This window comes from Glycine soja, chromosome 9 (assembly GCF_004193775.1).
Source record: "Glycine soja cultivar W05 chromosome 9, ASM419377v2, whole genome shotgun sequence".
Taxonomy (NCBI): domain Eukaryota; kingdom Viridiplantae; phylum Streptophyta; class Magnoliopsida; order Fabales; family Fabaceae; genus Glycine; species Glycine soja.
This window is the reverse complement of record NC_041010.1, coordinates 29,726,691-29,798,779: the sequence shown is the minus strand read 5'-3', so window position 1 is coordinate 29,798,779 and position 72,089 is coordinate 29,726,691. Positions and strand designations below refer to the sequence as shown.

The 72,089-nt window shown below is 35.3% G+C and overlaps 2 protein-coding genes across 2 annotated transcripts; one reads left to right on the top strand and one right to left on the bottom strand.

The window, feature by feature from the left end:
* Positions 1-5,961: 5,961 nt before the first annotated feature.
* Positions 5,962-8,142, top strand: LOC114368325 (UDP-glycosyltransferase 1-like). Its single transcript, XM_028325636.1, has 2 exons — positions 5,962-6,272; positions 6,607-8,142. Exons 1-2 carry the CDS (start codon positions 5,962-5,964, stop codon positions 8,063-8,065), a joined length of 1,770 nt encoding a protein of 589 aa, XP_028181437.1. The 3' UTR covers positions 8,066-8,142.
* A 37,717-nt stretch (positions 8,143-45,859) lies between these two features.
* On the bottom strand, positions 45,860-47,603 carry LOC114366976 (UDP-glycosyltransferase 1-like). The gene has a single exon (XM_028324034.1). It carries the CDS (start codon positions 47,339-47,341, stop codon positions 45,935-45,937), a length of 1,407 nt encoding a protein of 468 aa, XP_028179835.1. The 5' UTR covers positions 47,342-47,603; the 3' UTR covers positions 45,860-45,934.
* Positions 47,604-72,089: the final 24,486 nt, after the last annotated feature.

Sequence of the window (72,089 nt, the reverse complement as noted above, 5' to 3'; positions counted from 1 at the left end):
AAGATGGTGGAAAATAGACTTAGGTGGTTTGGGCATGTAGAGAGAAGACCGGTAGACTCTGTAGTGAGGAGAGTAGACCAGATGGAGAGAAGGCAAACAATTCGAGGCAGAGGAAGACCCAAAAAGACTATAAGAGAGGTTATCAAAAAGGATCTCGAACTTAATGATTTGGATAGAAGTATGGTACTTGATAGAACATTATGGCGGAAGTTGATCCATGTAGCCGACCCCACCTAGTGGGATAAGGCGTTGTTGTTGTTGTTGTTGTACCTACAAAAGACTGTAAGTACAAGTAAATTGACTTTTACCTATAGTTAGAGATTATAGGTATAAATTAATATCTTTTACCTACACATTTAAAATTATAGGTGTTACCTATAGTGATAGTCAAATTTGACCATAGGTAAAAATATATCTATAGGTAAAGCCTATGGTGCCAGATTATTAGTTGTCACTATATGTCCCTTCAAAGTTGACGTCTAAAACATCCATAGGACAAAGTCCTTTATATATTTACCTATAGATTTTGGACTTCTAGTGACAATTTTTGTCTATAAGTATAAGTCATTTTCCTTGTAATGACACTTTAATTTATAAAAAAAATTAATATTTCATCTAATATGAACTGTTCTTGAAAAGAAAAATTAATCATTGAAATATTCGTGTATAAATTTGCTACACTCAATTTTTTAGGCCAACAGTCTAAGAGATTTAACTATACTCCCCGGCCTTATAAAGAATCTCAATAACAACACCGAAATTAAACTTTTAGATTTAAAATATACCATAGAATTTGGTGTCGTAGTAAAACCAATACGTTTATTCACCCATCAATTTTTCCTATAACTCACTTTCATCCAATTTTTATTTTCTTTAATAATTTCTTATTGGTCTGACCTTAAATTCACAAACAACCGTAGGGTCCTTACATCTACATGAACAATTTTATTCTTATAAAATATAATACAATGATATGAGAGAAAAAAAATATTTATAAATAACATGTAATCTCAAGGGATAGAGATTTTACACCAATAGAAACACTTGTCATTTCACTCGGTGCATGTTGACTATTTTTAATAGATGAGGGTTTAAACAGCAACGCATTATATATCACGGTACCACACCACACCGCTCCAAGCGAACAGGATAACACACTTGACTTGAGTAAAAAGCCATTGAATATTTAACTTTCAGAAGCACACCATGTATAACCATAGGTAATATATTACACTTTTTAATTCCTTGTAGGTTTAGAATATACCAGTCGAGCAAAGAAAGTTGATCTAGTAGGTAAATACTAATTCATATATCAGTGAATTGGGTTTTTATCACTAATATAAGAATCTTATTTCGTATGTAATCAGTAAATACCTCTTAAGAGCTCATTTGACCTTGAGACCTATTTTTACTTGGTGAACCGACCTAATTCTTCTATACTTTTTTCTTATCAAAAAATAAAAAATATAGCAGCCGACATATAATCCAACACAATCCAAGACACAGGAGAAAAATTAAGAAGAAAGTATTAGATAATTTAAGATCACCAAATTATTTATGATCTCAATCCATAATCATGTGATGTAATAATGATTCAAATTATCTAATAATTTCTCCATTCTTAACCTACACCTCCCAATGCTGGCAATAAATAGAGCATGACAAACACATTCCCTCCACACACCAATCCACCCTCTTTAGAATTTGCACAACAAGAGCAAGAAAAAACAAAGGAAAACAAACAAGACTTTCTCTTGAATCATCATGACCGTGAAAAACTCCATAGTTCTTGTTGAAATTGCTACAAATTTCTAGAATATTCTTAAATATCATATGTATGAATATGGTAGAACAATCTAGAACTATAGTGTATATGAATATGGTAGAGCAATTTAGAACTATAATGTGTATGAATATGGTAGAACAATCTAGAACTATAAGTGTATGTATAAGATAGAAGAATCTAGAACTATCATGATACTAATCTATCATGAAAACTCTAGAAAGACCTAAAGTAATGTAGAAACATTCACCACCATTGAGAGGTTGGTGACTTGAGCCTATAAATAGACAATTGGTATGTTGTAATTGACAATCCAAGAAATCAATGACATAGCCTTCTTTCTAAAACAATTCTCTAAAATTACCAACTATCAACTATCATCTAATCAACTACCAACAGTGACATTAGAGCTACGTTCGGTTATACATTGGGCGTATTTATCTTACCTACCTACCATTCCAAAATCCTCCCAACTACTTCAAAAATTTCCTTTGTACTATTAACCCACTCTAATAATATTTTTTTTCTAAGCTATGGATAACATTACTCAATCGTCAACTATTTCTGTCCCTATCTTCAATGGTGAAAATTATGATTTCTGGCGTGTTAAAATGGAAACATATTTTTCATCTCAAGATTTATGGGACATAGTAGAAGAAGGCTTCACCATTCCCGCGGATACTTCAGCTCTTAATGCATCCCAAGAAAAAGAGTTGAAGAAAAATAAACAGAAAAATTCAAAGGCGTTGTTCACCTTGCAACAAGCGGTGACTGATCCAATTTTCCCAAGAATTATGGGAGCTAAGACTGCCAAAGAAGCATGGAACACATTGCAGGAGGAGTTTCAAGGAAGTGTTAAGGTACGTGCCGTTAAACTTCAATCTCTAAGAAGTGATTTTGAACTATTGAAGATGAAAGAGTCTGAGACAGTTAAAGATTACTATTCTAAAGTTAAAGGAATATTTAATCAAATGAGAGCTTTTGGGGAAAATATTATTGACTAGAAAATTGTTGAGAAAATTCTAATTACTATGCCCCAAAAGTTTGACCCAATCGTGACAATGATTGAGGAAACCAAAGATCTGTCCACTCTATCAGAGATAGAACTTGTGGGCTCTCTTGAAGCATTTGAGCAAAGACTGTATAGGCATAAAGAAGATACAATTGAAAATGCCTTCCAGTCAAAGTTTAAATTTCAGCCCCAAAACAAAGAAAATGGAGGAAAGAAAAATTATGGAGAAACTTCCAAAAGAAGAGAAGGTTCTAGGAATTTCTTTAAGAAAAAAACAAATAAAAATCCTCCATGCAATATATGCAAAAGGCAAGGCCACGCAGAGAAAAATTGTTGGTTCCGTGATATGCCACAATGCAACCATTGCAAGAAGTTCGGGCACGTAGAGAAAAATTGTCGCAACAAAAATAGGCATCAAGCTAATATCACGGAGGAGCATGATCAAGAACAATGTACGTTCTACGCCACTCAAGACTCAATAAAAGAAAAGGGAGGAAGCTGGTACTTGGATAGTGGATGTAGCAATCACATGGCCAAGGATGAGACTATTTTCAAAAGTATTGATGAGTCTGTCAAAGTCAAAGTTCGACTGGGAAATGGAAGTGTGGTTGAATCAAAAGGCAAAGGCACTGTCATGGTGGAGACAAATAAAGGTACGCTACTCATCCATGATGTCTTACTAGTTCCCAGCCTAAAAGAAAATCTTCTAAGCATTGGTCAAATGATGGAGAGAGGCTACACACTTCACTTTGAAGGAGGTGTATGCAAAATTTTAGACAACAAAAATAAAAGGTCTGAGATAGCCCAAGTAAAGATGAATAAGAGCAATAGAAGCTTCCCTCTAAATTTAAAATATGCATCAAACATTGCCATGAAGGTACAAGTTGATGATTCATGGCTATGGAATTGAAGATTTGGCCACTTCAACACACATGCCTTGAAGTTGTTACATGAGAAGAACATGATGAGAGATCTTCCAAGCATAAAGGAGAACAATGAAGTGTGTGAAGGATGTCTCCTTGGTAAGCAACACCGATTTCCTTACGCAACAGGCGGAGCATGGAGAGCGAAAGATCTATTGGAGCTGATACATACGGACGTTTGTGGACCAATGAGGACGCCATCACATGAGAACAACAAGTACTTCATACTCTTCATTGATGACTTCTCTAGAATGACATGGGTATATTTTCTAATAGAAAAATCAAAAGTCTTTGGAGTATTCAAAAAGTTCAAGGCCCTTGCTGAAAATCAAAGTGGAAAATGGATAAAAGTACTAAGAAGTGATCGCGGCAAAGAGTACACCTCTCGCGAGTTTGAAAGATTTTGTGAGGATGAAGGCATTGAGCGACAACTTATAGTCTCATATTCTCCTCAACAAAATGGAGTTTCTGAGAGAAAGAATTGCACAGTTATGGAAATGGCTAGATCGATGCTCAAGGAGAAGGGACTACCTAACACATTCTGGGCTGAAGCAGTCTACACTGCTGTTTACATACTCAACAGATGTCCAACTAAGTATGTAAAAGACAAGACTCCAATTGAAGCTTGGAATGGGAAGAAGCCATCAGCAAAGCACCTAAGGGTGTTTGGATCTATATGCTACATTCATGTTCCAGACGTGAAGAGGCACAAGCTTGAAGACAAGACTATACGAGGTATCTTCCTTGGGTATAGCAATATCTCTAAGGGCTATCGTGTCTACAACTTGCAAACTAAGAAACTCGTCATCAGTCGAGATGTTGAAGTTGATGAATATGCTTCTTAGAATTGGGATGAAGAAAAGTGGAGAAGAACGTTCTTATACCCACTCAACTACCTCAAGAAGAAGCTGAGGAAGAAGACCCAGGTGAACCACCTTCACCTCCACCACAACAACAAGATCAAGAACTATCATCACCAGAGTCTACTCCAAGACAAGTAAGATCTTTGGTGGACATATATGAAACCTGTAACTTGGCCATACTTGAACCTGGAAGCTTTGAAGAAGCGCCAAAGCAGGAAGTATGGGTCAAGGCAATGGAAGAAGAGATACAGATGATCGAGAAAAACAACACATGGAAGTTAGTAAATCGTCCCCATGGAAAAGATATCATTGGGGTTAAGTGGGTCTATAAGACAAAGCTCAACCCTGATGGAACCATACAGAAACACAAGGTGAGGCTAGTAGCTAAGGGTTACTCACAGCAACCCGGAATTGACTACAATGAGACATTTGCACCAGTAGCTCATCTTGATACCATAAGAGCTCTAATAGCTCTTGCGTCACAAAAAGGATGGAGTATCCATCAACTAGATGTCAAATCCGCCTTCCTTAACGACATAATTGAAGAAGAGATCTATGTGGAGCAGCCACAAGGATTCGTGTCTGAAGGCAAAGAAAACAAAGTGTTAAGACTAAGAAAAGCACTCTACGGTTTGAAGCAAGCACCTCGAGCATGGTATAGCAGAATTGATTAGTATTTCATGGATCGAGGATTCAGGAGGAGCAAGAGTGAGCCTACACTTTACATCAAGTCTCAAGGTCAGTACACTCTCTTACTCTCTCTATATGTAGATGATCTTATCTACACGGGAAACAATACTAAGATGATGATGGAGTTTAAAGAAGACATGATGAAGACCTTTGAGATGACCGACCTTGGTTTGATGAGTTACTTCCTCGGCATAGAGGTAAGTCAGAAAAATGAAGGGATATTCATCTCGCAAAAGAAATACACAAAAGGCTTACTTAAGAAATTCAAGATGTATGGTTGCAAACCTGTTGCTACTCAACTCATAACAAATGAGAAACTACAGAAGAATGATGGAGTACTAGAAGCTGATGCATCTAAATACCGAAGTCTAATTGGAAGCCTCCTATATTTGACAGCTACACGGCCTGACATAATGTATGCTACAAGTCTTCTATCAAGATTCATGCAAAGCCCAAGTCAAATACACTTTGGAGCAGGAAAAAGAATTTTGAGGTATCTACAAGGAACAAAAGAGTTCGGTATATGGTATACTACCGAAACCAACTCAGAATTACTAGGCTACACTGACAATGATTGGGCAGGTTTGGCAGATGACATGAAGAGTACCTCAGAGTACGTGGCAGCTGCTGAAGCAAGCTACAGTAGCACAATCAACAGCAGAAGCAGAGTACGTGGCAGCTGCTGAAGCAATGAGTCAAGCTATATGGCTTCGTAGGATACTTGAAGACATGGGAGAAAAACAAGATGAGCCTACTAAAATCAATTGCGACAACAAATCAGCAATTGCAATGGCGAAGAATCCAGTTCATCACAGCAGAACAAAACACATAGCAATCAAGTATCACTTTATTAGAGAAGCTGAAGCAACTAAAGAGATCAAACTCGACTACTGCAGAACAGAAGATCAAATTGCAGACATATTCACGAAGGCTTTGCCGAGACCAAGATTTGAAGAATTAAGAGCTATGCTCGGAGTCATAGAAATTTGCATCAAGGAGGAGTGTTGAAATTGCTACAAATTTCTAGAATATTCTTAAATATAATATGTATGAATATGGTAGAACAATCTAGAACTATAGTGTATATGAATATGGTAGAACAATCTAGAACTATAATGTGTATGAATATGGTAGAACAATCTAGAACTATAAGTGTATGTATAAGATAGAAGAATCTAGAACTATCATGATACTAATCTATCATGAAAATTCTAGAAAGACCTAAAGTAATGTAGAAACATTCACCACCATTGAGAGGTTGGTGACTTGAGCCTATAAATAGACAATTGGTATGTTGTAATTGACAATCCAAGAAATCAATGACATAGTCTTCTTTCTAAAACAATTCTCTAAAATTACCAACTATCAACTATCATCTAATCAACTACCAACAGTTCTATACTCAGCTTTGGGGAGGGGACACCTTGTTTCCATGGTGGAACTAGGCAAACTCATACTAACCCACCACCCTTCACTTTCCATCACCATTCTTTTCCTAACTCCACCCCCCAACCAAGACACCCCCACCTCCCCCACCGCCTTCACCTGCGATGCTACCGCCAAATACATCGCCGCCATCACCGCCGCCACACCCTCCATCACCTTCCACCGCATCCCTCAGATCTCTATCCCCATAGCGCTCCCTCCCATGGCCCTTACCTTCGAGCTCTGTCGCGCCACCACCCACCACCTCCGCCGCATCCTCAACTCCATCTCCCAAACCTCAAACCTCAAAGCAATAGTCTTGGACTTCATGAACTACAGCGCCGCACGTGTCACTAACACGCGTCAGATCCCCACTTACTTCTATTACACTTTGGGCGCCTCCACCCTCGCTGTTCTCCTTTATCAAACTATCTTTCATGAAAACTACACAAAGTCCCTCAAGGACCTCAAAATGCACGTCGAAATCCCAGGGTTACCAAAAATTCACACCGATGACATGCCAGACGGAGCGAACGATCGTGAAAATGAAGATTATAGGGTTTCTGTTGACATAGCCACGTGCATGAGGGGAAGTTACGGGGTTATAGTAAATACGTGTGAAGCCATGGGAGAGAGGGTTGTAGAAGCTTTTTCCAAAGGGTTGATGGAAGGAACCACGCCGAAAGTGTTTTGCATTGGACCCGTCATTGCTTCTGCTCCTTGTAGAAAGGATGATAACGAGTGTTTGAGTTGGCTCGATTCACAACCGAGTCAAAGTGTTCTGTTTCTGAGTTTCAGAAGCATGGGGAGATTCTCGAGGAAGCAGTTGAGAGAGATTGCTATTGGGTTGGAGCAGAGTGAGCAAAGGTTCTTGTGGGTAGTGAGGAGCGAGTACGAAGATGGTGACTCGGTGGAGCCGCTGAGTTTGGACGAGTTGTTGCCGAAAGGGTTTTTGGAGAGGACTAAGGAGAAGGGAATGGTGGTGAGGGACTGGGCCCCACAGGCGGCGATACTGAGTCATGACTCAGTGGGCGGGTTCGTGACTCACTGCGGGTGGAACTTGGTGTTGGAAGCGGTATGTGAAGGGGTGCCAATGGTGGCGTGGCCTCTCTACGCGGAGCAGAGATTGAATAGGGTGGTTTTGGTGGAGGAAATGAAGGTGGGTTTGGCGGTGAAGCAGAACAAAGATGGGTTAGTGAGTTCCACCGAGTTGGGTGACCGAGTCAAGGAGCTCATGGACTCGGATAGGGGAAAAGAGATTAAACAGAAGATTTTCAAAATGAAAATAAGTGCCACCGAAGCAATGACTGAAGGTGGATCTTCCGTAGTTGCATTGAATAGGTTGGTAGAAATATGGAAGGAGCATTAATAGTATAAAATTTGAGAGTGAGAGAGACTTAAGAGAATCATTTAGAAAGGTGAATGTGATTCAGAAAATCAAAAGAACTAAAGAACTAAATTTCTTTCTCAATAATGAATGAGCACGAGTTCATATGGAGTACTATCAATGTTCTGAAGATTAATTATGAATTCGGTCATGATATTTAGTCCTATATTAATTACTTCTCCTTTTCTTTCTTTTAATGTCTACACCAGAAAAATGCCAACCGAACTTGTTTTTTTCCTTTCCTTAATTGTTGTTAATGAACTTGGGAGTTATAAATTTGGAACAAGTTTAGCAGAACACGGCACGGCACCATTGTGTTCGAATAAACTTGCATGTTAGAAATTAATTTGATGAGCCATGTCAAATTAAACATATCCATGTAATATACTAGTATACTTCAGATCTATTTCGTTTCGGAGAGAGTCCTTATTTTTGGACAACCAAACGAGCCTTATAAACATCGCAAAAATCAGGACTACTCGATGTATATTTTCCGTCTAATAATGTTCATATTAATTCGGTGCCTGACGGAAGACGAAAACATTTAGTATATCTTAATTGATTGCGTTTCAATAATGCACATGTTGACAAAATTCCAATTCCAATCCATAAAATTGAAGTTAAAAATAGCTAATTTGATGATTTCCTTCAAAAAAATGCACGTCAATCTTCTCTGACATGAACCAAACTGATAATTGCTTCTGCTATATAAACTTGCATCATGGGTCCGTTTGTGGTGAAAACAACATAAATCAAACAGGTATGTCTGGCAGTCAGCAAGGTAATAAAACTATATCCAAACGTTAAAAATAATAAATAAAAAAAGTACAACATAACTAAGCGATAGCCACATGCATGTTCCTTATCTAAGCGATCTGCATTCACAGATTAATCACCACACACCAATAACATATTCTATTTATCTTACACACGATAATTTTTTTCCATTATCTTCTTTGAAGAGTCATACATGTTCTTTATTATTGGATTTGAATGCGCGCAGTTTTGTTGATTAATTTATGTTCAAGAGTGTATCTCCTACCTAAATGTTATGTCTGAGTTAAAGTATTCGTTATATTCCTGTAAGTAATATTTGATTTATAAAAAAAATAAAACATTGATCCACACCTCATATTATGATGACTGAGATAAGCTCAATCTTTGTCCTTTGGATTCTAATTAGTTTGTGGGTCCGTGTGATGCACGTAAAGTTTATTTTAAAGTGAAAACCATTTATTTATTTTTATATTATAATTATTTTTAGCAATTGATAAATATTGAAGTGTATAATATTAATAAAATAAATATTTATAAAGATATAATTTGTCATAATAAAAATGAGTGGGAAATAATAAAAGTAACTAATATTTGTAGTCTGAATGAAATTGAATAGAGATTCGTTAAATCGATCGATTAATTGTTTATGATAATTGAGAAGTAAAAATCCTAATATACTTACGACTAAGACAATTTGCACCGGAAAAAAAAGGACTAAGACAATTTAACGTTTTTTAGTTGTTAGTATTATCTTTTCATACTTTTTTTTCTTTTATTTATTTAATTATAATATTTTAGCTTTTTTGAAAATATTTTTTTTAGCTTTTAGCTAGGAATGTGTTTGGCCCAACTTATTTTTGAATTAATTTTTTTTGAAGTAAAAGTTAAATATTAGAGGTTTAAAAAATATGTATAAGTTGTTTGTTATATTTCATTATTTTTAACTTAAAAGCTCTTTTTAAGCTAACAGCCGTTTACTTTTTTTTTAAATATCAATTTTAATTAAAATTAGTTATCTTATCTAATAAAAAATATTTATAAAATAAAAAAATATTGTGAAACATTAATTTAATTTTCATCAATTTATTTTAATGATTATAAAAGTAAATAAAAATATTAAAGTATAAATATTTAATTACTTTAGCTTATTTTAATGATGATTTGAAATAATATATATTAATTATTTATTGTTTAATAATATTTAGAAAGAAGTAAAAAAAAAGATATAATTCAATAATATGAAATCACGTTAAAAATGCTGAATAAATAAAGAATCCACGAAGAAGCAATATTGTTATTGCTGCAAATGATAAAAAAAATTAAATATTTTTTAATCCTTTAAATTTAAGTTTTTTTTTTTGTCTTTCAAATTCAAATTTTTTAGTCCTTGAAATTTATAAATATTTTTGTAATTTTTCAACGTGTAAGTCAAACATGTGTTGAGCTTGTTGAACAAGTGACCTTAATAAATCATGTATAAGATCAATTTAATAAATCCTTTAAACTTGCAAGACAAAATTGATTGCAATAATATAAATGAGATAAGGGAAGAGAGAAATGTAAACTCGATTTATACGGGTTCGACCACTTCCCATGCCTACGTCCAGTTCTCAAACAACCCACTTGAGATTTTTCATTATCTTTGTAAAAAAATCATTTTTACATCTTCTGAACACCCAAAGAATCTCTTTCCCTTGTGTTTAGAAAACTCACAATTCAAGAGACAACCAGTCTCTTGATTACAATTGACTTTTTGAGAAGAACAAAAAGATTTCTCTCCTTTAGAGTGGATAATACAATTTGCAAGTGTTTGCCCAAGAGTTGTTGAGGGCGCATTTGACAATGAAGTTCTCTTGGAATATCTCTCTTATTTTTTGAAATCAAACACATATATAAGTCGTTCGTGCCTTTTTAAAATGGTTTGAAGAGATGTATCTTTTTAAAAAGTTTTTTCTGAATTTTTTCACTAGTAATCGATTACAGGTATCTGGTAATCGATTACACAGTTATAGTTTGAAGGGTCATTTTGAATTTGAATTTCAAGAGTTTCGTTGCAGGTAATCGGTTACAAACATCTGGTAATCGATTGCAGGTTCAAAATTCAAATTCAAAACCCTTTTTAATAACTATTTTTTAAAATTGTCTTCTGGTAATCGATTACACTGTCTGGTAATCGATTACCAGAGTCTTGGATGTCTAAACACTTTGTTTTGAGGCAATCCTTGATGTTAAGTTAATCTTGAAGCAAGACTTTGTTTGTTGAAACAACCTTGTATTAATCTTGAAACAATGTTTATCCTTTGAAACAACCTTGTTTGATTCTTCTTTGTCATCATCAAAATCATGCATTCATACATTCACAACATTGAAATAAGAAATTTTCGAATTGTGAACTTTTAATTTACAATTCGTAAATTTCTTAATCAAATGAGTAAAAAAACTTAAAAATTTATTAACCACTTTGAAATTTGCTTTAATTTTTTTTGTTAACTTGACTCTATCAATTTAAAATTGTAAAAAAATTATACTTTAAGATATAAACAAAAAATTAAATTCTAACAAATAAAAATAAAAAAATTGTAATTTTTTTATTTCTTGTTTAACTTACACATTACGAAAGCACTAAAAATAATATTTTACAAATTTCAAGGATTATTTAAAGAAATTTTAAATTTAAAGGAAAAAAATATAACTTACATTTAAATGGCTAAAAACATATTTAATTATAAAAACGCAATACTATTACTACACACAACCGATTAAGAGTCCAATTCAAAGTTGTTTTAGAAAATAAAATTGAAAAAGAAGAATACGGATTTATACGGAATCGAACTGGAGCCTTGGCATAATAAGCCCCGCAAACGCCTATGAAAAAGCTCCTCTTGGGGACTTCTTTTAAAAGCTCCTTTTCGTAAATTTACACTGTAAAATAAGCTTTTTCTTATGCTTAATTTTTTTAAAAAAAAATAAGTAAATATTATTTGGCTCAGTTGCTCCTTTTATTTATGTTTGGTTATAGCCACAGACCATCCATTATAGAGGTTCATTCATGTCGCGGCCAATTGATTTAACTCTTTTATTTACGAATTTATAAGATCAAGTCTATGCAAACCAAACTATCGCATGTACCTAGTCTTAAAGAAGAAATAAAATGTTAAATTGGGAAAATGAAGTAAATTAGAACCACACTCTTTAAATAATATACATTTTAATTTATCATATAAATAATAAAGTGCTAAGAAATATTTCATAAACCTCTCTATACTTGCACTAACCAAGAATTTGTAAACTCAATTTTCCCCTAGTTATTGGTTGATTGACATTTTGTCCAACCACCAGCTCCAATTATACTTTATCCGTCCCAAAATCATGGTCCTCTAAATTATTTCACATAGACCAATAAAAAATAAATAAATAAAAGAGGATAATAATTTTATAAAATTATTCGTATATTCTTATTAATTCATTTATAGATTTGTTGTTTACGAAAACTTAATTAATTAATATTACATTGAAAAACTAAAATAACAATTATTTTGAGACAATTTTTTTTCTTAAACAATGATTATAATGAGGTGGTTCAAGTTCAGCACATAGAAAGGGATGTTGCCTATAAATAGGAAGAAGGAGGGGTTGAGAGTAGTTAGTCAATTGGAGAGTTAGTATTGTGGCTAGGGAGAGTCTCGGATCTCTTGAATATCCAGGGAAATTGTGCATTCTTTGTGTTCATCAATAACATCATGTTCTATGTGCTGAACCCGAACCAGTTTCTAACATTGCCATATTTGTGAAGCAATTTAGGTAGTATTAAAACGATAACAAAAGAATGCCTTATGCCACATAACCATCAACAAATACATGAGACATGATAATTCAAGAATTATTTGTGGGCTTCAAGGAAAAAGTATCGAGTATTGACATTAATAATCCACAACAAGTTCTTCCATTAGAGAAGACAATCATAGCTACTTAGCTTGTCACTCTACGAGCTAAAATAATTCAAATAAGAAGAAACTATACAGGTTAAATGATTAAGCATGTGCAGAGAACCACAAAATAAAAGTGGATCAGAAATATATGACAGCTATAGTATCAAATGTCATCAAGACGTAGAACTCAAGTTATTAAAAATCAGTAGCAGTTCAGTTCCTTAAAACCTAGAAGCTTTCTATTTATCTTGCAAGTCACAAACCAACATTTAAAAATTGCAGCAGATTCCAAAGCTAATGTTAATGATTTAATTTACTGTTGTTCCCTAAATTAATTAGATTTATTTAACTTATCTGCAATTCTCGTTGTTAGGTTGGGTCCTAATAGAGATACACACCTCACTACCAGTTTAGAGAGACAATTTTCGTGGATTAACCTTTACAAATTATATAAAAAGAAAGGTTTTCCATTTCCATAACTCATGAGTAATTTATTTTAATTAGATACAGATCAGGTTAGGTGAATGGGTGAAAATCGAAAAGAAAGTAGTAAAAAAGCTATCTCATGGTCTACCAGAATCACCACTTAGAACAGCTCTATAAAAGCCAAAATAAGACACAATTTCAAGACTAAAGACAACAGGGATGGCTCAGCTTTTGCTAGATTTATGGTTTAAAACTCTAATTGTTCTGGTTGAAGTTGAGATTTGGATAATGCTAGTTATTTGATAATTCCCTTAAGGTTAAAACTGTAGTAAGAAGTTTTAATAGTAAGACAAAATCCAAAAGTAAAACAAACGAGATATTTCAAATTACAAAACCCCATTTAAATAGTAAGCTTCAATGCTTCATTACTTGCTAAATTTCATGCTCTGGCTAATGGAGAATGTTTGTTTAACTTCTATTAAAAATGCTACCTCATTTTTTGACCAACCCACATAGACAAGAAAAATAACTACAACCAGCTTTTGCTCCCGAATAGCTTCCTTTAAGGTTGTAAGATATACATGGTTTTAGAATAATCTGCTTAAGCTCCACCAATAAAAGCAAGACACTGATCATGAAACACTTTCCTAGTTCTTTCCAGAACCTAGCATAATCTGCTTAAGCAACCAAGTGGACTTTCCAGACACAAAACAAGAATAACACAGTAATATAAATCACAAAACAAGCATCATCTCCTGTTCCCACTCTCGGGGTACGGATTTGAATAGAAATCAGACACACATCTTGGTTTGCAGTGCCATATAATCAGTAGTCCAATTATAATAATTCCTAGGAGTCCAATACCTAGAAATCAACAAAGAGTGATGGGTCCTAAGAATTGAAGATTATCTTGAAGAACTACTTACAAAAGTAAAATTTTGAAACAACTTGACTTATTCACATTGTATGACTGTCCTCACTACTGTGTATGCTAGTTAGACTTATGATTTTTGAGACATTGACGGTGTCAATTGATATCTGTCATACTTTAAGCCTACTCATTGTCACATATTGATATCTATTTTTCGAATGATGATTGATGCAGGTGGTCATTGAGTTATTTGTTAGATTGGTCCTTTCATTTTGGACCGTGCTGCTCATCATCACAGGTACAAATGTTTGTTACCAATTAATGTTTTTATTACTTGTTCACTGCCATTAATGACAACTGATATATGATATACAAATTGTGTTCATTATGAGTGAACCTTAGATTCTCGTTTGAGACTGAATGCAATGATTCTTGCGGACAGTTTGCATTAATCATTGTATTTAATCTTGAATTGTCCGTTTGGACAGTTTGGGGAGACTGATATTTTTATGGTAGATTCATGTGTTAAGGTTAACATTATTTTGTTTAATTTGATGAAATTTTGGTACAATACATTTCTAGTTGTTCTCTGAGTGCATACTTGATTATCGGGAAATTAATTTCACCGATTTCATGTCATGTACTTGCAGACCAATGCGAAATGCTACCAAAATTTTGTCAAATTTAAAAAATAGAATTAACCCTGACGTATGAAGCTAGTATAAAAAATGGTCTTCCTGAATGGGATATGTTAGTCGATGAATACGACTAACTTTTGTGTATAAAACCTATGAAAATTGTATCAAACTTCCCCAGTTTATGGTTATTTTGTAGTGTTATAAATACTTTCTGTTAAGTATAGGTAATAAATACTTTGTACTTCCATTTTGTGTGTTTAATAATCATTTTCTCTCAATTTCAGGTTAATTAGGCGACTCTGAAAAGTGTTGTTTTTCACCTTCTCGCTAAGCAGATCTACTGGCTTAGCGAGCATCCGCTAAGCACAACACTCATTGACTAAGCACGAGGAAGAATTTGGAAGAAGATGAGCTGTACAGGTTTGCTGAGCCCACCGCTGCATCTCACTAAGCGCACCGCTTCAGTCCATCCGTTGAGCGAGAAAAACACGTGTTAAGCCGAAATTCACTAATATGCGCTAAGCGGTTCAGAATTGCGCTTAGCACATGAGCACGAACAAGGCCACTTATTTAAGCCTGAAATCAGATTTTGTGAAGGGAGTTTGGGCTGAGAGCTGAAGCTTTGCGTGTCTAGTGATTCTAGAGAGAGAAAGGTTCAAGTTCCAGAGAGTTTTGAGAGATTTTGCTATGTGAAGATCTGCAAAGAACAGAGCTGGAAGCGGAAGCCGTTCTGAGAGCTTGAGACGAGTTTGTGAGTGGTTGTGAGATCCTAGAGGTGAAGGAGACATCCTCACCACTTGTATTTTTGCAATCATTCATCTTGTTCTTCTCTTTGTTGTAAAGGAGGCTTCCTGGTTATGGAAAGCTAAAATCCTCTGTTGGATCTTCCTTGTAGGTACTTGATGTAAATATCTTTCTATCTATTTAATGATGTTTTGTGTGTTCTCTGTGCTATCAGCTTTTCATTCTAGTATGCCTTTACCTTGATCATGTAGATGCATGTTTTGTTAGGGTCATTCAACACTGGAAACTGGTCTGATTCTGATGACCTTGATAGGACAAGGCTAAGTTGTCGTACTATCACGAGGAATCGGGGTGCGATAATTTAGTTGTAGTATGTTTGTCTTAATGTGGTCTTGGTTGAGTTTAGTCCAACAAGAGGAATCTGAGGACGATGCTTGATCAGGATTAGGTTAAACTATCATGAGGAATCAAGGTTTAGCATCTCAGGAGACACCATAGGAACACATGAACATTGTTAGATAGAAAATATCTTTTAGCATCAGGCATCTATTAGGAAGACCAACGCATTTTCTACTTGTTTTTACACATCATGTCTCTCGCGTGATTTTCCTTTTTGCATAGATAGTTTACATACTTGTTCATATTCACACTTAGATTTTCACACCAAACACCTATTCACTGAAATAGCTTACCAAGTAACACAAGTTCCCCGAGAGTTCGATACTCGGTTTTTACCATTTTATACTACTTGTGCGATCCGGTGCACTTGCCGGAAGCGAACAAGTTTTTGGCATTGTTGCTGGGGAACTTCTTTTTATTTGGTAAGTTAGATCGTTTTTAGGTGCCTATTCTTTATTATTTATTCTTTGATTATTTGTTAATATTTTTTCTTAGTTCATATTTGTCTTCTCTTATTGAATTGGATAACCGCTGTTCTGTTAGTTTTCTGCATGTATAGACTCTCCTACAGGTGATCTAGTTATTCTTCAGAAAGACAACCCTTTCACTATTATATCATGAAGATTATTATCTCTATTCCACTAATGAATTGTGATTTAGCCGAAGGAGAGCATCACAGGACAGTTGTTATTTTTACTCTATAAATAACTTTGACCGGAGACAGGAACTGGCCATGTACGACTACCATGAGAAAGAAAGAACCCCTGATCTTGAAAGTATATTGTCAGACTTCATGACATACCAAGCTAGCTCTAAGGGTTACTGTTATTCTATGCAACAGCAGGGAACTCAATTTGAAATGGACTATTCTTCTGCAGATTATCAAAGGGAGTCACAATGGCAAACTAATTATCACAATGAAGCAGAAGGATTTCTTAATCTGAATGATCTGTTAATGCAATTTAGGGATACAGTAGAGTCAATGCAACAAGCCTTTAGAAGGATTGAAACTCAGATTAGTAAGTTGGTAGATAACATGACTAATGCGGTGGCCATAAAAGAGGAAGAGCATGCAGAGATTGAAATACATCAAGAAAGCATTCTTCAAGTTACCTCAATCCATCATCAATTGACCAATGAAGAAGAAAAGCATGAAGTCTCCAACACCCCGGAATACCACTGCTTGGCCACTGTTGGTTATGTTGGAGGGAAAGATAAAGGTAGATTGGAACTCAGTGTGGAGGATAAAAAATCTATTTTGACCTCTTTGAAGCCATGAAACACTCAAATATAGGTGATGCTTGTTTCGAGGAAGAAGAGGTGGAGCAGGAAATAGCATTATTAGCTTCAACCATGGTACTACAGTCTCCTTTGGAAAGAGAACCTGGTTATGGGATAGATTGTTTAGTTTATGATGAAGAGCTTGATGATCCAAAAGACAATTGTGTTGATCATGTGGTTTTTGAAGAATTGGAAAAAATTAGACCAACAAAAAAGCCCAAAGCAGAATTAAAGACCCTTCCAGCACATTTAAAGTATGTATTTTTGGAAGATGATGAGACTAAACCTGTTATAATTAGCAACACTTTGAGGAAAGAAGAAGAGGATCAATTGGTGCAGATTTTAAAATGTCTTAAAGCGGCTATTGGTTGGCACATTTCTGATCTAAAAGGGATCAGTCCATCATATTGTATGCACAAAATCAATTTGGAAGCCAATTATAAGCCTGTGTGACACCCTCAGAGAAGGTTGAATCCTATAATGAAGGAAGAAGTAAGAAAAGAAGTGCTCAAGTTATTAGAGGTGGGCCTCATCTATCCAATTTCAAACAGCTCATGGGTTAGTCCTATTCAAGTCGTTCCAAAGAAAGGAGGGATGACAATGGTAAAAAATGATCAAAATGAACTAATTCCTACTAGAACAGACACAGGATGGAGAATGTGTATTGATTATAGGAAGCTTAATTAAGCCACGAGAAAAGACCACTACTCGCTTCCCTTCATGGATCAAATGCTTGAGAGACTTGTAGGGAAATCTTTCTACTGTTTTTGGATGGATACTCGGGTTACAATCAGATTGCAGTAGATCCCTAGGACCAAGAAAAGACAGCTTTCACATGTCCCTTTGGTGTTTTTACTTATCGCCACATGTCATTCGGTTTATGTAATGCCCTTGCTACTTTCCAGAGATGTATGATGGCTATTTTTTCTGACATGGTAGAGAAATTTATTGAAGTCTTTATGGATGATTTTTCAGTCTTTGGTGCATCTTTTGGAAATTGCTTAGCAAATTTAGAGGAAGTGTTACAACGCTGTGAAGAATCCAATCTGGTGCTTAACTGGAAAAAATGACACTTTATGGTTCAAGAAGACATTGTGTTGGGACACAAGATCTCTAAAAAAGGAATTGAGGTGGATAAAGCTAAATTAGATGTTATTGATAAACTTCCACATCTAGTTAATGTGAAAGGAATACGCAGTTTTTTGGGTCATGCAGGATTTTATCGATGATTCATTAAAGACTTCTCAAAAATTGCTAAACCCCTAAGCAATATGTTCAACAAGGAGGTTGTATTTGTATTTAATGAAGAATGTCTAGAAGCCTTTAAAAGCTAAACTGGTTTTTGCTCCTGTGATTACATCACCAGACTGGGGACAAGAGTTTGAATTAATGTGTGATGCAAGTGATTATGCAGTAGGTGCTGTGTTGGGGCAGCGGAAAGGCAGAATGTTCCGCACCATCTATTATGCTAGCAAAGTTTTGAATGATGCTCAAATTAATTATTCCACGACTGAAAAAGAATTGTTTGCAATTGTGTTTGCACTTGAGAAATTTCGGTCTTATCTGGTAGGATCTAAGATAATGATTTACACTGATCACGCAACAATTAAATATTTGTTACGCAAAGCTGATTCCAAGCCACGATTGATCATATGGATATTGTTGCTTCAAGAATTGGATTTAGTCATCAAGGACAAGAAAGGTTATGAAAATGTGGTAGCAGATCACCTATCCATATTGGTGAATGGTGATGGCACTTCAAAGGAGGCTGAAATAAGAGATAAATTTCCTGATGAATCTTTGTTTCTGATTTTAGGCAGACCCTAGTTTGCTGACATGGATAATTTTAAGGCAGTAGGTGTCATACCTAAAGATCTTAATTGGCAGCATAGAAAGATATTCTTCTATGATGCTCGACATTATGTTTGGGATGATCCACACTTGTTCAAAGTAGGTGCAGATAATCTCCTTCGGAGATGTGTGACAAGTGAGGAGGCCAAGGGCATATTGTGGCATTGTCTCAATTCACCATGTGGCGAGCATTATGGCGAAGACAAAATAGCAGCCAAGGTCTTACAGTCAGGATTTTTTTGGCCAACACTCTTTAAAGACACCCATCATCATGTCTTAAAGTGTGACCAATGTCAGAGAATGGGGAGGATTTCCCGAAGAAATGAGATGCCTCTACAAAACATTATAGAAGTTGAAGTTTTCCATTGTTGGGGTATTGATTTCATGGGTCCATTTCCTTCATCTGTAGGGAATGAATATATTCTGGTAGATGTTGATTACGTGTCTAAATGGGTGGAAGCTATGGCCACTGCAAGGAATGATGCTAAGACTATGGTGAAATTTATCAAGAAGAACATTTTTTTCTCGATTTGGGGTACCTCGAATCGAGACCAGTGATGGTGGTTCGCACTTCTGTAATACTCAGCTTCAAAAGGTATTGGGTCAATACCATGTGAATCATAGAGTGGCGTCCCCCTACCATCCACAAACTAATGGGCAAGTCGAAGTATCCAACAGAGAATTAAAGAAAATACTAGAAAAAACAGTGGCATCAACCAGAAAAGATTGAATAGCCAAATTGGAAGATGCATTGTGGGCTTATAGAACTGAATACAAAACTCCAATTGGTCTGTCTCCTTTTCAACTGGTGTATGGCAAATCATGCCATTTACCAGTTGAGATGGAACACAAGACATATTGGGCTCTGAAATTTCTGAACTTTGATGAGAAGGCATCGAGGGAGCACAGAAAGATCCAATTGTTGGAGCTAGAAGAAATACGATTAACAGCTTATGAATCCTCACGACTTTACAAAGAGAAAGTCAAGACATATCATGATAAGAAATTGTTGAAGAGAGAATTCAAACCGGGACAATAGGTACTACTTTTTAATTCAAGATTGAAATTATTTCCTAGTAAGCTGAAGTCCAAATGGTCTGGACCCTTCGTTATCAATAAATTTTGATCTTATGGTGCAATAGAGCTATATGACCCACAATCTCAAACTCCTGATAGAACATGGGTTGTAAATGGCCAGAGGTTAAAACTGTACCATGGTGAAGAATTTACAAGGACACATAGCACTATTCATTTGATCACCCATTGAGGTAAAATCATCAAGCTAATGACGTTAAAGAAGCGCTTCCTGGGAGGCAACCCAGTTTTAATTTCTGTTATCTTTGTTTTTGCATGCATTTGATCATTTAGAACTTGCTGTATAATCTGTACATTGGAGTTTATTAGCCTATCTTTGAATGTAGATATAAGGGTTTCAATTCCTTGGAAAAAGGACTGAAAAATGAATCCCAACTTATTTTGGAAAAAAAAATAGTCCTTTCGCTAAGCGCATAATTGTTCATGCGCTAAGCCGCGAGTCTCAAGCGCTTAGCGCTCAACCCTTGCATCTTAGGTTGATTCATTCTGCTAAGCTAGCCAAGGCTGAGCTGAGCCAAATCCAATTCGATCTGGATTTGGCTAAGCAAAAGCCTAACTGCTAAGCGACAGCTTATCCTTGGCTAAGCGCGACCCATTATCGCCAAGCTAAATTCCTTACGGCCAGAACTGAGGTTCATGGAGTTGAGTGCCAATCATGGTGGCTAAGCTGACCTTCTTGCGGCCTAAACTTAATTTGATTGAGCTAAGCGCCATTCATGGCAGCTAAGCTCAAATGCTTGCGACAGTCTTAGCACTGAGTGATTCTATTGCCCGCTTAGCGCCCACTCCTCTGCACTCAAAATGCATGATTTTAGCTAAGCGGGCCCAGAGCTTGTCTTAGCGAGAGTTAAAGGTTTTCTGATTTGCAGATCTCACTAAGCGGTCTGATCCACGCGCTAAGCCTAACTCTAAATTTATAAAAAAAAAATAGCTTAGCGCAAGGGTTTATTAAGCGACAGGCCTTGAGAAACCAAACGTCTCTCGAGTTCGCTTAGCGCAACATTTTGCTAAGCGAGAGAGTCAAAAATAGCTTAGTGAAGTGTAACATCAGTACACTCACACGTGCCCAAGCATTTTCGCATAAACATTCCCTTTTCTCTCTCTCATCCAAAATCTCTCAATCTTACATCTGCACACCCAAGATTTTTCTTACTGCATTATCTCAGTCAAACCAAAGCTTAAACGATACAAGTAAGTTCCCTACTACCTTTTCTCTGCGATTTTGCTGAACCTTAGGTTAGACAACCTTAAATCTAGCTTTGAGAATTATAGGATTTTAATATTTTTGGAAGTAGTTAGAGTTTAGGACTCTGTGTAGGTTGTCTTGTGTAAAATACGTTGAGAACTTTGCATGTGTGATATGCCTATTAGAGGCCTCAATATTGGAAGAAAATGAGTTGTGTTTTCTGTGTTTTTTCTGGAAAACACGATGAACTTGCTAAGCGAGCATGCTACGCTAAGCGAGTTCATCAATATTCATTGAATATATGTGTTTTCTAGAAGAACTCGCTGAGCGCGCCTACCGTGCTAAGCGAGTTTATCTTTTGAGGATGAATATTCATTCTCTTGATGAAGTACCTGTGGCTAAGCGAGGCTGATTCGCTAAGCTCAGGTAACTTAGTCAAAAATTTTGTTGATAGCCGCGCGCTAAGCCGAGCTTCCATAGGCCAAGTGTAATTCGTTGCGGCATTTTCTAAGCTGAACGACCCTGTTCGCTAAGCTCCCATACTTAGTGAAATTTTTATTCTGTTTATTGCCGCTAAGCGCAGCTCATGAGGAGCTAAGCGCATATCCTTGTGCTAAGCGGTAGTATATTTTGCAAAGGTCCGCTAAGCGAATCCTATCTCGCTAAGCGGTTGTTATCTTTCTCTCAACTTGACTTTTGTAGTTGTTTGGATCCCTTTCTTGTAGATGGCATCGAGAAAAAGGGCGAGAACTGATGAAATCTCTTCATCATCCAACCCAACTCCTCCGATAGCAGCCATGGAACCCGATGTCCAACACTCACATACTGTAATCCCTATGCTGCAAAGTTTATTTAGGGGGCAGTTGATGATCATGTATAACCAGCAAGAGTTGGCTCACAATAGGCCAATCATATCTATGGAGCATTTTCTTGAAAAAGTAGTTTGGCCTGAAGCTCAGCTTCCATTGGAGAGATCCCATGAGGTTGTTCCTCCTGAGCCCGCACTAGCAAGGACTGAGTCGATATCAGCTGAACCCCAACCTACAGTAGTGGATCCACCTCCTTCTCCTGAGCTTGAAATATTGTCTCCTCCACCAACTCCACCTCTGATAATCATCTCCGATGAATCATCTGATGAAGTTGTTGCCCCTCCTGATTCACCATCTTGCAACATAAATGATGGTTCTGACTTTTCTGATTGGATGAACTACTGATCTTTCCGATTTCTCATTTGAGGAAGATGTGGCTCTCACTGATTCTCCAGTTTGGACACTGATTTCCTTTTCGGATTTTTATTATTATTATAATTATGGTTTTAGTACAATATTTCCTTTATGTCTACATACACTGCTAGTTTTATTTATGATTAGTTGATTTTCTCATCTTGAAGCATTTTGAACAATTTAACTTGGTTTTTAATGATATGGCGGTGAAACACTTTTATTGATTTGTGAAAATGGTTGTATTCTTTTATTTTGAATTGAATGCATGATTGTGATGGAGTTTGTGTTCCTTTTCATGAATTTGAACAGGTGTGTATGTTAGACAAAGAAAGAACAAGAATTTGAACTTGCAATTAGAATTGTTAGTCAATAGACAGATTGATTGAGAAAGAAAAGATTGAACCAAAACCAGTGAAAGTGTAATCTTACACTGTGAGTGAACAGCTGTGAGTAATAATCTTTGCATGAATCTCTGAATTTTAGAATGAAATGTATAAATGAGGACATAATGAAGGCCATGATTGTGCATATACAAGCCTTTTGACCAAAAAGCTTACCTTGAATGATAATTGTATCCTTTGCACCCTTTATGAGTTGAATGATTTTGTCAAAAATTTGAACCCTGAACTTAAATAATTATCTCCAGATACCTTGCTTAGATTCTAGGAGAGCATATGGTTCAAGGAAAATTTACCCCAAATTTGGGGGAGTGAAGTTAATAGGGATGTAAAGAAAAGGGTAAAGCATCAGCACACACAACAAATAAGATGTGTGTTAAAAAAAATTGTGTTGTTATAATAAGGTCAGAAGAAAAGTAATAGGAAAAGTTAGTGAGAAAGCTACTTGTATGGAAAAGATCACTTGGATAAGTCAAGGATTTGTGCTCTCTTAGAATCTAAATCTTTGAATCCTAGAAAAACCAATGAATTTTTGTAGCCAAGCCTCACTACAAGCCTGGGAAAGTCCTTTTGATTCTATTTATACATTTCTGACTTTATGGCATGAGATGAAATTCAAAGATTGGATCTCTTGTTAGTTGTTATTAATGAATAGCTTAAACACTTGTGCTTGAGTGAAACAGTAGCCGTGAGACTGTGGTTTAAGCTACTTTCCAAAATTTTTGTCTTATGATTAACTTCATCTAATAGTGCAACTTACATTTTATTCTTCTCTTTGAATAGTTGCATATTTTGTGAAAGACAATTGATGAGTACATAATGCTTCATTTTTCTTATCATGCAATCAGTAATTTTTGCTGCATACACCTTTGTACATGATCACTACATGTTATTGTCACTTGAGGACAAGCAAAAATGTAAATTTGGGGGAGTTGTTAGTTGATGAATATGACTAACTTTTGTGTATAAAACCTGTGTAAATTGTATCAAACTTTCCCAGTTAATGGTTATTTTGTAGTGTTATAAATACTTTCTGTTAAGTATAGGTAATAAATACTTAGTGCTTCCATTTTGTGTGTTTAATAATCATTTTCTCTCAATTTCAGGTTAATTAGGTGACTCTGAAAAGTGTTGTTTTTCACCTTCTTGCTAAGCCAGTCTGCTCGCTTAGCGAGTGTCTGCTAAGTGCAACACTCATTAGCTAAGCGCGAGGAAGAATCTGGGAGAAGATGAGTTGTACAGGTTTGCTGAGCGCACCGTTTCATCTCACTAAGCACACTACTTCAGTCCATCCGTTAAGCGAGAAAAGCACGTGCTAAGCCGAAATTCACTAATGTACGTTAAGCGGATCAGAATTGCGCTAAGCGCACGAGCACGAACAAGGCCACCTATTTAAGCCTGAAATCAAATTTTGTGAAGGGAGTTTGGGCTGAGAGCTGAAGCTTTGCATGTCTAGTGATTCTAGAGAGAGAAAAGTCCAAGTTCCAGAGAGTTTTGAGAGATTTTGCTGTGTGAAGATCTGCAAAGTCCAGAGCTGGAAGCGGAAGCCATTCTGAGAGCTTGAGATGAGTTTGTGAGTGGTTGTGAGATCCTAGAGGTGAAGGAGACATCCTCACCACTTGTATTTTTAAAATCTTTCATCTTGTTCTTCTCTTTGTTGTAAAGGAGGCTTCCGAGTTATGGAAAGCTAAAATCCTCTGTTGGATCTTCCACGTAGGTACTTGATGTAAATATCTTTTTATCTATTTAATGATGTTTTGTGTGTTCTCTGTGCTATCAGCTTTTCATTCTAGTATGCCTTTACCTTGATCACGTAGATTCATGCTTTGTTAGGGTCATTCAACAGTGAAAACTGGTCTGATTCTGATGACCTTGATAGGACAGGGCTAAGTTGTCATACTATCACGAGGAATTGGGGTGCGATAATGTAGTTGTAGTATGTTTGTCATAATGCGGTCCTGGTTGAGTTTAGTCCAACAAGAGGAATCTGAGGATAATGCTTGATCAGGATTAGTTTAAACTATCATGAGGAATCAAGGTTTAGCATCTCAGGAGACACCATAGGAACACATGAACATTGTTAGATAGAAAGTATCTTATAGCATCAGGCACCTATTAGGAAGACCAACGCGTTTTCTACTTGTTTTTACACATCATTTCTCTCGCGTGATTTTCCTTTTTGCATAGATAGTTTACATACCTATTCATATTCACACTTAGATTTTCACACTAGACACCTATTCATTGAAATAGCTTACCAAGTAACACAAGTTCCTCGAGAGTTCCATACTCAGTTCTTACCGTTTTATACTACTTGTGTGATCCAGTGCACTTGCCGGAAGCTAATAGGCCACACCTATAATAAAAAAGTGAGATTTTCATTCATCGAATAACTTTGTGAGTATCACGGAGTTATTACTTAGAAGGATCGAAGTTAGATGAATGAAAGTCACATGAGCCCAGAATATGAGGAAGGCGTCGAGCAGTTCTGCAATTTGCTTCAGAAAGCAGTCAACCGGATGAAGATGGAAAATATTATAGTCCTTGCATCAATTGTTTGAACGGAAGATGACAAATACTGGATGACATATGGGAGCATCTATTGTCTGATGGGATTAAGAAGAATTACACGACGTGGATATGGCATGGTGAATTGACAGACATACAGAGTGGGTCCCAATCTGAACCGTTTGATGTAGAAATGGGAGAACGCTTAGAGGATATGATTTGTGACCTTGGACAAGAGTCTTTTCAGCAAGCACATGCCCCTATGTATGAAGGATTGCAAAGTGATTCAAAGAAGCCTTTGTATACGGGGTGCAAGAATTCCTTAACGTTGTTGTTGGCAGTGTTAAGTCTAGTTAATGTCAAGGCCATATATGGGTGGAGTGACAAAAGCTTTAGTTCACTGCTTCAAGTAGTGCACGATCTGCTTCCAGAGGAAAACATGTTGCCTAAAAGTTACTATCAGGCAAAAAAGATACTATGTTCAATGGGTATGGAATATCATAAGATTCATGCTTGGCCCAATGATTGCATATTGTACAAGCATGAATTCAAAGAAATGTCCAAATGCCCTAGGTGTGGGGCATCACGGTACAAAGTGAAGGATGATGAGGACTGCAGTTCTAATGAAAACTTAAAGAAGGGCCCTCCAACGAAGATGTTGTGGTATCTTCCCATCATTCCAAGGTTTATGCATTTTTTTGCTAATGGAGACGACACAAAAGACCTTACCTGGCATGTAAATGGAAGAAACTCTGATGGAATGGTCTGTCATCCGACTGATTACTCCCAGTGGAAGAAGATTGATCGTTTGTATCCGGATTTCGGGAAGGAGACAAGAAATCTTAGGCTTGGACTAGCCAGTGATGGGATGAATTCATATGGCAATTTAAGCACTCAACACAGTTCATGACCAGTTCTACTAGTAATTTACAATTTGCCTCCTTGGTTGTGCATGAAGCCAAAGTACATGATGTTGTCTATGATGATATCGGGCCCAAGACAGCCAAGAAATGACATTGATGTTTATCTAAGTCCGTTGAATGAAGACCTGACAAAGTTGTGGGATGACGAGGTTTTAGTGTTTGATGGGTTTCGCAATGAGACTTTTCAAATGCGTGCAATGCTTTTTTGTACCATTAATTCTAGCATATGGGAATCTGAGCGGTTATAGTGTTAAGGGTCATCATGCATGCCCCATCTGTGAAGAAGACACAAGCTACATACAACTGAAACATGGTAGAAAAACAGTGTACACTAAGCATCGGCATTTTCTAAAACCTCATCACCCTTACAGGCGATTGAAAAAAGCATTTAATGGAAGTCAAGAGCATGAAATTGTGCCGATACCATTGACTGTAAGCAGGTCTTCCAGCGGGTTCAACACCTAAATACTGTATTTGGAAAGACCCAAAAGAAGGAAAAAAAGTAAGACTTGCATATGGAAGAAGTGGTCCATTTTCTTTGATCTTTCGTACTGGTCTGGTCTAAATATTAGACATTGTATTGATGTTATGCATCTGGAGAAAAATGTATGTGATAGTGTCATTGGGACGTTCATTAACATTCAAGGCTAGATGAAAGATGATCTAAATACTTGTCAAGATCTAGCTAACATGGGTATACGATCGCAGTTGCATCCAAGGTCTGATGGTAAAAAAAATATACCTGCCTCCAGCTTGTCATACTTTGTCCAGAAAGGAGAAGATCAATTTTTGTGAGTGTCTGCGCCGGGTCAAAGTCACACAAGGATACTCTTCAAATATTAAGAGTCTTGTGCAGTTGAAGGAGCTTAAGCTGGTAGGGTTAAAGTCTCACGATTGTCACGTGTTGATGCAACAATTGTTAGTTGTGGCCATACGAGACATTTTGCCTAACAAAGTCAAGTTAGCCATAACTCGCCTGTGCTTTTTCTTCAATGCCATATGTAGCAAAGTCCTTGATCTCGTCAAGTTTGATGACCTAGAAAACGAGGCTGCAATCATACTGTGCTAGTTGGAGATGTATTTTCCTCTTGCTTTCTTTGACATCATGGTTGACCTAATTGTTCATTTGGTCAGAGAAATCAAATGTTGTGGTCCTGTTTATTTGCGGTGGATGTACCCGGTTGAGCGATACATGAAGATCTTAAAAGGGTATACCAAGAATCTACATTATCTAGAAGCATCTATTGTTGAAAGGTACATTGCAGAAGAAGCCATTGAATTTTGTTCAGAGTACATTGAAAAGGCTAAACCTGTTGGGCTTCCTAAGTCTCACCAAAATGACAGAGTGGGCGGCAAGGGTTCAAGAGGTTTGCATGTTATCACTCCAACTGTAGAAGATTTGTTACAAGCTCACTTGTATGTGTTGAATAACAGTAATGAAGTTTTGCCATACATACTTCAGCATGAAGGTTTAGTCAAACAAAGTAATCCAAAAATGTCAAAGAAATGGGTCTTGAAAAAGCATAACAAGACTTTCTTTGATTGGTTTAAAGATACAATCTTTGCTGATGAAAATGCTTCTAAAACATTAAGAAAGCTAGCATATGGGCCTAAAAGAAATGTTATAACTCGGTAAGGATACAACATAAACAAGTATTCCTTTTATACAAAAGCACAAGACGAGAAAAGTACAATGCAAAACAGAGGGGTCACCCTAAGGGCTAAATCTCAACACTTTGCAAGTGTACATGATGACAATCCCTGTGTAGCCTCCATCCCTTACTTTGGGTTCATTGATGAAATTTGGGAGCTTGACTATGTCAAATTTACTGTATGTGTTTTTAAATGTAAATGGGTTGACAGCAACACCGGTGTGCGGACCGACGATGTAGGATTTACGTTGGTAGACCTAAAGAAACTAGCTTACCACAATGACCCTTTCATCATGGCAGAACAAGCTAAACATGTATTTTATGTGCAAGACCCTTGTGATGAAAGGTGGTTCGTGATTCTACACGGGAAAACAATTGGTGTTAATGTAGAAGATGATGATTCATACATTGATACTTATGTTAGTCCTTTGTCCACACAAATGTCGCCTAACACCGTCGGAGAAGAAGAAGCTGACGTTCATGCTAATCGTAATGATCATGATGAAGGAGAATTAATTAACATCGTCTAATGTAATTTTCTAATTATGTATTTCATTTCGGTACATTCATTTACATAATTGATTCAGTTTTTTTGATAATGTTAACTAACTCAAGTTTTTTTCTTTACAGGCCCATGGCTACTCCACCTGCCTTGCCTCCTCCTCCTCCTCCTTCTCCTCCTCCTTCTCCTCCTCCTTCTCCACCTCCTTCTCCACCTGGGGCAGAGAGACCGGTGGTCCACGTTGATCCTGCGACCGGGAAGGCCAACGGTCCCCACAAGAAGAAATTAAGAACATATTTAGGGATTGTCCCTCGTGATAAGGTCGATGTGACATACGAGACTTGGAAGGAAGTCCCTGCTGCTCAGAAGGATTTGATATGGGAGGATATTTATGTATTTTAGTTTTCATCTTTCATTTTCTTTATTAGCCAAAACTTATAATTTACTAACAATAAAACCTAATTTATTTTTTGTCAGGCTGAATTTGATATCCCTGAAGCTTCAGACGATAGGACAAAGAAAAAAGTACTTCAGACTGTCGGGGAGCGGTGGAGACAGTTTAAATCTGATTTGACGAGGAAATGGGCACTTGCAGCCGACAAGGACAGTGTGGACGACACTGCTTGTGAAAAATACAACATTAGCAAGGAAAAATGGGCCCAGTTTTGTCAGACTCGCAGAGACCCCTCCTGGGAGGTATGTACTTTGTTATTTTAATTGTTTTCCACTAAAAATTCAGTTCTTATAATACATTGTAGTAATGATTTTCATTAATGTTCGATTTTTGCAGGATGTGCAGAAAAAGGCACAGGCCATCCAGAAGCAAAACACCGCCCCCCACGTGTTGTCTCGTGGAGGTTATGAATATTTAGAACAAAAGCTAATGGCTGAGAAGACAAAGAAAAAACTGGAGGAAGTTGCTAAATCGGAAGCATTGAGGGCGTGATTGACCCTCCATCTCCCATCAGACGACACGTGAAGTGGGAGATGGCCCGCACCAAGAAAACTGGGCAGATGACGTTTGAGATAGCAAAGGAAATTGCTTACAAGATTGCAAGTCATTTTCAATTAAGAATTTTAACGATCTTTGTTTATTTTGTGAATGACTAAACAAATATATGTGTTATGTACATGATTCTTTGGAGGAGCAGGCGTCACAGGGTTCGTTTGTCCCCCATGGACGTCAGGATCTCCTGACTACTGCCATTGGGCGACCAGAACACCCTGGCCGTGTGCATTCTGCTGAAGCCGGTGTGACCATAAAGAAATACTTTGGATCGGCTCCATGAACCTTCCGCAATTCTTCCTCCATGGCTCCCGAAGAACTCAGGCAGCTAACTCAACAAATCAGGGACCAGCTGGAGGAGTCGATCATAGAAAAAGTGACACAACAGCTGATTTTATCCTTCAGCCAGATGCAGTCCCAGTTGCAATCGCAAATCCAATCACAGGGATTTGCACTGCCTCCGGAGCCTGAGGTTGGTCCCTTAGCTACTTGTGTCAGCATAAAGAGGAGTTGTGTTGATCCCTTAGTGACCGATCCATACACAGGTGACTCAGACAAATGCAGATTGTACATTGAAGAAAATCCTTTCCGCCTGGTTGCCCTAGGAAGAGTTTATGAGGGATCCATAGCGGTTCACAACATCCCTTTGTTTCATGGCCAAGTGAAGGTTGGTGTTGAGGAGGTTAAAGATGCAGAGGCTCCCGTTCCTATACCCACTGAGGAGGTTATTTTAGTGGGGTAGGCACTTAACACCTTCCTTGCTTGGCCGACATATCTCATGAAGTGTTTATCACAACAGGTATTTTACTCTCATTATATGCTTCTTTTTTCAATTGAATTGTTCATTGTAATTAAATTATGTTAATTAACTATGTTGGATAAACAGGTAGCTATGTCTTCAGCAAAACCTCCAGATAAGCCAGATCATGAGGTCGATGATCCCCTACATTTGATGACATTGACCATTCCACAGCTTTTTTTGAAGCCTCTCCAGGTTATGTGGGATGCTACCATGTTCGGGGTGTTTAATGAACACTTCCTTTTGTAATAAAGCACGAAAATCTCTCTAAAATTACACACAGTGGTCAATGTCTCAGCATATCTGTTATATAGTTGTGGATTCTATAAGTCAATTTAGATTATTGTTAATTACCTAAGTTATTGTTTTAAATTCATACATAATTAACTTTGTCTAAACAACAATATGCATCTGACTGAGACAAGTATGTGAGCGGGGAATTCTGATGTGTATGGATTCCTCGAGCCATAATCCATTCAGAGATCTGGGCAATCACAATTTGAATCAGAAAGTTACATGAAAAGTTGGATGCAAAGTTCAAAACGCGATGTCTACCTTGGAGCCTACCTAAATGGGTAAGTCAAACTTAACAATTGAATTTAAATAATGTATAATACTACAATAACCCATATTGGTCTCCACTGCAGCGCACACTGGCAAATGGTCGTCATTTTGCCTGAGGAAAATCTTGTTGTCTGGTTTTGTTCCTTGCATAACAGGCCAGATAACTACCTTAAAGGAATAATTAACAAGTCAGTGTTGTTTTTCAATACATTTGCATTAGCATAACTCAACAACATCAATATTTTAATGTTCCTTGTATTCAACGGTGCTTTGAAAGGACTTAATGATACTCCACAACCTAAATCCAAGGCTGGTGCTAGGTGGATTGTTGTTAAGGTACGTGATTTAAATAAAACTTCTACTTATATATATTTTATGTGTGTGTATACTAATTGTAGTCAACGTTTAATATCCAAATTTCATTATGTATTTAGTGTAATAGATAAAAAAGAAGCACTGAGTGTGGCTATTACGTCATGCACTGGATGTTCACGATAATCTTAGGAACTTTCAGGAATAATTGGGAAACAGTAATTGTTTATTTCAAACAAAGTTGATTTTCTTATCATTGGTATTACATTATTAACTTATGTTTTATTTGATCATGAAGTATTTTAATGATGTTAGACCATTGGAAGTAGAGAGATTGAAGGCGCTTCGCATCTAGTGGGCACAATATTATCTCAAAGTTAGAAATCAAACTTAGGATGTTAGCGAACTATGTAATTTTAGGTTACTTAATTAGTTTACTAGCTTGTTTTACATTTTTTACAATTGTTGTTTCATTTTAACATTGAATATTCTTTATTGATAGTTATTAATAAATTATTTATTCATAGTTATCAATTGATTTTTTACAATTGATAGTCTACTATCTAGTTTTCTGCTAAAAACTATTTGAAAGCAGAATGCAAATCATATGTGCTGCGTTGTGTGGTCTGATTTGAAATTTACAGGTTAAATTTTGGGTTTTTTTTGTAAAAACAGTGTATTTTAAAAAAATTCCTAATAACAAAACTGATGTTAATATACACAAACAACATCGATTTTTCCAAAAAACCGATGTTAACGTATAAGTTAACATCGGTTTTTCAAAACACCGATGTTGTTTGTGTATATTAACATCGGTTTTTTTTAAAAAAAACTGATGTTAATATCCAAAATGTTAACATTGGTTTCTGTAAAAAGTCGATGTTAACTTATACGTTAACATCAGTTCTTGTTGAAAACCAATGTTAACATAAAAATGTTAGCATCGGTTTTTGTAGAAAACCGATGTTAACGTATAAGTTAACATCGGTTTTTGACTGAAACCGATGTTAACGTTTGGAAGTTAACATCGGTTTTTATAAATAATCATTGTTAACGTATATGTTAACATCGGTTTTTGTAGAAAACCGATGTGAACTGTAACATCCTGGAAATTTCTACCTGGAGTTTTTGGAAACGATGTATTTTGAATGATTATATATATATATAAGTATTATTCAGTGTATATGCATATATGTTCTTGGTGAGGGTAGGAATAGTGGAGGCAAGATATGTGGGTTAGGCTAATTAAGGAAGAGAAATCCATAACTGGGAGGTTATGGGTTTATTCCTAAGTAATTAGTTTAAAAATCATCGTTTTGCGTGCAACTTAAAATTTAACGAAACCAACCTCTGAACCACGCTCGGGGTTTTATTCTGAGCGTTTTGATATATATATTGATTACTTTCGAAAACTGGCCCCGACGGACGCAGAGAAACGCGAGAAACTGGAATCAGAGAAACGGCACGCAAACTGAGGCAGGATTTTAGCGTTTCAAAGGTCAGATTTTTCTCACTTTTGTGGCTGAGTATGGGTCACAGTCAAAAAGAGAAAGTGGGCCCTTCTTGCTCCACTCAAATGGAGACATGTGGCATTGCTTGAATAAAATAATAAGAAAAGAGGAAAAAGCCTTTAAAAACCAAAAAGCAACTCTCTCTCTCTCTTCACTCAGCCCCACAAAATTTCAGACAGCTCTCTCTCTCTCTCTCACGCAGCCTTCTTCTTCTTTCTCCCATCCACCATTGTTGCCCAACAAAGCTTCAACCTTTGGTGCCCATTTCTGCCCCAAATCGTGAAAGGAGGGCGTTTTTGGAGTCGTGAAGTGCGTGGCTACGAGTGGGACTTCGAAAATTCAGGTTTGGGTGGACTTCTTTCTCTCTTAAATTTCGTGGGTATGGGGTTTTGGGAGATATGATGGGTAGTCTTGCTAGTTTTCTGCTTCATGATAGTTATTTGTGAAGACATTTGCTGAAAGCTTGTTGAAATTGCCATGTTTGGATGAGTTAAACATACCCATTCTGTTTTAGGGTTTTTGTGATTATGTTTGTGATGTTATATGCTAAAATTGCTCATGGAAAACTGTTAGAGACGAAAGGTAGAGTTAACCTAGGGTTGGAAAGTGAGAATGTGGTGTTGTGAGTGGAAAAAGAGTGAGGCTTTGAGGGTTGGAAGGTTAAGTCTGAATTCTGTGGTAAATGGAGGTTGAAGTGAGGTAATACTAGCTTGAAAAGTCATTTAGGACTTGGGAAGAAGCTTGGACTGTGCTAGAGAGAAAAACAGATTATCAAAGTGAATAAAGAGCCATTTCTAGGGCAAAATTGGGTGTTGAAGAGTCAAATTTTGATTCGGTGAGATTTTAGGTGTAAATCCAGTTTGAACAAGTCTAAATAGATGTTATGGACTGGTGTGAGGTGAGAGTTTGCTTCAAATTTACCTCATTCTAAATTTCACTTTTCAAACCTAGAAAACCCATTGAATGGAGGGGTGTTGGACGCCTAGATTCTGTGTTGCTATGCTTTAAAGCTTGATTTTGGTTTAGACATGATCGATACATGATTTGGGACTTGTAGGATTTGATTTGAGCAAGATTGGATGAGGGGAAGTGTGATTTTCAAAATCTGCACTTATGCAGAATTTTGCTGTCAAAATAGGTGCAACAGGATTTTAGCTTGGTGCAGAAAATGCTTGTGTGTGGTTGGCTGGGGAAAGAGTAGTATAGAATGAGTTCTGGATGTTTGCTAGTAGATCCCAACGGTCACAATGTGGGCTTATGCACTATAGACTTCCAGTAAAATTTTGGAGTCGATCCAACGGTTAACGAATTGGATCGAAGGAATTGTTACTGTGGTCTTTAAGTGAGAAAAGCTGTGATTTTGGTTGATGTGTTGAGCAGAGTTTTCTGCCTTTGCTCTGTTTTGCTTGGCTGTGATAGCTTGTGCTGTTTGAATGTTGTTTTGCTTGGATGTTGTGGAAGCTTGGGAGGATTGATGGGGACCCGGTGTTGAGAGAAACGAGGATATGGGCTACGTGGGAGTACGTGAGCTCAGATGGAGGTGGGCAACAGGGGATGGTGGGTTTATGCGCGCATTGTGGATGTGGAAAACTTGTTGTGCACCATCGCCCGACCGCCACCTAGTACCACATGTGATGGGTACCCCATAATCCTACAAGCTTAAGATGAGGAAGTGTTGAAGGGTGAAACTTCCTGCTTTTATTGTTGACCACAGAGTGGTACCTGGAGATATGTCGCGGGGGTCAGGAGACCTTGGGGACGTCAGGTGGGGTGCTATTGCCCAAAACCAAGCTTGACCAATCCCGACCCAACCTGGGCATAGTCGGTCAGTGAGAACCTGTGATGTACCTAAGCAGGCGAGCTCCTGGCAGTCAACAGATAAAAGGAACAAAGACCACAAAGCAAGGAGGCTTGTGGTGGCTGGCCAGCTGTGAATTTTGTGTGATATGTGGATTGTGGCCTCTGGTAATCGATTACCAAGGGTGGGTAATCGATTACAAGGCTTAAAAATTGAAGATAGGAGGCTAAGATGGTCTCTGGTAATCGATTACCAAGGGGTGTAATCGATTACCAGGCTTAAAAACGAGGTCAGGAAGCTAGGGAAGCCTCTGGTAATCAATTACCAAGGGGTGTAATCGATTACCAGGCTTAAAAAGGGAACTGGGAGATGGTGGAAGCCTCTGGTAATCGATTACCAGCCTGTGTAATCGATTACACAGAGGAATGGGTCACTGGTAATCGATTACCAGGCATGTGTAATCGATTACACAGTGCATTATTGCATATTTCATGTCCTGAGGCTGTGTAATTCAAGTTTAGCCTCTGGTAATCGATTACCAAGGCTGTGTAATCGATTACCAGAGATGGAAAGCCTTAAAATACTCCTTTTACTTGCATGTAGTGGTTATGAGACAAATGGTGTGCAGTGCAGTTAGATTCTTGTGAAAGAGTCTACCCCTTTCTTTTCTTTCTTGTAGATCGTGATGGCGGCGCAGCTAATCCGTGATTGAGTAGAGATGGAGTGCCTAGAGGGAGCTTGGGAGACCCTCGAAGGCAACACGAGGTGCCGATTGCGGGACACCATTCGATTCACGGCTACTTCTTTGGTGCATCCAGATGAACCTGCACGGACGCTTCAGCGCACGGTGGAGTGGACAGCTCCTTGGATTAGTTTTGTGTATTTTTGAGGGTGGGTGTATCTAGGACTGACTGTTAGGTTTACTCTTTTGTTTTGTATGGGTAGACTTGATGTATAGGAATTTGATTATTGTATACATGTGGCTGAAGCCACCACTATGGACACCTTTGCTCTGGATGACACTATGTATTTGTAAAACTCCCATATTTTGGACAGCTTTAAAATGATGAATGCATTTATGATCGATCTTGTTATTTGAAAAGAAAGCGTTAGCAACTTTATTTGTAAAAGAGTTTATCGACCGTATTTTATTTCTTTATTTTCATGTGATGACCTAAAGTAATGGCTGGTACATTCTTCCTTTTGAAACAGCAAAATAGTTTAGAGATTTTGAGCGGTAAGAAAGAAATGACTCCGAATAGAGTTGTGAACTGGCCATTCAGGACTCTGTAGTGAGGATTTTCCTTCTAAACCTAGTTATGGTGAAAAGAGATAGAAATGAAAAAGAAAAAGAAAAAAAAATTTACCATGGTTTTTGTTATTTAAATTATTACTATTAAACCAGTCATTAATTTAGGGACGCCACATGAACTGTCAACATTCATACATTTTTTTGGTGTAATTCGTATTATATAACATCGATTATTTAAATAACTGATGTTATCAATTTTACATTAACATCGGTTTTGAAAAACTGATGTTACCGATAATACTTTCAACATCGGTTAAAAACCGATGTAGAAAGTCATAAATAACCGATGCAAAAAACATATTTTCTAATAGTGCTATGGACTTGTTTCATAGGACTTAAAGTGCTCGCATTTATCTTTCATAGGACTCAGAGTCCTCGATTTTTTCTTTCATAGGACTCAAAGTCCTCGCCTTTATCTTTCATAGGACTCAAAGTCCTCGCTTTTGTCTTTCATAGGACTCAAAGTCCTCTGTCTCTATGCTTTCATAGGACTCAAAGTCCTTTGTCATTTACTTTTCAAAGACTATCATAGTCTTTTGTCTTGCAGAGACAATCAAGGTCATTTGCTGCTTTACTTTTCAAAGACTATCATAGTCTTTTATCTTGCAGAGACAAGAGATAATCAAGGTCATCTGCTCTTTTACTTTTCAAAGACTATCATAGTCTTTTGTCTTGCAGAGACAATCAAGGTCATCTGCTCCTTTACTTTTCAAAGACTATAGAGTTTTTCGTAAAGACAACAATGTCTTCATTTACATTTCAAAAGACTTCAATGTTTTCATTCATTTATGCTTTCAAAAGACGACAATGTCTTCATTTACATTTCAAAAGACTTCAATGTCTTCAGTCATTTACACTTTCAAAAGACTACAATGTCTTCATTTACATTTCAAAGACTTCAACATCTTTTGTCTTTTATAGGACTCAATGTCCTTGTTTGTGCTTCATAGAACTCGACGTCCTCTGTCTCTATGCTTTGAAAAAAAAAAAAACAATTTCAGATGTCTTCCGCTCTACATAACTTCAATGTCCTCATGTTTTCTCGGTTTCACTTCCTTGATTGCCCGGTCGAATAGCAAGATTGCTCAAATGAAATTAATGTCATTTGCTGACATTTTGATTCTTGCTAGCCGAATTGAGCTGCTTGACACCAGTTGTCACACGATCCAAATGGTTTTTTGACGTTTCGGTAAAGGACACAGAAAATAACCAAATGGGAGGGCAAAAGGGTCATTTTAAGGATTTTTCTAAACCCTGGCTCACCCAGGCTAGCCTCTGGCTCGCCTGGGCCACCAAATAACTTCATGGTGAAGTAACCAGCTCGCCTGGGTGAGCAAGGTTACTTCAGTATGAAGTAACAACCCGCCTAAGCGAGCTCAGCTCACATGGGCAAGCTATCATGACCCCAAATGCCTTGTTTTGCTATAAATGAGCATGAAGAGGGGCTGAGAAAGAGGTTCTGAGGTCCAGAGGTGAAGGATTGGAGAGAAAGAAGAGAAAAGAAGAAGGAAGAAGAGAAAAAGAAGCTAAATCGCTGCCGAATTGCGACCGTAATCGTTCTTATTTCGTTCTTTGTTCGTCCTTCGTTCTTTGTCTGGTTAGTGTTTGTCTTTAAGGATTTAACATGATTTATGGACCCTTAGGGGTCCTCTTTATTGTTTTGTGCATCTTCATCTCCTTCTCTTATCATCGATAATCGCTTTTCTTTTGTAAAGTAAAGTTTAACAGATCGTTAGTGCTGCAAGTTATCTTTAAAAAAGGATTGAAGGTTAATAAACAAAAACCAAAATAAAACCAACTCATAAATATTTTATTTTTATCAAATATCACTTGAGATCGTTTCAAGGTCCAACGCCTTAATGATTCTCTCCGCTTTTCATCAAACATCACTTGAGGTCATTTCAAGGTCCAATGCCTTAAATGACTCTCTCTGCTTTTAAAGCTTAAAACATTGTTTCAAGGTCCAATGCCTTAAACAACTTTTGTTCGCAATAACAATAAACCTTTAAAAAAAAACATAAAATCAACGTAACACAAACTTTCAGACTTAAAGAACTACGTAGGTCTGAATTCCTCATCGCACCTGAGGATACATAGGAGCAAGGGCAATACCCTTTTCGACCCCAAAAAAAATAAGAAATAAAAAAAGGGAAAATACAAAATTTTGAAGTCATGTTTTGCACACTCGATTAAAGGTTGTCGTCCCTTGTGATGAGCGTGGGGGGTGCTAATACCTTCCCTATGCGTATACAACTCCCGAACCCTCATTTTGAAAATCCGCAGACCCCTTTTTGGTTTTTCTAACGTTTTCCCTAGAATAAACGTTGGTGGCGACTCCCATGCATTTTCCTTTCTTGGAAGACTCCTTTTTGATTTTGCCTCGCCCTCCCGCCGAAGGGTAGGTTGCGACACTTGGTGATTTCTCTCATAGGCACTCACTGAGTTAGTCCTTCATTCATTCTCTCTAGCCATCACTCACTAACCTGACAATGCCTCGTGCCCTAATTGAGATCGTGCCCTCCATCAATTGCAGGCCGCCCCACCGTCGTGTTCTTTTGTTATTGTCGTGCCATCTGCAAATAATTGGGTTGGAGTTTTCTATCGTGCAAAGTTCAAGTACTTGATGATATGGGAGGGAAACTGGATAGGATTCCCTTTCCCTGGGAGATTTTGCAGTCTTCGCTCAAAATCCTGGGATTTTTCTACTCTCTTACTTTCTTTCCACTTTAATGCTACTTTCCACCGCCAACATGATGACGACATTGCTTACAGAGCTTGACAATGATTTGGTTCAAAGCATGTCCATAGGAGTCATCTTCTATGACTTCATAACCCTTCTTTCCCCCTTTCAATTTCATTTTCTTCACTTTTATTTTAGTGCCCTCTCTCACCTTTTAGGCATTTCTTCTTGTTAAGGGAAAAAGAAAATTCCATTAGGGTTGTCCATTAATTTATTAGCGAGCCTTTTTTCTCTAAAAATATCTATCGTTGCGATCACTTGTTCTGAATGTAGCAATACTGGCCATGAAGATTTTTTTATTTGAACTTATTGATGTTATTCTTTTTGAGCAACTTATTGAGATTATTAATCTTTTATTTTTGAAAATAAAATTATGTTATTTTTCGTTATCTTATTCTTGGCATTGAAATGGTGGCCTCATTGCAATTACGTCTTTTCTGTAGGGTTTAATAATCTTTGTATTTTCAGAGTGGGATGATATGTTCGATTGATTTCCATTGAAAGGATGCTTTATTTCTATGCATTTTACCATGAATTTCAGGTTATTGAAGACCACTTTCCATAGGAAACACAATACTGATTGTATATGTTTTACTCATCATCCAAGCTCTGTTATATGCTCGTCAAAGTACAATTTGGAGTCTATTGGAGGTTGGCTTCTCTATATGACATTTTTATTTTATGTAATTTACAGCTAGTCAGTGGCTACAAATTATGATTGCAATTATTCACTTCTTATTCCTTGTGTGCCAGAATCATTGTGGTATTTATCGATGTGTAATAATTGCTACCTACGATACTTCAAAGGGTATAAATAGAGGTTAGGTTTGAATGTACTTTTTCATATATGAATTGTTTTAGCGTGTAGAAGGAAAATTTGGTGCTTTTGCTTAGTTGCTATACGTCGTAAGCAAAAAATAATTCTTGTTTCTTATTGTTGCGTCATTTCCTTTTTGTTTTGGGACATTGTTGGTCTCTAATTGTAGGACTAAGATCACAATCTATAAGTAATCATTATTGTATAAGTTCACTTGGTGGGAAGTATTTCTAGTTGCTAAGATTATGATTTTTTTAACCCTACATAAAAGTGAAATAGAAATAGTCTTATTTTCAATTTTTGTTTGATTAGTTATTTTATATTTTTTTATTTATTTGTTTGATCCTTTTTAATTTCCTGTTGATATCTTCTATTCTATGTTAAATTGATGCATGTATGCTTTGAGTAAATGCTTGGAGGTTGGTAGTTTTCATTTCTTTCTTTTTTATTGGGAGGGCATTGAATGTAGTTGTGTGACTTTTGAAGGTCAATTAAAAGAAGTATAGATTCTTAGTTATATTGGTGAAGATACTATATAGTATCGTGTAGTACAAGAATTACTAAGTAAATATATATACAAGACAGGTGACTTTTTCTACACTTCTTTAATAACTCACTTAGCATAATAACATTTTATTATCGTTGAGCTGAAGGTTTAAAAATGTGGAAAGGCATCACAAGATGCTAGCAGCCATTGCTAATTGCATTAGGCTATGATTGCAAAATTGGATACATGCTGAGATGACTCTGACCGAGTTTATGCTTCTTGGTTTTCATGTGTTTTGCTTGCATTTAACCCTAGTAAAATTGGCTGCATAATTTAAATTATTGAAAAGTTATTGATTGATATTATCATGAAACTTATTGATAAAAAAATTGATTGATATTATCATGAAACTTATTGATAAAAAATACTTGACAATATGAGATACTATGGGCTTGTCAAGATGTCAATTTCCTGGTTAGTAGAGTAAGAATATAGATAATTAAAATAGAACCTCATTCGATTATATATGAGGCACAACTTTGAGATGATATATAACTCTCATGCAAAATATCCTCATTCGATTATATATATATATATATAACTAAAAGGGACTCTTCACTCTCACTTGATATATTTCTTCCATTTGCGAGAGGTCATTTTTGGGACTAAGCTTGTAGTACTTTTTCTTGCTCCCCCTTTACCTGTTGTTGTAGATTTTTATAGACATGGAAGAGTAAGTATGAAACAAACCATTCATTCCATTATTTTCAAGTTAACTACTTCTTACATATATACCATGTCAATGTACTTCTTAATATGAAATTTTTATACGTTGTTGTACATGAAATATGAAATTTCTTGGTTTAAAAGAATATAAAGAAAATAATATTTTTAATAATACTTATATAATTTTTTAATAATAATATTTTCATTATTTTAATTTTTTTATAAAAAATCATTCTAAAACGGTTATCTAAAAAACCGTCTTAGAAGGGTAGCCTTCTAAGAAGGTTCTTAGTTAAGAACCATCTTAGAAGGCTACCCTTTTCTAAGACGGTTTTTTATGGAATCATCGTTGAAAGTCTTGACTTTGGACGATATTGACTTCAAAGACGATTCAAAACTGTCTTTGTAGCTCTTTTTTGCAATAGTGTGGTTATGTAAATTGGACCCTTCATGGTGAGGAAAAATGAGGGGATAGTGCATCAATGCCTATAAATGAAGATTGTGTAGAAGAGAATAAAAATGCATTTTGTGATTATATATTTCCATCAATGAATTTAATCAAGTTATATTGATGGAGGTGAAATACCGTTTTGAAACTGAGTATGATTGCAACATGGCGAGAACTGTTTGGGACAAAATGCGCAAGGATAGATATTTTGACTTTTTGGCTAAAGCAAGACTTAAGGAAAAAGCAACAACAAAGTCAGAAAATCCTGCAGATTATAAGGGTCATGGGCCAAAAGGAATAAGGGCTAAGATTTGGAATGACTTATGTGGTATATGGGCAACTCCAGAAAGGAAAAAGAAAAGTCTATTGTTGCAACAACTAATAAGGCTTTGAAGCTTGATTGCAAGGTGCACACTAGAAGCTCAAGAAACTTTGAGCAACACTTGAAATCTATGGTAATCAATTTTTCTCATTCACACTACATGGAAAAATCAACATTTAAATGATGGTTCATTTTCGGTTTTTCCCTATTATGCAACTTCAAGTAGTTTGTGTATATGTGTAAATGTAGTAGTGGGGACTTGTTTGGGTTTTAGGCATAGTTACTTATGTCTTCAGGTTGTGAATGTGCATGTTTAAATGTAGCAATGAATACTTGTTTGGGTTTCATGCATAATTACTTATGTTAGTGAGAACTTACTAATATGTTACCACAGGAGGTAGAGCATAAGAGACCTATTTCTTATAATCAATTGTACTCCAAAGTCCACAAAACAAAAAGACAGTGACTTTGTCTCTAATTAGGCAAAGAACTTCATTGTATGTATTTTTACATGTATTTTAACTTTTTGTTAATTGTCGTGGTATTAAATTATTTTGATTTGTTGTAGAAAACATATGAAACTGCTTTAGTAGAGTAATATGGAGAAGACACATCAAAGCATCCCATAGTTGACTTTGAAGTTTGGTTACAGGAAGTTCGTGAAAACAACAAGGGTAAAGTCCACGACATCGGTCATAGCTTAGAAATTGTCATTAGTGGCTCCTATGGTTCATCTGTTAGAATTAATGTCTTATGTGAGAGACATGTGATTTATGTAGGGACTAATAAATAAATAAATAATAATTAGGGACTAAATTGTAATTATGGGTTAAATAGGAGAAGTTTCTAAAGGTAACTGTTACTGATGAGAGTAATGGTTATAAAAGGGGCTAATACCCACTAATGTGAAACAAGGTTCCCTTCCTGACAGAAAAATATTCTTTCTAATCTCTGGCCATCACAAACGTAGAGAAAAAAAAAGAATAGTCAAGGGAGTGAAATCTTGTTTCTCTCCTCTTCCAAGAAATCAAAGTGCACCGGAGAGAAGCCTCATTATGGAGAAAGATATGCATTGTTTATCTATTATTTGTGAGAATCATAGGTTTTAAGATCCTGTTGGTTTCCTATAACTGTTAATCTAGAAAACCCTTAAAATTTTTACATCATCACAAATAGTTGTAGGTCCTTCCACAAACATGTTACTATTGGTACCCTAATGCAAGAGCAAATGCAAACACAGGTGCAAATACAATCAGTCACAAATGGAACAGGTGCAAACCCAATTCCAAACACAAAATTAGTTGCAGAAGGAGGTGTAACTGAAGGCTCAAGAAGAAATGAAGGAAACATTGAAGGACAAGATGAGTGTGGCATTGAAGGAATAGATGTAGGAACAAATGCAGATGTAGATGGACGTATTTCTTTCAATATTGACTGCCTTACAACAAAAAAATAATCATTGATTGTTTTTTTCTTTTTTGTTTAGATGTACTTTGGGTTATAAATCAAGTGTTTCTTTGTAAGAATTATGAATGTTGTCATGCATTTACTTTTTTATTTGGATAATGCACTTTGGGTTACATTAAGATTATCTTTGTAAGAATTTATGACTAATACATGGGTTATTGTACTTTTTAATTATTTATGGGTTAATCTTTTTCTTATTTCCCTTCAATTATATTCAGTTATGTTATATGATAATTTCAAATATATAGTAAACTGTAATTAATAAATATTTTTTTTATTTTGTATAAATTCCAATACAAGTGCAAAAATGAAAAGGTCTATTTTTTTTTTTGTGAGGGAATTCTGACAAAGTTGTGTTGACTTTTTTTTCATTTTGCATGGAAATAACAAGTGAATATTTTGTGAGAATAACAAGTGAATGACGAGACAACATTTTGTGTGAGAATAATTGAGTAGCGAGAGATAATAAAGATTTGCGTGGGACAATTAGCGAAGGAATAGTGAGAGACAAGCGGCGAAAAACTAGCAAGGTCGTTGCAAGGAATTAACAAGAGTTCTATCATTGTTAATTAGCGAGGGAAATATCTGCATTTCATCACATAATTTGTGAGGGATTTTGTGAAGAAATTATGAGTGAGAAGTAAGTAATTAGCGAAGGAATGATGAGGGATTGCGTTTGTCACTACTTTGCAACTCGATTTTGCCGAGGGCCCATTTCCGTCGCAAATGCCTTTCACAACAAATTAGTGACGCAAACAAACACTAGAAATAAATAGTCTAATCACTTAATGCAGAGAAACACAACATAACTCAATACTACAAGATTCTAAAGATATCTTTCTAAACTCCCTCAAAATTCTCTCTGATTCTCTCCTTTTCTCTTAGTTTATTTCATGTTGTATGATACGAATCATATTCTGTCCTACACCATAACAACATTAATGGCATTGAGCCAATCCAATGTACCTATTTTACGGGAAACTATTGAAGTGGTCCTTGGTAGCTTGCTATCAATACAATTGGTTCTTTAGAGTGATACACACACAATAATTCATACAATAATTTATATAATATTTTTTTATTTCTCTTTATCATCCTATAATTTATTATATTTCAAATTTAAATTTCTCTCTTTTTCTCTCTTAGTTACACTTTCTTGTACTACTATAATTTATTACTACATACCGTATAATTAAGAATAACTTCTGTTTATTTATATGTATTATTCTTTAATCTTTGGATAAAAAAATAACAATTATAGAAAATTATACATTAATCTAGAATTTATTTATTATTATAATCAACATAATTTTATTTATTTTTATTTTGAAGATAAATATTAGACCTTAAAATACAAAAAATAAAAGTTAAATAGTCAATTTAAGTTACTGAGTACATTATTGTTGTTCTTAGCCTCGAAGCCTTAATTAGTATTTTAATCCTTAAATTTGGTGGTGTAATTTTTTTAGTCCTAAAAATTGAAAATGACTTTTTTAATCCTTGAATTTTGATAAATTATTTTAACACTTTATTGTAGTTTTAAAATATAAATTCAAACAACTAAAAAATTAAAATTAATTTATAGCAACTAAAAATATGCACCACTGTATATTAATTACCTAGAAGTTGTTAATCAATTTAAAATGAATTAATATTATGATTTAATTTAAAAAATTAATTCATTTTTTTTATCAAACTGATTTCAACAAATTTTAAAATAAATATAAAAATTGGTCTTTGATATCAAAATTAATTTTAAAAAAGACTTAGTTACTGATTTAGTTCTTGGGATGTGTGTGCCATTTTTAGTCTGTAAGATTTAAAATTGTGTTTTTTAATTTTGACAAATTATTATTTTAGGTTTTGATATAATAAATTTATATTTTATGATAATTTTTAACTGTCATAAATTAATCTTTATTTTTTTAGCTGGTTGAGTTTGCTTTTTAAAATTGACAAAAAATGTTAAAAAACTTCATAATACCTAAAATTTATTATAAATTATTAATTTATTATGTAAAATAAAAAAAAACATAATTTATTAAAATTTAAAAACTAAAAATTGAAAGAATAAAAAAAATACATCCCTCAAATTTAGAGAAAGATAATAATTAATAGGGACATATCACATTATACAGCTTCATGGGAACACAAAGTCATGTAGGCATCAATTATTCAATCTTCTAGAAGCACAGACGCATACAATACAAGCATAAAGTAAACATTTCTTAATCTCATTTTTTATTTGTACTCCAAGTAGTTTATTTTCAAATAAGAATTTTAATAAAAATATAATAAATATCATATTTGATATGATGAAAATAAAATAGAAAATAAGTAAAAAATTATTATATAAATTGAGAGTATCATATATCTATAATTATTGCAACTAATTAATATTTATATTATATATAATTGAGTTATTAATTTATAAAAAATTAACAAATTCAGTTATGTATCACATAAAATTAACTATATAGCAGTAACATCATAAATACGTACGTAACAGTATCAGATTATATAATAATTTTCACGCAGCATGCTACTTCCCACATTGGCGATAAATTTAGCAAGAAGCATATACGTAGCTACACCCACCATTCCTCCCAATAATTACTTCGAATCAGGGGAGGAAAAGAACAAAGACTTTCTCTTGAATCAACATGAGTAGTCCACGAAGGACTCCATAATTCTATACTCAGCTTTTGGGAGGGGATAACTAACTAGTCTTCATGGTTGACTCCAACTAAAGAACAAGAAGCTGACTCGGAAGAGAAAAAGAACTACATATATGAGAGAGGAAAATCGAGTAAAATCCAATTAAAGAATACTTTATTATTTACTAGTATTTAACTTAGAATATTAGCAAATTATATTTGCACTTTTTCAATACATATAACACTGTTTTTTTACTCCTATTTTAATTTGTAATCCCACTTAATGTTTACTCCTATTATATAATTAATCCAAAATTTATAGAAATAGTAATTAATAATTTATATATATATATATATCATTATTCTACATTTTTTTTCTTTTCTTTTAAGAACTAAAACATGTGGCGTACAAAAGTAAAGAAAAGACGAGTATTACATGGGGTTAAGCTCTGTACCATAATTTAACACCTAATCATCAATCACTATTGGTTCCATAACTGAACCAACCTTTGGAACGCAACAAGTGAAGACCCTTCTTCTGCTTTCGCTTTCTTTGCACCTATTTTCATCTCAAAAACCCTCTGTCTAATCTCTTTTCCCTTCATCGAGTCCATGAGTTCCCTAACTCGGTCCCGCAACTCGGTCCCACTCACGAACCCATCTTTGTCCTCATTGACCGCCAAAGCCACCTTCATGTCCTGCACCATTATCACCCTATTCAGCCTCTGCTCCGCGTAGAGTGGCCACGCCACCATTGGCACCCCTTCACACACCGCTTCCAACACCGAGTTCCACCCGCAGTGAGTCACGAACCCACCCACCGAGTCATGACTCAGTATCCTCACCTGTGGGGCCCAGTTCCTCACCACCATCCCCCTCCCCTTCGTTCTCTCCACAAACCCCTCCGGCAACAACTCGTCCAAACTCGGTTCCACCGAGTCAACCCCGACCAACTCGCTCCGCAAAACCCACAAAAACCTTTGTTCACTCTTCTCCAACCCAACAGCCATCTCCTTCACCTGAGCCCTAGAAAACCTTCCGAGGCTTCCGAAACTCAGCAACACGACGCTCTGACTCGGCTGCGAGTCGAGCCAACTCAGACACCCGTTCAGGTCCTTCTCCCCGCACGTGGCAGAAATCACTGGCCCTATGCAGAACACGTGCGGGCTAGTCATCCCTTCTGGCAAACACAAACCCTCGCTCAACGCTTTGATAACCCTCCCTTCAATTGGGTCACACGTGTTTACAATAACCCCGTCACTGTCCCTCATGCATGTTGCTATGTCGTGGAATAGTTTATAACTCTGACTCGCACGGTCGTGCACTTCTTTCGGAAGATCTAAAAGGTCAATTTTTGGTAACCCTGGGATGCTTAAATGCGTGTTGAGGTCTTTGATGGATTTTGTTGTGGTTTCGTGAATGACTGGGAGTTGGAGAAAGGTTGCAAGAGATGAAGCGCCGGAAGTGTAGTAGAAGAAAGTGGGGATGTTGAGTGCGTTAGTGACTTGTTTGGCGCAGAAGTTCATGAAGTCTAGTACTATGGCTTTTAGGGTTAGTGTTTTGGAGAGGGAGGTGATGACGTGGGGGAGGTGGTGGTTGCTGGAGCGGGAGAGTTCGAGGGAGAGGATGTGGGGTGGGAGAATGGTGGGGATTTGAGTGGGAGGGAGGTGGTGGAAGGTGATGGAGGGTGTCGCGGCGGTGACGGCAGCGATATATTGGGAGGTGGAGTCACAACCCTTGGGTGTCGAAGGGGTGTTGGAGGGTGGAGTGAGGATGAGTATTGTGATGGAAAGTGAAGGTTGGTGGGTTAGTATGAGTTTGCCTAGCTCCACCATGGAAACTAGGTGTCCCCTCCCTAATGCTGGGTATAGAACTATGGAGTCTTTCATTGTTTGATGAATGGTTTCTTGGAATGAAGAAATGAAATGTGTTCTGAGATTAAGAGTAAGAGAGGGTGCTTCTATTTAAGGGCAGGGTGCAACATTTGGCTAGACAACAATGACGTGATCATATTTACTGGAAAAAGATTCTTGGAAATTTGATAGCCAAGAAATTTGTGTAGGATCGAGCCACTCATTAAATATGATATGTAAGACGTTTGGCATAACTTATTTTTCTCCATTTCAGCTGTTTTTGTTTCATTTTAAGTTGTTTATAAAATAAGCTATATGTTTGTGAATGCTACATTAAAATTGGAATTGTTATTTCTTATATAAAAAAATAAGTTGTTTTGTAACATCTTGAGTGCCACCGTTACATTATCCTGAAACATTTTATTTTATATTTAAGATTGTATTTCCAAAATTACAAATGCCCCGTTAATGACTCTGCCTATGATGAAGATCAGACGAGTTGTTAATGGCTACAAGTCTACTATCTATGATCGTGTGGAAAACGTAGGCGTGAAAGTGATGACAGGAAGTCAGGAAACGTTTAGCCAGGTGACCGTGTGGAAAACGTCCTCAATTTCAATGCCCATTTTTTACGTTTTTGGATGTTACCAGTACTGAAAATGGTCCACATTCCGATATGCACAACTTTGGTGGTTCTTTATCATGTAATTTAATATGTAATTTTTTTTATCAGTAATATTAATTTATTAATTTTTTTTGTCAAAATTGTAAGTTGGAGGATTCAAATTTGTTATCTCATTTCTTTCCTTTTTCTTTCATTTTTTCTTGATCATTGAATGAACCTTATATATTTCTTATATATGTTAAAGTTAACTATTATTTTTTATCCAAACGAAATGAAGTTGATATTTGTTCTTTTCATCCGTATTTTCTGCTGGTAATTGAGTGGACAGATTTTCCGGTTGCAATTTGTTATAATTCTTTTTATGACATTTCATGATTGCTCAGATTTAACTGTAAGTGTATATTGTAAAAGCTTTTATTCAGCTCCAGTGAAATGATTTCTACTAGCTATCTAGGTTCTAGGTTCTAATGGATTTATGCTTGATTCAACATGCATGTTCGTATAGGAAATGGCCATAATAAAACACATGCTGAGGCAACGTTAAATTTTTAGCTGCTTTTTTTGTTTCCCTGGTAGATTAACCAATTGTGAGGAAAAGATGAAAAGAACGTAGTGAAGTTTTGTAAGTGAATTTACTCTGTCATGTTATTAAATATTTCATTAGTTGCACAGTTCCATGAGCTTGAACTTTTAACTCTACATTATTAGACAGTTTTAATGAAATTTGATCGGCCTACACTAAAAAATATGAAGACCCGTTTTGGAGTGGTAGTAAGTTTTTTATTTTTATTTTTCAAAATACAATTTTGAAAACAATAATCTTCAAATCACTTTTTAGCAAATTGAGATTTTTAAAAAATGAAATAAAATTTATGATATAATGCAAAGAGATAGAATAGAATAAGTTATAAAATAGTATAATCAAAATTAAAAAAACAGCATAAAAAGCTGAATATTAATACAAGCTAGGAGTGCCATAATTCAGTATATATAGTCTGTTTTTTTTTTTAATGTATATGTAGTCTGTTACATATGCTCCCATAAAGAGATAAATAAATACAAAAAAGGTGATGCAGGCCAAGAATTGCAGTACCAACAAAAATAAGTGACTATTACATCCTGCATGCAAAACACATAAAGCTAAACCTACCCCTGCGGCTAACCGTCAAACAACAAAGTCTGAAGGGAACTGCAACAAGTTAACTTTCTTTCCTATGAAAAAAGCAAGTTGTTCTGAACATTAGCTTCAATGATCAATGAGCTTGAAAAATGGCTGATCTCCCAAACAGAAAATTTTTCCACTATAGCCAAACCTTAGTATAATGAGATTGCAGCCTTGATAATTAATTTGTAAAAAGCAAGATCAAATATTAATTTTTAAGATTTCCTGTCGTTAAATTATTGACGTAAGGACACCATAATATTTAGAAAATAAATTTGAGATTTTGAGATTATAGAGCAATGACACATTGGACATCTATTTCTTTTTTAACACCTACTTAATGTTCATTATATTTTTCTATCTCTTTCTTCCTATAACATCATATCACCAATAAAATATATACCTCTGTTTTTTACTCTTTCACTAGGTATTTAAGCATATTGGGTGTCCGAGAACAATTTTCCAAAATTACATTACCCTTAATTTTGCCATTTTTTTATTATAAAAGTGATTCTATCTTTATATCTTAAGTGAATTTAGTGTAATAATAATTAAAATATTTGAAATGTAGATATTATTTATTTTAAAATTTATAGGAATAAGCTAATTATTTATTGTTGGTTGACTTTTATAGTTAACTTTCAACTTTAAAGCAGCCCATCATATAGACAGAAAATACAGTATTACAAAAAATCTTTTAACAACTTTTGTAGTTGTTGAAATGACTGCCATTAATTGTAGAAGCCTTTTAATACGGTTTAAAATCGTCGTGAAATGTTAACTTTCGTTTTTGTTGTTGCTATTATCGTGAAAAGAAAAAGGAACAACATATAAGCTATTTAAATGCAAAGAAAAAGTGAAGGAAAACACACCACAGACTCATAGTGAAGTGCTGTCACTGACTCACAATGAAGGAAGGGCATGAGAGTGAAGCGTCGTCGCAGTGACGAGAGGGCACGAGAGTGAGGGAGTTTCTGAGAGTTAGGAAAAACCGTCATTGTATCATTTTTGCAAAAATCATCGTCAAATCATCTTTTCATATCATTTTGTGAAAATTGTCGTCGGATCAGCGATTTTAATTTTTTTTTCTCTAGTAGCGTTACTACTAAACTAATAAATAAAACATCATTTGATTGTAAGTTGAAAATACCTCAAGCCTTTTAGCCTTGTGTAATTTTTCTACTAAACTAATAAAGAATTAATTGGAGTGTCGCTGATTTCTGAAGGATAAACATCACTTATCTAGCTTGCCCAAGACTCTTGTTTCAGAGAATCAATTTCTGATAAAAAAAAGAAAATATATATTCAATCTCTTTCAGAATAATACTCTGAAAGTGGCATTTAATGTGGGAAATCAACAACATCAAATCACCATTAATTTTTTATTTTTATTTTTTACAGAGTTTAGTAAATAATTCAGAAGTCATGGTTGACATGCCAGATCAACAAATAAAATAAAATGAAGCGTTGTTGAAAACCGCTATAGTTTGCGGCAGTAAAACTCACATATGATTCGTGATTCTACAGATTAGGAAAAAAAAAGTGTGGAAAAAGAGGAAGAAAGAATAATTCAGAATTCATAGTAGAAATATCATACATGAGAATTGCAAAAAAGTCGGAGTACGTGTTTCGAAAACAACCATACTTTCATTATAGAGCCACACAATATGCTATATAAAAATAAAAATGTGTTTCTTACAAGAAAGTCAAAAACAATATGTTGGAGATAAGCATTCTCTTTGTTCCTCAATCTCATGCAACACCGAAACAGAATGCCCAAACTCGATTTCATAGTGGAAGAACAATCTTCCTCTAGTTTGCGATTCTGCATAAGGAAAAAATAAACAAGGGAGTGTTGGTTTTATTTTACTATTGCATATTTAAATAATTGTATTAGGTCATAATTATGTAACAATATATTCAGAAAATATAACTAACTTTTCAATCAAATAAAAAAAAGTTAAAATTAAAATCATATTTTACTTTATCTAAAATTGACATTTATTCCGATAAAAAATTGAGATTTATTAGTATATATGCTAATTTCATATAGAAATAAAACTGTTATATTAAATAATGCTATGAAAAGCATTCTTAAATTTAATTTACTAAAATATACATAGAAAATATATAGGCTTTGAATAAATCCTTTCACTGTTAGTATTATAGCTGTTTATGTACATGTTTTGTTAAATTTTTGTCTGATATATATTAAATTTTTAGCAGTAGTTTCAAAATAAGAGTCCTTGATTATGTTAATCTTTTATTTATTTTCTATTAAATAAGTATATTTTAGGGCAGTATATCTATTTATTACAACTCTTATCTAAATATTAAATAATTACTCTTTTTATTCTTCTTAGATTCTTCTTCATGATACATAAATTACATAAGTTTTTTTAGACAAATAAAAAATTAAATATATCCATCTTTGTTTACAAAGAATAGTCATTTATTTATGTCAAATTTGAGCTTATTAAATACAATTATATAAGTTTACGTGAATTTTTCTCTCTCCATCTTTATAGTTAATATTAAAATACCAACAAGTTAATCCAATACAGTTGATAGATAGTTGGTTTTTTTAGCATACTAATGAGTTTAATTTCTTTGTTGTGCATATGGAGAAATTCACTTTATTAGGAGAGACAAAACACACACTTTAATGATTTATATGTGTTGAATGTTAGTTTTATAACTTTTAACTATGAGATACCTTATTAGTTTCAATAAAAAAAAATATTAAGATCGTGTGCATCATGAATATACTAAAAATCTTATTTTTTACGACGTACATTCTAAGGTGGTTACACAAAAACCGTCTTAGAATGTGAGGCGGTGACATTTTTGTAATTAAAAGCATTATTTTTTATTTTTACGACGCACATTCTAAGACGATTATCAAAAACCGTCTTAGAATGTGACACGGTGACATTTTTGTAATTATTGAAAAGTTAAACAACGACGGGTCTCTTAAAAAACCGCCTTCGTATTTGTTCCTTTGCTAACCCTAGCTTCTCATTCATTTCATTTTCGACTGTGGTCTCAATCTTAGGCATGAGGCTCTTGCGCCGCACCCCACTCCTCCCCTCCAAACCCATTTCCCCCGGTGCATGACTCACTTTATTTTTATTCATCCTTCCTTCCTTCCAGATCTGATCCCCCAAGGCGGCGGTGTCGCGGCAGCTCCGAGACCTGCAGTCCTCGACAGGGAACAAGATCTGCGTGGACTGGTCCCAAAAGAACCCTCAGTGGGCCTCCGTCTCCTACGGCGTCTTCATGTGCCTTGAGTGCTTCGGCAAGCACCGCGGCCTCGGAGCAAGAGCAAGTCGATTGGGGATTTTAGGACTCTGAATGGCGTCGGCAGAGCGTCGGCGAGGTACAGGTCGACGAAGGATATCTACACACAATCGCAGCTGGAGGCGTCAGCCGCGAACAAGGAGGGATTCTTCACGCGAAAGATGGCGGAGAACGAGTCGCGGCCAGAGGGGCTGCCGCCCTCACAGGCAAGGAAGTATGTAGGGTTTGGATCCAGCCCGACGCCGTCACCACAGCGGCGGAATGATGCACAAAACGATTACTTCTCTGTCGTTTCACAAGTGTTTTTTTAATATTTTTTTATGATGTGGGGTTTGATTGCAGGGGATTGGGAAATTGTCTTTGGTTGCTGCCTCTGCGGCTAATGTTGTTCAGGCTGGCACGAAGGAGTTCACTTCCAAGGTATTCTGCATTGGCTTTGTGCATTTCCAAGGTAGTTTACATAGGGGGAAAAATAAATGAATTGGAATGACAAATTTATTTGAGAATGAATTGATGATAAGACCTTGGCTTCCTATTGAGTTGTACAGAGGTTTTTACTTTAGGCTCAGGAAGCTACTGTTGATTTGCCTTATGTTGCCTTTGCAGTAAGGCCAAATCCTGGAGTTTGGGAATTTGTAAGAGTGAGCTTAGAGGATCACTTGTTATTGTTATACAAGACAATTTAGTAACAATTTTTCTTCTTTTTGTGTAGTGGCATAATAGCAATTTATGAACTTAAAAAGTTTATGTCAATTTCTCATCAATGATTATCTATTTCCACTTTTCCCTTATATGGATATTAAAGCTGATTCTAGAAATGGGATTGCTTCAAGTTTGATTTTTTTGCTTGACTTTTGAAATGGGTCTGAATAATGTGATTGCGTTTTGTTGCGTGTTTCTGAAAAGGTTTTTTTTTACGTGTTTTGTGATTTATTTTCGTAATAGCAGTAGGTCTGGTCCGCTTAAATTGTTAATATTTTTTAATATTCCTAACCTTTTTTGTGGTTATTGTCTATAATGACTCTCCAAAGTGCTGTGAGATTATAAGCTTTTAAAATTGTCTTTATCTATAGTGCTTGGTTTTGTTGAAAGCTGTTTCTGGGATCCTATATCTGATTTTTTTCCCTACACCTTTTTAGAACCTACTCAAAACTCTGTTAAGTACTTAACTCGGCATAGGACAATGTCATCTCAATCCTATTCATCCGCAAATCCTCTGGGATAATAATAATAATTGTAATGGTGATCTTGTGACTAACTTACCTGGCCAGCCTCCCATAGATTTTCAGCACTATGCTAGATATGTCGCAGTCAACGAAACTAATGGTCGAGCACTCTTTTATTGGTTCTATGAGGCCATGACCAAGCCTCAAGACAATCCATTAGTGTTGTGGCTTAATGGAGGTAAGTAAGCTTATATATATTGTGCATTGATTATTGTGCCAACATGCTTGATTGGTTTAAACTAATGTGCCAACATTATGTTTGATAGGTACCCTAAACCCAATTCATTTGATGTTTCTTTTTTATATGTATGTTCTCTAACAAGGTGACAACGTGCCTTTATATTTTTGTTAAAAAATTTACAGGTCTTGGGTGTTCTTCTGTGGGATATGGAGCAACACAAGACATTGGCAGGGGCCTTAAATTCAATAACTTTTCATGGAACAAAGGTATGAAACGTTAGATCTAGGACCACAAAATATGTACATACTAAAATTTGTTGGCACAGTCCACCTAATTACTGCTTTCTAGTTTCTACTTTCCATGTTAACAATATTATAAAATTATGTTAATTGATGCTTAGAATTCTTGACATATATAAGTGGAATGTGATAATGCAGAGGCCAACATGATTTCAAAATAATATTAGAATCCAGGTTGAAAGATGATTTCAAAAGAAGAATTGAGTTTTTAATGCAGAATTATAAATCTTATTAATATTGTTTAATTATAAAATTGGAGCTTTAATTTGCTAACTCGCATAAAGCTGCTTTATTATAGATGTAGGTTATCAAATGAAAATTCTAATTATGATTGATAGTATATTGGAGAATATATACTACTAAATAGTAAAAACACTTAGGTACTATACTTAAATTCTGTTTGTTTAAGAATAAGTTAAGAAGAATTGATTGTTAATTTAGATGGTATATATGATAGAACCACTTTTAACATATATAGATATATAAATTTTTTAGTTTGACATTTAAAATAAATTCTTAAAAATGAAATTTAAGAATTAAAATTTGTGTTTCTTTCAAAATTAATGTAATTTTTGCATCTTCCAAAGAGGCAGTAAATAAAAATCAAAGTATATAAAGAACCTTGCTTTATTACCAAGAATATTTCCATTGTAGTTCAGCATATCTATACACTTTAGTTTCACGATGACCTATTACGCAAAGTCACGTCATGTTCAGCATATCCATTGTAGTCCATTGCTTTATGAATTTATATGAATTTATAATTATTATTATGAATTTATTACCCTTAGACACTTCAAAGAAACACAATTCAATGATAACTTATATGAATTTATAATTATTATTTTCCAAAAATAGTTATCTATTTAAATTTTTCGTTTTTAATAATATCTTTAGAATGACATTGACAAGTGTTGGGTATAATTAGAGGTAGGCATTTGGTCAATTAGTAATTAGTATTAGAAAGTTTTGATAATTTGTTGCGAGAAAAGGATTGATGCTTTCTTTTCATGATATATTTTGACACTAGAGAAGAGTTTGTGAGATGAGATAGCAGTTGTGTTGAATATATTCTAATTCCTATTTTATTGGAGTTGTCTTCAGAGTGGCAATTGCTCGTCTCTAATGTTGCACATTTTGGTGGGGTCTAAGGAATGTGAGGTATGTTATTTCTCTTAGTGGCATTTGACTCATGACTCATCAATTGTAGCTTTTCTTTTTTGGGGATTGCAGAAACATTTGAGTTGGATATCAGCATCACAAAGAAGCTTCTTGAAGGAGAGCGAGGCAAAATAATCCACGAGAGAGGCATACTTGTATGTGGCTTTTCCTTTGTTTAGAGCTACTTGAAAGAAATATTAATTATGCATTGACACTTAGCAAAAAGTAAAAGGTCAGGTGCATTTAGCTAGACTAAAAAAGGAATTTGGAGCCTTAAAAACACACGGTTGGAGTTTGATTTTAAGATTTAAAACACACTGTTGGAGCCTTTATGTGTATACTAAAAAAACTGCATAGAAAATATATCCCACCATCTCAATTTACACTTCTTATGTTTAAATTTTAAAATTTGGAATTAGGGAGTGAGGTTTTCATTTATGATATCTTTAATACTCTCAATTCCTACACTTCAAGAGATGCTTGTGTGTATGGTTGGTAAACAATAAACTTAAAATATTTCTCTGTCAGAGTATTTTATTAACCATCTAGGACAATTAATTAGTACTACTTTGAGAAGAGTATTCCTCTAATTAACTAGGATTTCATATACTCTAAGTTGAGACAAAAGGTTATAAAGAGTATTTATGATTCCAAATATAATAAATAATAAATAAATCTTAATTAGATGTAAAATCCTAACCCAATGCCAATTAAAATTTTAAAAAATAGAATCTTAATCAAAATAAATTAAATAAATAATATTTATGATAATATATTTTAAGAGCACATATTACAAATAATTTCCTACAATAATAGAAAAACAAAAATCTTAAATAAATTTTTTTTTAGATACATAGTTTTTTTTTTCTTCTAGATTTATGACAAGATAATATAATAATTCCTAAATTCTCCATTCAGCATTTATATATTGAATGTACATCACTTGGGGTATTAAATACTAAATCAACCAAAATATTTGAATGCAACACAAATTTATTATATATTTGATTACTTAACTAGTATACATGCACAAGCACAATATGTTATATTTTGGATTCTTTCTAGCTTACCCAAACAGAGACAAACTTCTCCCTTGAGCTAGGTTTGGGGTGTGAGTTAGGTCCAATCTCTTGTCATTTCTAGCTATACTAATTTTTTAACATGCTAATTTTTTAACTCAAAATTCAGTTTCTTACTTATCATTTTTTGGGTGTGAGTTAGGTCCAATGCTCTCTATTATGCTAATTCTATTCTGTTATAGTTTATTTTGTTATCATAATATGCTACAACAGAGTAACTGCCCAAGTTTAAAACATACTTCATAATGGCTCTGCTGTAAAATTCTGAATCATGAGTACATGTATAAATATATGAAAACTCCACTCAGGAAAGTTGAAATCATAAAAATGAGTCACTGAGCTGATAAAGCTTAACAATGCAACACTGAGCTGATAAACCAAACAAATAATTGATAAGATTTTAATGAGTCACTTTTTTATTTTATAATTTTTAATCAATGATAAAATGAAGTTAGAATTAACATGTTCTTAACAATATTTTGTTCACCTGAATAAAATTTTCCATGCTTTATAATGACTTTAACCATAATTCTTTTTTATAGGCAGACAAATAATTTTATCATAAAAAAGAAAAAAAAAGTGTTAAGTACTATATGTACTCAACCTGTAGTATGACTTTAAGGAGAAGTTGAAAGACAAAAAAACAAATTAGTTTCATCAATGCTTTAGTAAGTAAGTTATATTATTTTTAGATTATCCTTCAATATATAATTGTTTTCATTTTCGTGGTAAACTTTTAAAATATATAGTTGCGGTTACCTCTCCTAAAAAAACTATTATCATTATTTTTTTAAATAAAGATAGAGGCACAAAATGTCTCTCTTTAATTTTTATTAATATAAACAAATGTTAATCAAATAAGGAAAAAGTAAGAACATAATGTCACGTATGGATAAATATTAAAGCAATTTAATTTTTTATTCATTGTTAAATTAATACAAAAGATAAAGAAGAGAATAAGAGTTTGAATAATGAATATTTTTGTTAGATGTAAAAAAATAGAGATAACATTTTTTATATAAATATAGTAATTAAGGTAATTAGAATAAGTATATAACACGTAAATAAGGTAATTAGAATAAGTATATAACACCTGTAAAATTATTGTAAATACTAGTATATAACACGTAAATAAGGAATCATTAATGTTATTACTTGTTATTAGCAATGTTGTGATTTGTTTATTTTTCATTAGTACTGTTGTAGTAATGTTATTACTTGTTATTAGCATGTTATTACTTGCAAACATGCTTTATTTGAGAAAGATATTAAGCTTTTTATAATGAATCACACTTTTTTCTAAACTTAATATGGTTTTAAACTTAATATGGATTCCACCAACTATTGTGTTGGAGTAGGTTGGTGAATTTAATTTTTAGTATTATGGTTTCTTAGCATTCTGTGCTATACTATTAGGAATAGGAGGAGTAGGGATACATGTTAATCTTTAGGTATTGTCTCTTCCTTTGTCTTGTAATGGATTCCGCTTAAAAATTGTATTATTGTATTTTAATGGATATATTTACATATATATATATATATATATATTGATTTTTTTCACACTTGTTATAGTTAAATGATTTTATTTATGTTGAAAATGATTATGATAGTTTTGGTTCCCATCAATGTTTAAAATGATTATGATAGTTTTGGTTCCCATCAATGTTTAAAATGATTAAAGTTACAATAGAAAAAAAAAAACAAAAAAAGACCAAAATAAAAAAATAAATAACGCATACTACGACGGTTATAATATAACCGTTTTAGTATATCGGATTTACTACGCCGGTTATATAGTAACCGTCGTAGAAAGTTATTTCCAAAAAAAAAAAACTCAAGAATACTACGACGATTCTTATCTAGCCGTGTTAGTATAGTGGACATACTACGACGGTTGATGGGTAGCCGTCGTAGAAAGACACGTCACCCTATAACATTTTAATTGTAATTTGAGATGACATACTACGACGGTTATATAAAAACTGTCATAAAAAGTAACATATACAACGACAGTTCCAATAACCATTTTTATAATTTTTTACCTTTTACAACACCTCTATTTACGACGGTTTAAAACCGTCGTAAAAGATGCGATTTAACCGTCTTAAAAAATGATATTTCTAGTAGTGAATATATACAAAACCATGTTATGATCTTTAAGATTAATATTACAAATATGTAAATTGTAATTTTTTTCCTGATTGATTAAAATCACAAAATTTTATAGAGTAAGTCATATTCCCTTCCATTAACAAATGTGAATATTACATTGTTCTCTCCTTTTTATGTTAAAAATTGCACTCTCTTCTTCCTTACAGATTCAAATAAATGAAACTTTACTATATATTTTTTATTTAAAAAAGAGCAATTAGGGTTTTGTTAGCCTCAATTGCAAAAGAAATATATTATCAACATATATTTTACACTACCCCGCAAAGATGCAATTATTAGACTGTCCTCCCTCCTTGTTAAAATACATACTCTCCCCCTTAAGTAATGCAAATATATTGCACTTAACCCTCGGAGGAAAAGTTTATCTTAAGTTTGGAAAAGTTACACTTCCTCTGTTGTTGTATATATAAGATCCAAATTTAAAATTGTATTTGTTTCTTTTTATAAAACTCAATTTATAGTATTTTTACTATTAATTATTTTTAAACTAGAAATACTCTTTATTGAAAGAAGAAAGAGAATATATTCATAAACCATTAAAAGAGATAGAAGTACTATTAATAACAAGGATAATTTTAAAAAAATTATAAATTTAAGATAAATTTATTACTATCAACTAAATTAATTATTTTTCTTAATCTTAATGAATTAAGTAATTGAGTCTTATATATAACAACATATTAGTAATGGACATGGAATATTGTAACAGAACATAGATAAAATCCTTTGAGTTAGAATTATAGTAATATAAAATATATTAGATGAAAAAAAAATCTAAATTGAGATAATTGGGTGAGGGTGGTAGTTGAACATGTTCAAGATGTCCTTGTGTCTAATGGGGAGGTTGAGTAAGTGGGTCAGGCCCCCAAAAACTTCCATTTCATGTCCCAGACGACCATGAAGGTTATTTAAGCAAAGATACATGATTTACTTATGTTTTGCTCTATTTACAATTAAAATAATTTAACCATGTTTAATAATATTCAGAACCTATAGGTGATTTCATTAAATGTTATTGCATATTATTGAGGTAAAATTCAGACTTGAAGAATAGACCAACATTATCTATAATAGTCTGTCTAAATTTTTTTCTTATAATATATATACACACTAAAAAAATATATAGATTTAATTCCGTATGTGAATAAGATTAAAAGATAAATATATACAGATCTTTTTAGCGTGTTGTCTCTTACATAAAAACATTTTTCTAAAATATTTTAAAATTCTCAATATATATAAAATGAAAGACTTAAATTATAATATTCATTAAGATCTCATTTAACTATAAAATCTTTAAAAGATTCACTAAATATTAAAAAATTATTTCCCTAGAATATCTAAATTATACCATTATCATAGACGTCATTGCACCATTGTTATAACCATCAACATATATATGATCATCACGACCACCATGCCACTGCCATAATCATACTTGTTTATTATATCCGATGCTCATTAGAAGGATTGCTTTTTTATATGTTGGAATTAACATCAGTGACACCAATGGGAGGTTATGCCTACGCAAGTACATTGATCTTCTAGGTAGATCCTCGAGGTAATTCATTTAATTTGCCTACTTTTTGGTTTCCACACACACAGACACACCTTTGGATCATTTGATAAAAAAAGTTAAACTTTTGAAAGAATCAGTTATTAAAGAATGTCACAGTATCTTAATTCAACAGAAGTTTTTGGTTCAATCTAATGTCTTGTTAAGGCTTTGGCTTTGTGTGGTTCTTGTTCATGACTTAATGTTCAGCTTCTTGTTAACGATGAAATTCAATTTTGGTTATGTTTCCCTCTACTTTCTTTCTCTTTTTAAAATGAGCTCATATATTAATAGACAAAAGGTACTAGAAATACCTGGTTACAAGGAATCCATGGAACAAAGTTCAAACCGGCCGATTGGAAATCTGCTACACCAAAGCTAGCGGTTATTCAATATTTAATGGAATGTCCATAAATATCTCATAACCAATGCATGACTGCCAACAAAATATAAGTGATCTATTTCTATTCATTACATTAGAGCATTTAGCCATTGAATCTATAAATTACAGCTAGTAATAACTACACTTCCAGCCCACAATAAGAGCAGATTTTACACTTATATTTATGCTGAGCAAAGTGTGTTTTTTCTACTATATCTCATAAGAGCACAGTATGCCTCAACCAACGAAAAACCTCCCTTGAGAAGACTATCCATATTAAATGCTTCCAAGTCATAATGAGTGTGCCAGATTAATTATGACACAGACCAAGGCATGCATTCGTTTTTGATTGCCGAAAAACTTGCCGAAAAACTTGGAACTTTAGACTTCAACCAAGTCCATGAAGTGAACTCAATATCATCTAAAATATTTTCCAATTTGGGATTAACATTCTCAAACATGACTCTGTTTCTCGCTTTCCAAATACAAAAAAGTATTGAACACCAAATGATCCTCAAAATGTCATCATCAACCAGAGATGTAGCCAAACCATGGAATTGCCAAAAGTCACCATCGATACTACCATGTGTGGCAGTATGTATTATTCCACCCATCCGTTCATGACAATGAGACCATATTTTTTATGCAAAATGACAATTAAAGAACAAGTGTATTACCCCTTCAATAGATGAGTGACATAAATAACAAAGAGTATATGTGTTCGCTATGATATTCCTTGAGAAAAGATTGTCCAAAGTTGGTAGACGATTCTTAAAAGCACGCCAAACCAAGAAATTCACCTTGTTGGGTACTTTGATCTTTCACAGTACCTTAAACAAAGGTGAAATTTGTGATTCCTCCACCGAGTCCACCAAGTACGCATTAGTGGATTTTGTTGTGTATATTCCTGAATTTTCCAACTGCCACCACCATGAATCCTCCAAGATTTGTGACCCCTGCACAAAAGAAATACTTAAAAAAAAGGTTAGCTTGATTTTTCCTCTCCCACTCAAAGTTATCGCCTCCATGTGAGGTCCCAACTCCAAGTATTTCCCTTCAATGAGCCCACCTCACTAATAAGACTTTCCTTTTGTTCCAAAACCAAGAATAGCCTAGGGAAACGGTTTTCTAGAGTTTGTCCATCTAACCAAGGATCTTTCCAAAATCTACTTTTTTCACCATTACCTACCTTCCAAGTCACACCCTCATCAAACCATTTGTTATCGCTCAATCCTCCACAAATTTTCTTTATGTCTTTCCACCATATTGATTCCCATGGATGCTCATTATATTTTGCTTTCAACACTTCACTTCACAAACCATGCTCATGATGAAAAATATTCCACCACCACTTGCCAAGTAATGATTTATTAAAAACTTGCAAGTCTTTCACACCCAAGCTTTCCTCCTCCTTTTTTTGGCATATGTCTTTTCAACTTACCCATGCAACTTTGTTATTTACTTCATCTCCACCCCACAAGAATCTTTGTTGAATGCTCACTAAAGTCTTCCAAACCTTCTTTGGTATTTTAAAGAAGGATAGGAAAAATAATGGTATTGATGTGAGGACTGAGTTGATAAAGCAGATTCTACCACCAAAGAGATGTGTTTATACTTCCACAAAGATAACTTCTTTGAGAATTTATCCACCACGGGTTACCAAGTAGGCGTGTGCTTATGATTTGCCCCAATCGGTAGACCAAGATAGGTGAATGACAAGGTGTTGATTGCTTATGGCAAGTGTACCGATTCGCACAAGTAGTATAAAACGATAAGACCGAGTATCGTATCCACAAGAAATTTTTTTCACCTAGATTATGTATATTTAGTATGTAAACACTTATAAGGTTTGAAATAAAGAAAATATTAAGTTGTGCACTATTAAACTATTTGAACAAAAAAAAAAATATTCAAAGCTATAAAAAGTGAAAACTATCAAATTAAAAGCGTTGGGGAGTGTCCTACTAAATTTCTCTTGCTGTATAAAATGTGTTTTTCTCTATTTAATGTTATTCTAGTGTTGTTACACTGAGAAATTACTCAAACCATGATTCCTCACATGAATGAGCCTAACTCTCTTTAGCCTTTGTTCTTGATTCCTCAACAAACTTGTTCTAAAAGAGTTGCACTAAGCCTATAGTGTAAAATAGACTAGATCACTGCACTCCATTCCTAGACATACAGATTTCTATCTTGCTCTATCAAGTTCTAAGGTTTTAAAGCATTTTCCAATACTAAAAAACCTAACTACACATACAAAGGGGTGATCAGGCCACAAGCATGTAAAATAAGCATAGATAGAAGCAAAGAACACAAAGAAATAACATTAAATAGATAGTAAGAGTATTACATCAAGAGGTTCAGTAGTAACTCCCCAACAAAGAGGCTTAGCCTTCCATTACAAGCAAAGCTTCAAAATACAATTAGAAAACTATTTTTGGTGAAAGAAATATGGAAGAAAATGGTGGAGAATGTCTTCTCTAGCCTCTTAACCCTGAATCTCTTTGTTTTTCACGAAGACAAGCTCTTTTTGCTACTCAAAGTCCATTTTTTTTTCATTTCTGCCAACTTTAGTGTTTTAAAGGCTCTTGGACTTTTCAACTTCCGAAGTCTCGCTCAGCGAGCATGTCTTGCTGAGTGAGAGTAAGTGAAAATCCGCTAAGCGAGCATGGGCCCGCTAAGCGCGAGAAGAGACAACATCTTCGCTGGGTGGGATGGCTGCGCGCTGGGCGTGCAAATCTCTGACTTATCCTCTTCTAGGGTTTCCCATCCATTAAGCGAGCTGGATGCCTCGCTAAGCGGATGCATCTCGCTTAGCCAATCTGCCTCACTAAGCGAGTCATCAAAAGCTTTTACCTTCTCTTCTTTGGCCTGAAACGGAGTTGGATTCAACATTAGGTCACAAAATTGGAGTTTCTACTCTATAAAATCACATAATAAATAAAAATATGTACAATTTCTATAAAAAGAACCATAAATTGGAGGCACATTGCTATTTCCTTGCAAATTTTCAATACCAAACTAACTCATGAATAATAATTAACACAAGGACATGGGTTTGCGATTAAGAATGTTAGCAAAGTGCTCAACAAATCTCTCTTCAACCCCAATAGCACCAAAATTACTTTTGTGAAAGTTCACCTTCAAACCTGGTACAAGTTCAAAAAATCTCAAAATTGTTTTAATGGTGAAGACATTTCTTTGATCTACATCTCCAAAAAATATTGTATCATCCGCATATTGAAGCAATGACACTGCATAACTTCCATTTCCTACCTTGTAATCTTTGTAGTACCCTTTTGCAGATGCTTCCCTCATGAGACCGCTCAAGCCCTCGGCAACCACCAAGAAGAGAAATGGTGCTAGAGGGTCACCTTGGCGTAAGCCTTTAGAGCATTTAAACTCGTGTGTTGTGCTTCCATTGACTAAAACTGATGACCATGACGAAAACAAGCAACCCCTTATCCAGTCAATCCATTTTTCATGGAAACCCATCCTTTGTATCATGTAAATAAAAAATTCACATGATACCAAATCATAGGCCTTTTCAAAATCCACCTTAAAAAATGTGTTGTTTTTTCCTCCTCTTGGCCCCATCTACAATCTCATTTGCAATAATTACACTTTGTAAGAGTTGCCTACCACCTATGAAAGCACTTTGGCATTCATCTATCAACTTCTCTAGGACAATACTCATTCTATTTGCTAAGATTTTTTTATACAATTTTATAAAGACAACCCACAAGAGATATAAGACGGTATTTTGGAATCAAAGCAATGAAAGGGATATTTGTACCTCTAGGAAGAAAGTTGAACTTGTGAATCTCTTTGATATGAACCCTCATGGCACAAGGGCTGACTTAGGATCGTCTAGGATTAAACCTTGATGGAAAATGCGGAAATTGATTAAGGAAAGGATGGAAAATAAGGTGGCTAATTTCGTGGGTCTTAATAAGGTGGTTCTTGGCATAAAATGAGGTGATTCCAAAACGAGGTGAAAGGTAAGGATTAAGGAAAATTGATTAAGGAAAGGATTAAACCATTCAGCCCAATTTTTTTTTTTTTTTTAATTTTGCTTATACGAAATTCTGCTTCTTTTTTTTTTTTTTATAACAAAGAGATCAAAAGGCTTAACTTTTGCAATGGTTCAGCCTAAAAAAATATATATGAATAAGAAGGTAATATAAATGGCAAAGAGAATAAAGAAGGATGTTACCCAATATTTCCAGCAAAGGAAGTGTTGATCCTAGAACCAGAGCTCTGGTTACCAAATGATATGAACCCTCATGGCACAAGGGCTGACTTAGGATCGTCTAGGATTAAACCTTGATGGAAAATGCGGAAATTGATTAAGGAAAGGATGGAAAATAAGGTGGCTAATTTCGTGGGTCTTAATAAGGTGGTTCTTGGCATAAAATGGATGAATGGGATGGTAAAACGTAGGTTAAGTGGTGGCTGGACAGAAATATAGAAATGGCAATAACTGAAGCTACAGGGCTCCAAATGAGGTGATTCCAAAACGAGGTGAAAGGTCTCGTTTTGAAATTCACTTTAGGCTCAAGAATCACTTAATTTGAGTGCGTAAAATGGGAGTTATGGCCACGAGATAATTCTGGGCAGAGGTGGATTTTCTGGAATTGTGGTTTGAAAGAACAAGGGTGATGATGAAAGGAAGGAAAGAATCACTCTTTCCAGCGAGGGCAACACACAAAGGTTGTGAAAGTCCTTTGATACAGCCAAGGTGTTCTTGAATCACTCAAGAATTTAGGAGAATCACTCTCACTAAGATAAAAGAGATAAACTCTAATTTTCGGAATAAAACTCAACTTGTCTTTATTGATAAAATGGTTCAGCTTATATGGAAGCTTTACAACAGATTTTAGTAATGACCCACTAACCTAGAATTAAAATAACTTAATGCCATTAACCTAGGGAATTAAAAAAACTTAATGGCTGAGTGTAACTGAAATTGTGGCAACCAAAAGTCACCTCCAACAGCCAACAAGTCAGCCACCATTTGGTCTCCCAAAAGGCTGATGCCTAGGTTGCCAATTGGGCCCTTATTACAACTTGAACTAAACCTAACTAAAGCCCTTTTAGTTGATTAACCAAAAACATATTTTTGGTCAGCCAACTTTACAAGGATTGGGCCATTATTTAGACAAACTAAACACTCTAAAATTGAGACAAAGTGGTGTCATTTAGTCCTCCTCCATTTGGGCCATGATACAACTCACAACCTTGGACTTTTCTCCTTGAAACTTGGGCTTGTATTCAAATAGTATGGACATCACTTGTTGAAGAGCTTCCTTGGCTTTCCTTGCTCTAGCCCTTGTCATAGGTCCTCCAAGTCCTTCAAGTGGATCCTTGCCCTTGCTCTTGAACATGTCCTCATCATTCTCTCCCTCTTGAGAAGGATTTGTCCTCAAATCGGATTCTCCATCTGCATCAAAAAGAGATAAATCAGAGACATTGAAGGTGGAACTAACATTATACTCACCGGGCAGCTCAACTTTGTAAGCATTGTCATTGATTCTTTCAAGCACTTGAAATGGTCCATCTCCCCTTGGTTGAAGCTTTGATTTCCTTTGTTCCGGAAACCTTTCTTTTCTCATGTGCACCCAAACCCAATCTCCGGGTTCGAAGACAACCTTCTTTCTCCCTTTGTTGGCTTGTTTAGCATAACTTTTATTTTTCCTCTCAATTTGATCTTTGACTCTCTCATGAAGCTTCTTCACATAGTCCGCCTTTGCTTGACCTTCTTTATGATTAAAAACAGAAACATTGGGCATAGGCAAAAGATCAAGAGGAGTTAGTGGATTAAAACCATAAGCAACTTCAAAAGGAGAACAATTAGTGGTGCCATGAACAGCTCTATTGTAAGAAAATTCAACATGGGGTAAACAAGCTTCCCAAGTTTTTAAGTTATTCCTCAAAACTGTCCTAAGCAAAGTTCCCAAAGTCCTATTAACAACTTCCATTTGCCCATCGGTTTGTGGGTGACAAGTGGTTGAAAATAACAATTTAGTGCCCAACTTGCTCCACAAAGTCCTCCAAAAATGCAAATCATCAAGCCTAGGTATAGGATGCCTATATTTAATGGTGATGTTATTAAGGGCTCTACAATCAGAACACATGCGCCATGTCCCATCCTTTTTAGGGACCAAAATCACTGGGACAGCACAAGGACTCATACTATCTCTTACCCAACCTTTGCTAATGAGTTCATCCACTTGTCTTTGAATCTCTTTGGTTTCTTGTGAATTACTTTTATAGGCTGACCTATTGGGCAAAGAAGCTCCCGGAATGAGATCAATTTGATGCTCAATTCCCCTCAAAGGTGGTAGTCCACTTGGCACATTTGGTGGAAACATGTCATGAAAATCCTGCAAAAGAGTTTTAACACTAGAAGGCACTTCAAAATCATCAAAAGTGTTAGTGGTCAAAATCTGATTTTTGCAAAACAAGATATAGAGGGACTGTTTAGCACGAAACAACCTCTTGACCTCACTTTTTGTGGCTAAATAGCTCTCCCTCACTTCAAGTGTTTCACTCTTCTTTTGTTCACTCTTTTTCCTCTCAAGTGTTTCCCTCTTTTTCTCACTCTCAAGTGTTTTGCTCACCTTTTCTTTTTCTCTTTTCTCTTGAAGAAGTTTTTCTCTCATTTTCTTTTGATCCTCACACACTTCTTGTGGACTCAATGGCTTGAGCACAATCTTTTTGTCTTGGTGCATGAAAGAGATCTTGTTGGTGTAACCGTCATGATTGGCTCTTTTATCAAATTGCCATGGTCTCCCCAACAGTAAGTGACTGGCCTCCATAGGAACAACATCACAAAGTACCTTATCATTATATTTCCCAATGGAAACGTCCACTTCAACTTGCTGCCTCACTTGCACCTCCCCATCCTTACTAAGCCATTGAAGTTTGTATGGCCTAGGATGTGGTTTAGTAGCTAAATTTAGCTTTGACACTAATCTAGCACTAGCCACATTGGTGCAACTACCTCCATCAATGATCACCATGCACACCTTTCCATTGATTAAACATCTAGTGTGAAAGATGTTTTCTCTTTGGCTCTCCTCCTCATGCTTCAATTGACCACCAAGTAACCGCCTAATCATCAACAAATCTCCCTCCGGAGTCTCCTCTTCCTCTACGTACTCACTCTCCTCTTCTTCTTCAACATCGGATTCACTTATATATTCTCCATCTCTAAGAACCATGGACCTTTTGTTAGGGCACTCATAAGCATAGTGTCCTAGGCCTTGGCACTTGAAACACTTCACATCTCTACTCCTTTTAGAGGGTTCCTCTTGGGACTTTGAGCGAGTTTTTGATGGGATAGGTGTGGAACTACTAGAAGTAGCAGCCCCATCTTTCTTACCTTTGTCTTTCCAACTAGAAGAACCAAAGTTGGTAAAACTCCTCTTAGCCACTCCCTTCCTTTTTAATTGTTGCTCCACTTGGATTGCTTTGTGAAGCAAATCATCCATTTCAACAAACTCCTGCAGCTCAACAATATCACGGATATCATTAGTCAAACCATTAAGAAATCGAGCCATAGTTACCTCCTCATCTTCTTCAATATTTGCTTGAATCATGAGCACATCCATTTCCTTGAAATACTCCTCAACCCCCTTGTTGCCTTGGGTTAGTTTTTGGAGCTTGAATTTCAAGTCCCTTGAGTAACTAGCCGGCACATACCGCTTCCTCATGATCTTTTTCATCTCCGTCCATGTATCAACCATTGGCTCTTCATTTCTTGCTCTCTCCTTTTGTAGCTTGTTCCACCACACAAGAGCATAGTCGGAAAACTCCGTGGCGGCAAGCTTCACCTTCTGGTCCTCCTCATAGTTGTTGCATGAGAAAACATGCTCTATTTTCATCTCCCACTCCAAGTAGGCCTCCGGATCATTCTTTCCTTTAAATGGAGGAATGTTGAGTTTAATACCATCAATTCGGTTTTGTCTAGGAACGCCATCATTCCCTCTTCTCCTCCTTTCTTCTTCATTATGATCTCTATTCTCCATTTGACCCAACCTCTCATGGAGCGCATCATCTTGTTGTTTCATTAACCTCTCCAAATGTTGCATCAAAGCTTGCATTTGGAATTGCGAAAGCCCCACTCCATCATTAGGATTAGTACCTGACATCTCAAACAAACAAATCAAACGTAACAAGACAATTATAGTTGCTGTTTGAATACCTCACCCACTCAAGTGTATCACACAATTATGGCTTTTCTCTAATGAAACACTCTTGCCTTTTACCACTCTAATTCCCCTTGAGTTCTTAGGTAATTCAAGAGATTATGGCCACAACAAAGAACAATTCACCAATATGTGTTAGGTAAGGCTAGAGAGACAAGGAAAAGGTTAACCAGGAAAAAGGCTAACAATGTTTTTAGGCACAAATGAAGGAAATAAAATTCAGAATTTAGGAATTCAAGTAATAATCCTTCATGCAACCAATATATTACCTTAAAGAGATTTTTTTTTTAAAAGTTCTTCAAGCATGAACCATTCAGCCCAATTTTTTTTTTTTTTTAATTTTGCTTATACGAAATTCTGCTTCTTTTTTTTTTTTTATAACAAAGAGATCAAAAGGCTTAACTTTTGCAATGGTTCAGCCTAAAAAAATATATATGAATAAGAAGGTAATATAAATGGCAAAGAGAATAAAGAAGGATGTTACCCAATATTTCCAGCAAAGGAAGTGTTGATCCTAGAACCGGAGCTCTGATTACCAAATGATATGAACCCTCATGGCACAAGGGCTGACTTAGGATCGTCTAGGATTAAACCTTGATGGAAAATGCGGAAATTGATTAAGGAAAGGATGGAAAATAAGGTGGCTAATTTCGTGGGTCTTAATAAGGTGGTTCTTGGCATAAAATGGATGAATGGGATGGTAAAACGTAGGTTAAGTGGTGGCTGGACAGAAATATAGAAATGGCAATAACTGAAGCTACAGGGCTCCAAATGAGGTGATTCCAAAACGAGGTGAAAGGTCTCGTTTTGAAATTCAATTTAGGCTCAAGAATCACTTAATTTGAGTGCGTAAAATGGGAGTTATGACCACGAGATAATTCTGGGCAGAGGTGGATTTTCTGGAATTGTGGTTTGAAAGAACAAGGGTGATGATGAAAGGAAGGAAAGAATCACTCTTTCCAGCGAGGGCAACACACAAAGGTTGTGAAAGTCCTTTGATACAGCCAAGGTGTTCTTGAATCACTCAAGAATTTAGGAGAATCACTCTCACTAAGATAAAAGAGATAAACTCTAATTTTCTGAATAAAACTCAACTTGTCTTTATTGATAAAATGGTTCAGCTTATATGGAAGCTTTACAATAGATTTTAGTAATGACCCACTAACCTAGAATTAAAATAACTTAATGCCATTAACCTAGGGAATTAAAAAAACTTAATGGCTGAGTGTAACTGAAATTGTGGCAACCAAAAGTCACCTCCAACGGCCAACAAGTCAGCCACCATTTGGTCTCCCAAAAGGCTGATGCCTAGGTTGCCAATTGGGCCCTTATTACAACTTGAACTAAACCTAACTAAAGCCCTTTTAGTTGATTAACCAAAAACATATTTTTGGTCAGCCAACTTTACAAGGATTGGGCCATTATTTAGACAAACTAAACACTCTAAAATTGAGACAAAGTGGTGTCATTTAGTCCTCCTCCATTTGGGCCATGATACAACTCACAACCTTGGACTTTTCTCCTTGAAACTTGGGCTTGTATTCAAATAGTATGGACAGCACTTGTTGAAGAGCTTCCTTGGCTTTCCTTGCTCTAGCCCTTGTCATAGGTCCTCCAAGTCCTTCAAGTGGATCCTTGCCCTTGCTCTTGAACATGTCCTCATCACTCTTTGACAAAATTAATTACCTCTTCCTTGATCATCTCCCAAAAAGTCTAAATGAAGAGGAATGAATAGCTATCCGGCCTCAGAGATTTAGAACTTTCACAATCTAGAATCACTTTTTTTATTTCTTCCACCTCAAAGTCTTGTATGAGCATTGCATTATCCTCATTGGAAAGCGAAGGAAATTCCAATCCAGTCAATTTAGGTCTTCCATAAATTTTTTCTTGAAAGTGCCACTCAAAATACTTTTTTACTTCGGTCTTCACTCTACATGGTTCCTCAATCGATTCCTCATTCATTTTAATTCCATTGAGACCATTCTTTCTCCTTCTCGAATTGATGGTGGAGTGGAAAAGTTTCGAGTTGCAATCTCCTTCTTTAGCCCATGTAATTCTTGATTTTTGAATTAGCAAGGACTCATTCAATTTCGCTAATCTCTGAAATTCACCTTGAGGATGTATTTTTCTTGTCTTTCCTTCCTCACTCAAACTTCTTTCTTCCTCCAAAAAATCAAACTATTCATCTCCAATTGAACATCCTCTTGTTTCTTCTTTAAATTTCCAAATTCCTTTAAATTCCACCTCTTCAAAGCTTGTTTAGTAATTTTAGGCTTTTCCTTCAAGACATGTGCATTTTGTCCCTCCACTTGAGAGTTTCACCATGTCTCTTTGACCACCTCATGAAAAGATAGATCTTGGAACCAACAATCAAGCATCTGAAATAGACATCAAAGAGAACAAGTTAGGTGTGAAAAGATGTTAAGAATCCAAAATCTATAGTCGATCATATGTATCAAATGAGTTTGATGGCTCTAATTGCATAGATGTCCCCGGTGTAGACTAAAACAAGTTAGTCCACCTTCCTTTTGGTTAGTTGTTATTTTTGGCCAAGTTAGGACAATGATCCAAAACGTCTCTATTTAGAACCTTTTTATATTGATCCTTGCCAAAAATCTAGCCACCCCATAGTGCAAATGACTCTATCAATTCGGTGTTTAGCTCCCCTATTTGGAAAATACCATTTGTGGCCGACCGATCATAGGAACATCTAAGGCTTCAAAGTTTTCAGTAAAAGCATTGAATTCCTCTATTTCCTTGTTTCCACTATTTCCACCACCATTATTTGAAGAACCTACTCTTTCATTCCTATTTCTCACACTATTAAAATCTCCCACGATGCACCACCTAGATACATTTGATGAATTTTTGTAGTCTAGGAGTTCCTTCCAAAGTCTTCTCTTACCTTCCAAGTTGCAAGGTGAGCAGACATTTACCAATGTGATCACCTCATTGTTGTCTCTCTAATCACCTTCAATTTTCAGGAATCCATTGTCTTTATGCACTCTTGACATACTAAAGACTACATTGCCCCAACAACAAAGGAGACCTCTAACTATATAATTTGTAGGTATAGCTTCCCAAGAAACATCATAGTCACTTCATAATCGCTTACAAAAATCTAAATCTATGAAGTTCATTTTTGTCTCTTGTAGAGAGACAAATTGCATATCATATTTTCTAATGATTCCTCTAATAGTATTGACCTTTATCCTCCCCCAAAGTCCTCTAGATTGAACAATAGTATCTTTATAAAAACTTGTTGTGTTTCCCAACTTTGTTGTTGCAACCAAGGTTGTGTACCTTGCTTTCATCTCTTTTCTCTTAGTGAATGAGGTTGTAAATAACAACCCTTTTGCTACCATAGTCTGAGAAACCAATGTTTACACCTTGGTCCAACATCTTCTTTATCTCACCTTTGTAGTTGCT

Coding starts and splice junctions, on each gene's coding strand:
- LOC114366976 (XM_028324034.1), bottom strand. CDS start 47,341: ATGAAAGACTCCATAGTTCTATACCCAGCATTAGGGAGGGGACACCTA.
- LOC114368325 (XM_028325636.1), top strand. CDS start 5,962: ATGAGTCAAGCTATATGGCTTCGTAGGATACTTGAAGACATGGGAGAA. Junction 6,273..6,606: donor GAAATTTGCATCAAGGAGGA/GTGTTGAAATTG, acceptor CATAGTCTTCTT/TCTAAAACAATTCTCTAAAA.